Source organism: Felis catus, chromosome A2, assembly GCF_018350175.1.
Source record: "Felis catus isolate Fca126 chromosome A2, F.catus_Fca126_mat1.0, whole genome shotgun sequence".
NCBI lineage: Eukaryota > Metazoa > Chordata > Mammalia > Carnivora > Felidae > Felis > Felis catus.
In genome coordinates this window covers 115,719,953-115,786,662 of record NC_058369.1, presented here as the reverse complement: position 1 = coordinate 115,786,662, position 66,710 = coordinate 115,719,953, and the positions used below count along the sequence as shown (strand labels likewise).

The 66,710-nt window shown below is 38.9% G+C and overlaps 1 protein-coding gene across 1 annotated transcript; it reads left to right on the top strand.

Moving 5' to 3' along the window:
* The first annotated feature begins 44,543 nt into the window (after positions 1–44,543).
* On the top strand, positions 44,544–66,451 carry TRA2A (transformer 2 alpha homolog). The gene is made up of 8 exons (XM_003982850.6): positions 44,544–44,752; positions 55,074–55,207; positions 58,836–59,001; positions 60,544–60,732; positions 63,188–63,303; positions 64,376–64,501; positions 65,228–65,295; positions 65,452–66,451. Exons 1-8 carry the CDS (start codon positions 44,717–44,719, stop codon positions 65,460–65,462), a joined length of 846 nt encoding a protein of 281 aa, XP_003982899.1. The 5' UTR covers positions 44,544–44,716; the 3' UTR covers positions 65,463–66,451.
* The last annotated feature ends 259 nt before the right edge of the window (positions 66,452–66,710 follow it).

The following is a 66,710-nucleotide window of genomic DNA, read 5'->3' as shown; positions in this document are numbered from 1 at the left end:
AATGAAACTAGACCACTTTCTTAGACCATTCACAAAAATAAACTCAAAATGGATAAAGGACCTGAATGTGAGACAGGAAACCATCAAAACCCTAGAGGAGAAAGCAGGAAAAGACCTCTCTGACCTCAGCCATAGCAATCCCTTACTCGACACATCCCCAAAGGCAAGGGAATTAAAAGCAAAAATGAACTATTGGGACCTCTTGATGATAAAAAGCTTCTGTACAGCAAAGGAAACAATCAACAAAACTAAAAGGCAACCAACAGAATGGGAAAAGATATTTGCAAATGACATATCGGACAAAGGGCTAGTATCCAAAATCTATAAAGAACTCACCAAACTCCACACTCGAAAAACAAATAATCCAGTGAAGAAATGGGAAGAAGACATGAATAGACACTTCTCTAAAGAAGACGTCCAGGTGACCAACAGGCACATGAAAAGATGTTCAATGTTACTCTTCATCAGGGAAATACAAATCAAAACCACAATGAGATTATCACCTCATGCCAGTCAGAGTGGCCAAAATGAACAAATCAGGAGACTATAGATGCTGGAGAGGATGTGGAGAAACGGGAACCCTCTTGCACTGTTGGTGGGAATGCAAACTGGTGCAGCCACTCTGGAAAACAGGGTGAGGTTCCTCAAAAAATTCAAAATAGATCTACCCTATGACCCAGCAATAGCACTGCTAGGAATTTACCCAAGGGATACAGGAGTGCTGATGCATAGGGGCACTTGTACCCCAATGTTTATAGCAGCACTGTCAACAATAGCCAAATTATGGAAAGAGCCTAAATGTCCATCAACTGATGAATAGATAAAGAAGTTGTGGTTTAAATATACAATGGAATACTACTTGGCAATGAGAAAGAATGAAATATGGCCTCTTGTAGCAACATGGATAGAACTGGAGAGTGTTACGCTAAGTAAAATAAGTCATACAGAGAAAGACAGATACCATGTGTTTTCACTCTTATGTGGATCCTGAGGAACTTAACAGAAAACCATGGGGAAGGGGACGGGGGGAAAAAAAAGACACAGAGAGGGAAGAAGGCAAACCACAAGAGACTCTTAAAAACTGAGAATAAACTGAGGGTTGATGGGGGGTGAAAGGGAGGGGAAAGTGGGTGATGGGCATTGAGGAGGGCACCTGTTGGGATGAGCACTGGGTGTTGTATGGAAACCACCTTGACCATAAATTTCATATTTTAAAAAAAGGCAGAGATGAACATCCAAATTATCAAGATCATAATGACCACTGTACTTCCTAGCAGACTCAAGGTCATACTCACACACACTCAGTAGATTAGATTTTAACCAAAGACAAGGTGCAAATATTTATCTTTTTTTGCTAATGTACCTAACCACAAAATTACCTACATTTTGCTCATTATTTTAAAATACAGAATGAGTACCCACTGTAAAGTAAATGAAATGATGAATTCTATAGCATTCAAAACTCATTACTATACATTTTTTTTCCACACAAGGAACTAGATTTAGAAGTTAAATCCTCCAGAGACTCCTAGGTGGTTCAGTCGGTTAAGTATATGACTCTTGTTTTCGTCTCAGGTCATTTGGAATTCTCCCTTTCAAGATAAATAAATAAATAATTTTTTAAAAAAGAAATTACATCCTCCAAATAGTCTAATTTAGATAAAAAGGATTCAACTTTTAATAATTGTGTTTGATTAATCCCAAGGATTAAGCTACTTTCCTTGGCTATGTCTTAGTTTACCCATTCATTAAAAAAGGTTAGTTATGGGGGTGATGGGTGAAATAGGTGATGGGGATTAAGGAGTTCATTTGTCATGATGAGCACAGGGTGTTGTGTGGAGGTGTTGAATCACTATATAATACACCTAAAACAAATATTATATGTTAACTAACTGGAATTAAAATTAAAACTTAAAATTAAAAATAAAATAAAATAAATGTTTAATATATAGGTATCTCTGATTTTTGTCAGGTTGATTATAAGATCTAGTCAATCAAGATGTATGACACTGTGAATTTCAGAAAAGATGTTACATAGTGCAGAGTTTATCAATATTTTGGTCTAAGCATTACCTAACCTCATTGTGTTTAATTCATATAATCCCGAGAGCTTTGTCTGTCATACATTCCATTCTAACGTGTTCTATAAAATTCACACATTCCAATACATTCCCCATTGCACACTACTCAGATCAATCCTTTGGCAGAACAGATAGATGCAACCTTGAAACTCAGTCCCTGTCGGATCCATCTATTCCCACCCACATCCTGTCAGCCATCTCTCTCAGATTCCACCAAAAAATGAGAGGGAGGGAATAAAGAGAAAAACTAGCAGGCACTAACGACACTCTCTCCTCACTTCTTGCCTCCCTGCTCTTATGGCTGATGATAACAAGCAGGGCACATACTCTCAGTTATCATACAAATAACTGTCAATTCAGTCACTCCACACACAAGTATTTATGGAGCACCAACTGCCCAGCTTTATGGCTAGTGCCTTGGAGAACAAGCCAAGCACAAAACAGGCCCATGCTTAATGATTTTACAAGGTGTTTGGGGAAACAAGCCCAACAAGGAGAGTAATTAAAGAGCAATATAGATATTACTAAATGGTATGATACCAGTGATATTACAGAAATACAAGATAATATAATGTTTATAATGTGCTTAACTCAGACCATCTGGTGGATGAGAAAGTTCAATCATGAAAGGACATTGTTAACTTTGGATCCCTATTCTTCTGTTACCAACACTATTGGGAACTCATAACCAAAATGTTCTATACAAGTACAGAGGCAATAACATGTGTGGGTAAAACATAGCAGCTAACATTTGTAGAATTTTCAAAGCATTTTTGCATTATCTCATCTAATTTTTATAACACTCTGAGAGGTACACAAAGAAGATATTATCTCAGTTTCTTTGTTGAGGAAACAAAGGCTCAGAGTAGGGACATGACTTGCCCAAGGAGACACAGACTGTTGGTGGCAGAGTCAAGATTAGAAATTAGATCTTCTGAGGGACACCTGGGTAGCTCAGTCAGTTAAGCATCCGACTTGATTTCAGCTCAGGTCATGATCTCATGCTTCATGAGAGCAAGCCCCATGTGGGGCTCTATGCTTAAAGTGTGGAGCCTGCTTGGGATTCTCTCTCTCTTTCCCTTTCTCTCTGCCCCTCTCCTGCTCACATATGCACCATGTGCATGCACGCACATGCTTGCTGACATCTCGAGGACTCTACTCTTTCAATAATAGTAGCAGTCTGTTTTCTGAATAGCTGTGTAATGGAATGAAAAACTAAAAGCATTTCCCTCCCTTTTCCTGTGTATGGGAGCAACCAATAAGAATGTTGGGGACTTTAGTTTTCTTTCCTACAATTTCCTATTATCTACACCAGTGCCTCACTTATATTAGGTGTTCCAAATAAACATTTGTCAAGGAAGTCAACCTTAGGGGCACCTAGGTGGCTTAACCAGTTAAGCATCAACTCTTGATTTTGGCTCAGGTCATGATCTCACAATACCTGAGGTCAAGCCCTGCATCAGGCTCCATGCTGACAGTGCATAGCCTGCTTGGGATTCTCTCTCTCCTCCCTCTCTGCCCCTCCCTGGCTCACTCACTCTCTTTCTCTCTCTCTCTTTCTCCCTCCCTCTCTCTCTCTCAAAATAAATAAATAAACATAAAAAAAAGGGAGTCAATCCTATACAATATTTTGGGAAAAGATTGATTTGCTCAGGGCAGAGGTTCTCGACCAAACTATAATTCACTACCTGACTCACTAAATATGGATTTTAAAATTATTCAAGTTTCCAGAACCCAATTCATGGAAATTTTTATTCAGGGGGTCTTGAGTGAGGCCCAAGAATCAATGTTTTTAAAATGATTCTGCAACAATTCTCATGAGCCACCAGATTTGGAAACTTCTGGTTTAAAGCATCTTGTTTCTCTTTATTCCTCCCTCCCCTCAGATTAGTCTGTAGAGAAAAGCAAAAAAGTAGATGGAAAGAGGGGTGTCTGGCTGGCTCAGTCAGTAGAGCATTCCAGACGTAACTCTTGATTTGGGGGTCTTGAGTTCAAGCCCCATGTTGGGCATAGAGTTTACCTAAAACAAGAAAAGTAATTGGGAAGAGAAAGACAAACACATGGGCCTAAAGATTAACCCTTGGGAGAGACCTGCCCCAGTCCTGATGGTTTTCAGTTCCAGTCCCTTATGAACTTCAATTTGGTTTCAGCCTTTGGATTCATTTATTTAAGTATTTATTCAGCAATAAACCAGATTCTGGGAAAATAGCAGTCCCTGCTCTACTGGAGTGACAGTCCAGTGAAGGCAATAAACAAATGGATGCTATAGCAGAGGATGATAAATACTATGAGGAACAGTAAATCAAGATAAGATGGAGAGTGGCAAGGGGCATGGGAACTATTTTATACAGGGAAGGTCTATATGAAATGAGTTCCATAAGACACTTCTGTATCCCTATAACAAATGTACCTTGTCTGAAGGCATCTTGATTAAAGGCATCAGTAGGATTTCCTGATCACAGGCAACAGAAACTGATTCTAATTATCTTAAGAAAAAAAAGGAAATATATCAGGGATTCAGTGAGTCAATAAGACACTATAAAACAAAAGTGAGAAGATAGATAAGAATTGAGGCTTCACTGGAGTGGCCAGGGGGCCAACGACTGTCTTTTAACAAGGATGACCTGGTCAGAACACCTCCACCACTGCTCTGTGACATTGCTAGCTTCACAGGTACATTTAGTGAATCTTAACAGTCTCTCAGGGCACCTGGGTGGCTCAGTCAGTTGAGCATCTGACTTCTGCTCAGGTCATGATCTCGCAGTCTGTGAGTTCGAGCCCCGCGTCAGGCTCTGTGCTGACAGCTCAGAGCCTGGAGCCTGCTTCAGATTCTGTGTCTCCCTCTCTCTCTGCCCCTCCCCCGCTCATGCTCTGTCTCTCTCTCTCTGTCAAAAATAAATAAACATTTAAAAAAAAATTTTTTTAACAAAAACAGTCTCTTCACCTAGGCATCATTTGCTCCAGACTTAAAGCTCCAGGTTTAAGAGACTGAAAGGTCAGTCCTAAGGTGGTCACCTGCCAGTGTTCCAGCTACAAAGAGTAGAAGAGAAGGGAACTCCCTTCTGGGGCAACCAAGGAGGGGAGCACAGCACAGTATCCCCAAAAGTTGCCATCTAATAAGAGATTCACCATGCAGGTAAGGCGTTGGATAATGGCCTACCAAAAAAGGCAAAAATTACACTATATGTTTCTGTTTCTTGCAATGTAATTAGCTGTGACATAGCCCCCAGAGGGAGGCTATACCCTAAAACCAAGTCTGAACGTAGAATGTAAAATTCTGTTCTATCCCAGGACATTCAACAAGCATTAAGTGGGCACAACGCCAAGGTGTTGAAGACCCAAATGTGAGACCAATAAAAATATTTATTTTTCTAGGCTTAGTGATCCACATGGTCTAGGTGAGGAGACAAAACACATAAAAAAGAAATTTCAAAATAAGATAGCATATGCCATGGGCCAAAAAGTGTTACTGCTAATAGGAAGCAGTTCAGTGTAGTGCTTAAAACCCTTGCTCTAGAACTACACTGCCCCAATCTTGCCACCATCCCTTATGAGGAACAAAACCCTAGGAATGTTAGTTTCTCTGGGCTCAATTTCCTCATTTGTAAGAACATGGATAATAAATATACCTACCTTGTAGAGTTCTAGTGAAGATTAAACTAAAATAATCCACGTAAAACCCTTCCAACTATGCCTGGCCAAAACATAACAAGCACTAACATTAACACATAATAAGCTAAGTTAATAGCTACTGTATTTCATCAGTATCAATTAATGCTACAGGTAATAAAAATACATCATTATTTTTATGAATTATAATGAAAGAAAATCACTTCTGATCAAACTCGGATACAATACTTTCTATAACTTAGACTTTTTCTACATAATCTCATCCTCTGTGCCATCAGGGATGTTGGTGATGCAGCATTGCTTAAGAGTGCTCCCTGGGGCATCTGACCAGCTTGGTCAGCAGAGCACGTGACTCTTGATCTGGGGGTCATGAGTTTGAGCCCCATGTTGGCTATGGGGATTACTTGAAAAAAATAAAATCTTAAAAAAAAAAAAAGAGTGTTCTCAATGATCTCTGGGATTATCTACCAAACTACTGGCATCCATTCTGTAGGTCATTCTGAAGATCAACTACATTCAACATATGTGGTACCAATAATGTGTTTAACTCAGTTGAAGTGATGACAGTTTGAACAGCTATGACCACATTTACCTCTGACCAGACAATTACATCTATGTCGTAACTGCACCTGGCTGATAGTGATTGCAGACATATCCTGATTTCATAGATGTTAACATGTGAATTTATAAAATTATTAGAATTTATACAATTTTAAGGGACTCAGAAGATGACAGCAGTTTGTTCAGGAGTTCAAACTCTAGTTTTATAAAGTGAAAGGACAAAAAGGAATAGCTTTGACAGATGTTTGCAATGAATCATCTTTGTTGCTGTAAACTTTTAGAAAACTGTTAAAATTGTTACTATAGTGAATTCTAAAAGGAAAGCATTTTCAGAACTGCCAGGCCAAACTGATCTGCAGAGATTTTTTCAAAGGAAATTTATCTAAGGGAAATCTGCTTAAAGTTCTTCCACATGTTTAAAAATAACAACAACAGGGAGCCTGGGTGGCTCAGTCGGTAAACCTCCAACTCCTGATTTCACCTCAGGTCATGATATCACAGATCGTGGGATCGAGCCCTATGTCAGGCTCTGCACTAGTAGCATGCAGACCCTACTTGGGATTCTCCTCTCTCCCTCTCTCTTTGCCTCTCCACCTCCCCCCACCTCTCAAAATAAATAAATAAACATTTTTAAAAATGCTCTAAAAATAACAAGAACATAAAACATAACTTCCTATGCCATCCACCTCTCTGCCTGAGTCCTATCCTTTAGGACTATACTCACAAACATAATCACTCTTTGTTCTACCTGTGGCCTACCCCAACCCACACCCTGCCAACATTGTGTCTTCTCTTTTCCAAGGTCCATCAGTTCTGAAGGTCAACAATTGGAGCTGAGCTCAGTTGTGTGGCTCTTCTACTGGTCTTAGTTGGAATCACTATGCATCATCTAGCAACTTGACTGTTGCTGGGTTGTCTAAGACAGACTCACTCACATGTCTAGTGGTTGGCCTGCCTGTCAGCTTCATGTCTCTCCAAATGGTCTCCTGTCCCCAACAGGTCTAGACTACTTTAACACTAGTGTCAAGAACACAAGAAAGTGAGAGCAGAGGCTGCAAGGCCTATTAAGACCCAGCCTAAGTACTCCCACATTCTATTGGCCAAAAACAAAACAGGCCATTTCGGATTAAAGGAGGTAGATAATGGAACCAGAAAAGACCCTGAATAGCCAAAGCAATCATGAAAAAGAAAACCAAAGCAGGAGGCATCACAATCCTGGACTTCAAGCTAGACTACAAAGCTGTAATCATCAAGACAGTATGGTACTGGCACAAGAACAAACACTCAGATCAATGGAACAGAATAGAGAACCCAGAAATGGACCCACAAACGTATGGCCAACTAATCTTTGACAAAGCAGGAAAGAATTTCCAAAGGAATAAAGACAGTCTCTTCAGCAAGTGGTGCTGGGAAAACTGGACAGCGACATGCAGAAGAATGAACCTGGACCACTTTTTACACCATACACGAAAATAAACTCAAACTCAATGAAAGACCTAAATGTAAGACAGGAAGCCATCAAAATCTTCGAAGAGAAAGCAGGCAAAAACCTGTTTGATCTTGGCCACAACAACTTCTTACTCAACACGTCTCTGGAGGCAAGGAAAACAAAAGCAAAAATGAACTATTGGGACCTCATCAAAATAAAAAGCTTCTGCACAGTGAAGGAAACAATCAGCAAAACTAAAAGGCAACCGACAGAATGGAAGAAGATATTTGCAAATGACATATCAGATAAAGGGTTAGTATCCAAAATCTATAAAGAACTTGTCAAACTCAACACCCAAAAAACAAATAATCCAGTGAAGAAGTGGGCAAAAGACATGAATAGACACTTCTCCAAGGAAGACATCCAGATGGCCAACTGACACATGAAAAAATGCTCAATATCACTCATCATCAGGGAAATACAAATCAAAACCACAATGACATGCCACCCTACACCTGTCAGAATGGCTAACATTAACAACTCAGGCAACAACGGATGTTGGCAAGTATGTGGAGAAAGAGGATCTCTTTTGCATTGTTGGTGGGAATGCAAGCTGGTGCAGCCACTCTGGAAAACAGTATGGAGGTTCCTCAAAAAACTAAAAATAGAACTACCCTAAACCCAGTAACTGCACTACTAGGTATTTATCCAAGCGACACAGGGATGCTGTTTAGAAGGGCCACATACACCCCAATGTTTATAGCAACACTATTGACAATAGCCAAAGTATGGAAAGAGCCCAAATGTCCATCGACGGATGAATGGATAAAGAAGATGTGGTATACATATACAATGGAGTATTACTTGGCAAACAAAAAGAATGAAATCTTGCCATCTGCAACTACGTGGATGGAACTGGAGGGTATTATGCTAAGTGAAATGAGTCAGTCAGAGAAAGACAAATAATCATAGGACTTCACTCATATGAGGACTTTAAGAGACAAAACAGATGAATATAAGGGAAGGGAAACAAATAATATAAAAACAGGGAGGGGTACAAAACAGAAGAGACTCATAAATATGGAGAACAAACTGAGGGTTACTGGAGGGGTTTGGGGAGGGATGGGCTAAATGGGTAAGGGACTAAGGAATCTATTCCTGAAATCATTGTTGCACTATATGCTAATTTGGATGTAAATTTAAAAAAATAAAAAATACAATAAAAAAAATAAAATAAAGGAGGTAGATAAATAGACTCCACTTCTTTGGGGGAGGAACAGCAAAATCACAAAGGGATGTGCATACCAAGAGGCACTTAGCATTTGATTTGCATCATCTCACTTACTTTCCTCAACAACCTATTGAGTAGTCACTATTGTTATTATGTCATATTACATATGAGTAAGGCTGATACACTGAACAGGTGGGATTCATTAGTTATAATTCGAAAAAACAACTGTCTTTCTTTTCTCCCCTTCCCCTTCACACCAGTTCTTTAAGGATGAAATCTAACATAAATCCTATGACTTTTCTGGTCACTCAGGTAATAAAGTATGTTTATAGGCTTCTAAAACAGTCTTAGTTCAGCATTTAAACATTTTAATTATTCAGTCCCATGTAATAGGATGGCTTCCAACTTCTCATTCTACAATGGTCATAGCACTAATTGATTCAAGCAAGAATCATCAATGAATGTTAAGCATAGTTGGTGGAAGTTTGATTAGAGAAAGGAAATTTATGTTGTCTCAATATATTTTCCTTCAAAATAATTATTCATTACAAATGGGAAAATCATAATTTTATGGTAGAGAAATCTGGCAGATGCCATACGATCCAAACAAAGTCAACATGAGGCGTGCCTGGTTGGCTCAGTCAGTGGAACATTAGGCTCTTGATCTCAGGGTCATGAGTTCTACCCCACATTGGGCATGAAGCCTATTTAAAAAGAAGAAAAAAAGTTAACATGAATAATGAAACAAACTGACACCATATGCCTCTTCATATAAAGTGTTAAGAAGAACAGAGAGTCAGTTATGAAATACCCCTGCTACAAATGCAAAATTTCAATCTAGTCACTGGGAACATCTAATAAAGTCAAATTGAGAGATGTCCCACAAAATAAATGGCCTATAATCTTAAAAATGTCAAGGTCGTAAAAGACAAAAATGGCTGAAGAACTGCCCAGATTAAAGGAGATTGAAGACACATGACACTAAATGTAATGCATGAGTGGGATCCCACTTCAGGGTCAAGAATACCTAGCACGATAGTTCTCTCCAAATATCCTATTCTAATTTCCAGCCTTCCCCTCAGGATAGGGGTGTTGTCAGCTAAGTATTGGGAAACCAATGTTCAACTACCCCTTCTTCAACTTCTGATTTGGTGATCTTACCCATCACTTTAGAATTTGGGATAGTTTATAATCATTTTGGGGGGCTCATTCCAAATGGGGACAAGAAGAGTCCTATTTTAACCTTCCATTACATGCGGAAACTAAGGCCTTAAAAGTTTAAATAACTTGTCCTAGGTCATAGATAATAAAAAGGAGAGTTGGAATTCCAAATTTAGTGTTTCAAATTTATTCTCACAAATTTCACATTAGTAGATTTAGCCTGTTGTTCTGGGCAGATCTTTTTAGATCCTAATTAGGTTACTTAAGGAATTTGCTCTACTTTTTGTCTATCAAGCACTTACTGTGATGTGATTTACATATAGTCTCAGTTTACTTTTTTTTTAAATTTTTTTACTGTTTTTATTTATTTTTGAGACAGCGAGAGACAGAGCATGAATAGGGGAGGGGCACAGAGAGAGGGAGACACAGAATCAGAAGCAGGCTCCAGGCTCTAAGCTGTCAGCACAGAGCCTGATGCGGGGCTCAAACTCAGACTGTGAGATCATGACCTGAGCTGAAGCTGGACGCTTAACTGACTGAGCCACCCAGGCTCCCCAATCAGTTTACTTTTTATAACTGCATCAGGTAGTTATTTTTCCCATTTAACTGACAAGAAAATTGAGGTTCAGAGGAGTTAAATGGCATGCCCAAGATCTCACAGCTAGTAAGGTATAAAGCCCAGATTCAAAGCCACCTGTATCTTAACTCCAAACTCATGCTCATAGTCACAATGCTATTCACCTCCCCACTGTATAAACTTATCTCCAGCTTTTACCTCACCTCTTTGATAAAGGATTTGAAACTATTTTTATTTAAATGCAAGGATGCATATCAGTCACAAAGTGCAAAGGAGAGAAACATTTAACCCAGAAGTGGGAGGGTAACAGCCAACTGACATGATGGAGATGGAGAGGATGATCTCACCAAAACAAACAAAAAAACAAAACTTAACAAAAGGAAGAAACTCAAAATGAGTACAAAATGAGTGCTTTCTGGAAGCAAAGGCAGACAGGAAAATCACATAGTTCTCAAGGTAAGGAAGAAATGTCAACATTCTTACCAGATCATTAGGAGGTGTGTCTATTACTGCATAACAAACCACCCTAAAACTTAGTGGTTTTATTTTTTTTTTTAATTTTTTTTTCAACGTTTATTTATTTTTCAGACAGAGAGAGACAGAGCATGAACGGGGGAGGGGCAGAGAGAGGGAGACACAGAATCGGAAACAGGCTCCAGGCTCTGAACCATCAGCCCAGAGCCCGACGCGGGGATCGAACTCACGGACCGCGAGATCGTGACCTGGCTGAAGTCGGACGCTTAACCGACTGCGCCACCCAGGCGCCCCAAAACTTAGTGGTTTTAAATAACAACCAGTTAATTATGGCCCACTTTTGATCCCATGGTGACATTGGTCAACTGGGCTCCATAGCTGGGTGATTTTGGTGTTCCACATCTGGGGGCTCAAATGGTCTGGAGAGGTTCTAGATGACACACAATTCGGGCACCCTGTGGACACCTGAGAGAACTGCCCAGCTGGAATAATAGGAGGGCTAGGCCTCTCTATCCATATGTCTCTGGGCCTCTGTCTCTGCCTCTTCCTCTCCATGTAGCCTTCTCCACATGAGCTCTTCATGTTGCCTCTTCAATATGGCAACTGGACTTCTGACCTGAGCTCAGAGCTACCCAAAGTGAGCATTCCAAGAAAGTAGAAATGGAAGCTGCCAGTCTTTTTAAAGGGTAGGCCTAGAAGTGACACACTCTCTCTTTTGCCACATTTTATTTGTTAACACAAGTCACAGGCCAGCCAGATTCCTTGTAGGAGAGACTACTACCCAAGGGTGTAAATATCAGGAAACATAATTCATTGGAGCCTTCTTTGGAGAATAGCTACCACAGACAGAGATCAACTTTTTTCCCTAGAATTTTACTATGAAATTATTACATTTATTATTTTTACTAAAATTGTATAGAAAATACAAAGGTGGGGTGCCTGGGTGGTTCAGTCAGTTAAGCGTCCAACTCTTGGTTTCGGCTCAGGTCATGATCTCGCAGTTTGTGGGGTCAAGCCCTGCATCAGGCTCTGTGTTGACAGTGCAGAACATGCTTGGGATTATCTCTCTGTCCTCCTCTCTCTGTGCCTCCACCCCGTATCTCTCTCACTCTCAAAATAAATAAATAGAACTTAAAAAAAATACCAAGGCATGCTACCTTTTTACCATGACTTTTTATGTGACTCTTTTTTTTAAAGTGACTCTTAAGAAAGTCAAAATATAATGTCAACTGAGAGAAAGGGTATTTCTGAAGAAACCCAGGGTAATGCATTGCAAACATACTGCTTAATGATAATTTGAATTGATATAGGGGTAAAAGAGAATTTATAGAAATAGATGGTTAACATTTCCCTTGGGTTATCCCACTTGAATATCTATTGCTTTAGGAGGGAATATTTTTTGCAGGTACAATAGGTAATAATTCTAAAACTAGTGGATGACTGTACCAATGTTCTCCACCCAAAAGATCATTAGAAATATAGCCAGCACTGAACAATATTAGATATCAGGAAAAAAGGACAATTATGTGATGTATTACTTTTTTAATGTTTTACTTTATTTTTGAGAGAGAGAATGCGAGCAGGGGAGGGGCAGAGAGAGAGAGAGAGACACAGAATCTGAAGCAAGCTCCAAGCTCTGAGCTGTCAGCACAGAGCCCGATGCAGGGCTCAAACCCACGACTGTGAGATCATGACCTGAGCTGAAGTTGGATGCTTAACGGACTGAGCCACCCAGGCACCCCATGACTTACTATCTTAATAAGCCTTACCTAGATACAGGAAAGAGGCTAAAGTGAGCATGAGGCTAAAGTTGAAATTGCTAAAGAAGCAAAAATCACTCATATTTTTCCAGGATAGGGAGACATTTGGTCATTTTCATGATTTTGGACAATGTACTGTACATATTTTGTCTCTGTTTGGACAGATGTCCATCACAATCACAGAGAAGCCTTGTCTGATATTGGTGTTCTGTGAAATTATTTATGTTCAATAGGAGAACATCAAGGCATAGCTGTGAGTGCCAGGCCAGCTCACAGCAACATCAGGTGCTGATAGTACTTACATCACCAGCTGTTAGTACCAAACCAGCACCCAGACATCAGGGGCTCTTTTCCTCTGTCTCAAGTGTAATAGCAGGGAAAAAGAAAAGGAAATAATCTTAATGTCTAATTGCAGGGGACTGGTATAATAATTTCAGGTATTGTGTACCCATGTAATGGAATACTATGCAGCCATTAAAGTGGTGTAATGGAAGAATATTTAATCACATATGAAAATGTTCCCTATATTGTTAGTGTAAAGACTGATTACAAAGCAGTATTTATAATGTAATTATAGTTTGGTAAGCTATACATACACATGCATAGAAAAAAGACTGAAAGAACATAGACAACAATATTAAAACTGACATATCTGGGGGCATCTGGGTGGCTCAGTCCAACTTCAGCTCAGGTAATGATCTGGAGGTTTGTGAGTTCCAGCCCCACATCTGGCTCTCTGCTGTAAGTGCAGAGCCCACTTGGGGTCCTCTGTCCCCTTCTCTCTGCATCTTCCCCACTTGTGCACATATACCCGTACATGTGCATTCTCTCTCCAACTCAAAAATAAACATTAAAAAATAGTAAAATAGGAAAAAATAATAATAATAAAATAGGGCACCTCAATGGCTTATTGAATTAAGCATCTATCTGACTTGGGCTCAGGTCATGATCTCACGGTTCATGAGTTCGAGCCCCATATTGGGTTCTCTGCTGTCAGCTCAGAACCTGCTTCAAATCCTCTGTCTTCCTCTCTCTCTCTGCCCCTCTCCCACTTGTGCTGGCTCTCTGTCTCTCTCTATCAAAAAATAAACTTTAAAATATAAATTAACAAAAATAAAATAAAATAAAATAAAATAAAATAAAATAATAAAATTGGCATATCTGGTTGCTCACATTATGGCAATTTTTTTTTCTGCTAGTCTATATTTTCCAGAGTTTCTCAATGCAGATGTATTACTTTTACAATAAGAAAGAATGGTGTTGTTGCTGTTGCCCTTGTTGTTTAACAAGGCTCACAACACGAGTGAAAACCCAGAAGCAGAGATTCACAGAAGAAAGGACATCCAAGGGCTTCAGCTACTAGTATGCATGGAGCAAGATTTATATTCCAATATGCAAATTAAGGATACTGACTTGTATTTCTCCACAGATAAGGGTAAAAAAAACGTAGTTTTGAGGACACCTCAATCGGTTGAGCCTCCGACTTCAGCTCAGGTCATGATTTCACGGTTCGTGAGTTCCAGCCCTGCATTGGGCTCGCTGCTGTGCTCACGGAGCCCACTTCAGATTGTCTATCCCCATCTCAGTGCCCCTCCCCCACTTGCACCCTCTCTCTCAAAAATAAACATTTTTTTTAAAATAGCTTTGAATTAGCTCAAAAGAATTAGCTCAAAATAATTAAATCGACCAATTTTCACAATAACCCTAAAACATAAATATTATTATGATTTCCATTCTACAGATGAGAAAACTCAAAGTGATTAGTCAAGTAATTTTCCCAAAGCCCTATAGCTAACAAGTGGTAGAGAGGAATTGAATCCAGACCTTCTGTTTCTAGAGTCTGTGCTCTTAACTTTTGCTTGAAAAATTAAGGCAGATTTTAAATATACTTGTCAGAAAATCACATAAATATTCCTGTACTCTCCTTAGACGTTTAAATTTTTTTAACGTTTATTTATTTTTGAGAGAGAAAGAGACAGACAGAGCATGAGCATAGGAGGGGCAGAGCGAGAAGGAGACTCAGAATCTGAAGCGGTCTCCAGGCTCTGAGCTGTCGGCACAGAGGCCTTTGCGGGGCCTGAACTCACGAACTGTGAGATCATGACCTGAGCCCAAGTCAGAAGTTTAACCAACTGAGCCACCCAGGCACCCCCCTTTTTTTTAATATATTTTTTTGAGATAGAGTCCTCAGACTTTTAAAAATCTGTATGTCATCTCAATGGGCCAGCCCTAAATTTCTTAAGCCAAGTAACTGACAAAAATGTTAGACAGTCTCAAGGATTGAGCCTGGGAGATTTAGAGTCAGAAAACTCTCTTCAGGGGTGCCTGGGTGCCTCAGTTGGTTAAACATGCAGCTTCAGGTCGGGTCATGATCTCACATTTCCTGAGTTGGAGCCCTGCATCGGGCGGGCTCCCTGCTGCCACCTCAGAGCCCCCTTCAGATCCTCTGTCCCCTTCTCTCTCTGCTCCTCCCCTGCTTACTCAGTCTCTCTCAAAAATAAATAAACATTAAAAACAAAAATAAATAAAAAGAAACCTCCCTTCAGTTCAGTAATTTCCAAAATACTATATATCCATATATGTGTAAGTAAGCATATGTAAGCAGTTTTTTTTATTATTACAAAGGTAATAACCATTGATTGCAAAAAATATATATCAAACATGGAAATATAGACTATGGAAACTGAAAATCAATACCATAGATTTGAATGTTTGTGTGTCCCTCCTCTCCCTCTATCTCAAAATTTATGTTGAAACCAAATCCCCAATGTGATGGAATTTGGAAGTGAGGCCTTTAGGAGGTGATTAGGTCATGAATGGTATTTGCAGCCTTATGAAAAGACCCCAGAGAACTCCTTTGCCCCTTCTGCCATCTGAGAACACAAGGAGAAAACGGCCACCCGTGAACCAAGAGGCAGGCTCTCACCTGCTGCTACCTTGCTCTCAGACCTCCCTGCTTCCAGAACTGTAAGAAATGGATTTCTGCTGTTTGCAAGGCACCTGGTCTAAAGTATTTTGTTATAGTAATGTGACCATAATCACATTGGTCAGTGCAAGATTTCTCTTTTGGTGTTGTTGTATTTATTCCTTCACTTCCAATCCTACTTCCTTCTCCCAACAGGAATACGCTCCAATGTAATTAACTGGAGGTTCTTCCCACATACTTCCCTACATTTACTCAGGTAAATAGCGTAGAGTACGGGTTAAGATTCTGGAGCCAGATTTCCTGAGTTCTATCCCAGCTCTGCCACTACCAGCTATGTGACTGTGGGCAAGTTAACTAGCTTCTATGTATCTCAGTTTTGTCACCTAAAAAAATAAAGAAAAAAATCAAAAAGGAAAGAAAGAAAGAAAGAAAAGAAAAGAAAAGAAAAGAAAAGAAAAGAAAAGAAAAGAAAAGAAAAGAAAAAAGAAATCATACCTACCTCATAGGATTGTTATATTAAATGAGCTAATAGTTATCAAATGCCAAGAACAGTGTCCAGCACGTATTAGGTGATGTAGGTGCTAAATGAATGTCAAATAAATGTGTCTCACTGAAAAACATAACTGGCATTCAGTTTATTTCTCTCGATGCTATATTTTTTAAATCAACCATATCATGATATATAAATCTAACTGCATGCTGCGTTTTACCTGTCCACTCCCTTCATGAGGCTCATCCTTAGTGTTTGTGAGGACCGAGGCAAAAGACCCAGGAGGCCTATACACCATATGTCTAAACATTTTAAAAAACATTAAGTGAAGGTAAGACACTGTAAAATTATTCCTTATCTTTGACAAATATTCCTTCCTAAGCACAAAATAGAAACATATCTGTACAACTCTGATTTTTACATGACTTAGATTTGGCAAAAACAACAAGAGGACTAAATTTAATTCTTTTTGCCCATGTCTGGTTATCCTGTTGGTGGACTGGTGACATCTGGAGGAGTAATAATGACATGTGTAATTTTTAAATTGGATATTTAGGTGGCTCAGTCAGTTGAGCGTCCAGCTTCAGCTCGGGTCATGATCTCACGGTTTGTGAGTTCAAGCCCCGCGACAGGCTCTGTACTGACAGCTTGGAGCCTGGAGCCTGTTTCGGATTCTGTGTCTCCCTCTTTCTCTGCTCCTTCCCCGCTCATCCTCTGTCTCTCACTCTCTCTCAAAAATAAACATTAAAAAAATAAAAAATAAAATAAAATAAAATAAATACATAAATAAAATAAAATTGGAAATTTATTCCAAAATTTTTCTTGCCTTCACTTCAACAAAATCGCTATATAATAATAATCAAAATTTTCCCCTCATCATGATCTCACGGTTCTTGAGTTTGAACCCCACATAGGGCTCTGCACTAATGGCTCAGAGCCTGCTTGAGATTTTCTCTCCCTCTCTCTCTGCCCCTCCTTCTCTCTTTCTCTCTCAAAGTAAATGAATAAACTTTCTCTGATGATGAGTGATGTTGGGCATCTTTTCATGTGTCTGTTAGCTATCTGGATGTATTTTTTGGAAAAGCGTCTATTCAGGTCTTCTCCCCATTTCTTCACTGGATTGTTTTTTGGGTGTTGAATTTGATAAGCTCTTTATAGATTTTGGATATTAACCCTTTATCTGATACATCATTTGCAAATATCTTCTCCTATCCATCAGTTCCCTTTTAGTTTTGTTTCCCTTGCCTCCTGAGACATGTCTAGTAAGAAGTTGGTGTGGCCGAGTTCAAGGAGGTTGTTGCCTGTGTTCTCCTCTAGGATTTTTATGGCTTCCTGTCTCACATTTAGGTCTTTCGTCCATTTGGAATTTATTTTTGTGTATGGTGTAAGAAAGTGGTCCAATTTGATTCTTTAAAAAAATAAAGTATTAAAATTCCCCCCTATTTTGTTTTCTACTGGCAGTAACGTCAACTTAAACTTTCTTGAGTGGTTATAGTTATTTTATAGATTTTTACTAACTTGGAGAAATCTCACTCAGCTGAAGCCATACTTAGATTTTTAAAAAATGAACCATGAGGGGCACCTGAGTGGCTCAGTGGATTAAGCATCCAACTCTTGATTTCAGCTTAGGTCATGATTTCATTGTTCGTGAGTTTGAGCCCTGCATTGGGCTCTGCTTGAGATTCTCTCTCTACTCTTCCCCTGCTCGCTCGCTCTGTCTCTCTTTCTCTCTCTCTGTCACAAAACAAAACAAATGAGGGGCGCCTGGGTGGCGCAGTCGGTTAAGCGTCCGACTTCAGCCAGGTCACGATCTCGCGGTCCGGGAGTTCGAGCCCCGCGTCAGGCTCTGGGCTGATGGCTCAGAGCCTGGACCCTGTTTCCGATTCTGTGTCTCCCTCTCTCTCTGCCCCTCCCCCGTTCATGCTCTGTCTCTCTCTGTCCCAAAAAAAATAAATAAACGTTGAAAAAAAAAATTAAAAAAACAAAACAAATGAACCATGAAATTTTTCAACTTTTATGTTGAGCTATAACTTGCATGCAATATAAATGTACAAATCTTAAGTGTATAACACAATACCTTTTTATGTGCTTATACACATGTACACACCACTCAGATCAAGAAATAGATCAGCTCCTCAGAAGGCTCGCTGGTTCCCTCTCCAATCTGTACCCCCGCAAAGTGACCACTATTCTTACCTCCATCCTTATATAACATGATAATGAAATGATATCATCACAGTGCAATATTGCAATGCATATGATAAATTATTGTTATAACAGAAAACATTACAAGTACTTTCATTTTACCACACAATGGCTTTCAGTTATATTGCTACTTCATCTCTTAAAGCCATGTAGATCCTTAGAATATTAAAGTTCTTTTTTAAAAATTTCATCATTGTAGGGCACCTGGTTTGCTTAGTGGAGCACGTGACTCTCAGTCTCAGGGTCATAAGTTCAAGCCCTACACTGGGCATGAAGCCTACTTTAAAAAAATAATAATAAAAAAATAAAATTTCAATGTTGTGATATTACAAAGTAAACCAAAACAAGTATACTAATCAATTTGTTCAACATCTCTTCATTTGAGACTGTATCTTAATCTATCATGGCCAGAAAACATGCTCTATGGAAATTAGTTTGATGGTTATTTATACATGAATCTTCTTATTTATGAAATCTTCTTATTTATGAAAGGTTTATATAAAACCTTTTTGTTTCTTTGGTCTAATTTCCTTATATTTCATTTGAATGGTATTGTTGTTGAAGATCTTTTGATTTAGAAAAACTTTTTTCTAAAATTAAAGAAATTATTATTTTCAAAAGTGAAATGTAGCTATGTAAGGTTTTTTGGGGTTTTTTTTTTTGGTAAACTTTTGCTAAAATTAGTAATAACAATGAATAGTTTATAGCAAATAATTGTGACCAGCTCAACTTCAAAATTAAGTTCATTTTCCTACAAAGGCCACAAATTGCTCTTTGTTTGAAATCTTCTATTTTTTAACTTTTCTAATGCATCTTGTATCTTGTCTAAATTAAATCCAATTTGACAAAATTTAGAAACATTTTCCTCACATGTTCAAGAGTAATTTTATAGGGGTGCCTGAGCATCTCAGTAGGTTAAGCGACCACCTTTGGCTCAGGTCATGTTCTCACAGTTCGTGAATTCGAGCCCCTCGTCAGGCTCCATGCTGCCAATGCAGAGCCTGCTTGGAATTCTTGCTCTTTCCCTCGCTTTCTCCTCAATCTCTGCTCCTCCCCCACTTGTTCTTTCTCTCTCTCTCAAAATAAAGAAATAAACTTAAAAAAAAAAAAGTCCCTGAATAACAATTCATTAAAAAAAAAGAGAGAGAAAAAGTGATTTTTGTATATGCTTCCTCAAGATGTTCAATGTTTGGGCAGATTCAGAATGTTGTATGTGATCTTTGATTTGCTCCAAAGAATATCACTACAATTGACATGATTAAGACCAACAGATTTGGGGGCGCCTGAGTGGCTCAGTCGGTTAAGCGGCCAACTTCAGCTCAGGTCATGATCTCACGGTCCGTGAGTTCGAGCCCCACGTCCGGCTCTGTGCTGACAGCTCAGAGCCTGGAGCCTGTTTCAGATTCTGTGTCTTCCTCTCTCTCTGATTCAAACAAAGTTCATAAATGGTTTCAGGAATATCTCTAGATTTGGTGCTAAATTATGGTATGTACATTTTTAGCGAAGCCTTTATGGTAGGCTTCATCATGCATGGACCAGATCACCATCACAGACATGTACCAATAGTGGTACATATACCACTAATACATCTATTACATAGGATTTACTGGGAAAGCAAACACAGTCTCCTAAATTCTCACTACCCTATGACATAGGCCTGATGTAGATGTTCTCAGTGCATCTTGGTCAAAGTCCCAGGGCCTGCCTAAAGCAATGGACTAGCTCTTCCACAAACACTCAATGAGAAGGACTCTGCCTGCCCCTGTTTTGCATATTTATTAACTGGACTAAAAGAGTGTACAGAAGATCTAGTTTCTCCAAGAAACAAGAATATATCAAGGCATCTCAGGCCCAAGAAGAACACTAGAAGTATGTAAATCCAAGGCTGAGTTCTTCCACCCAGGACCTTGGGAACAGTTTTGAAGAGTCTCTACCTGCTAGGAACGCTGGCATTAGCCAACGGCTTAGCTATTCCACTGCAGACAGGTTTAGTTCCACTGAGCCAGCTCTCTGGTAAGCTACCGAATGAGAAAATGTTCTTCCAGGGCCATCCAAATTTGTTTCTGAGCAGACTTAACCGTCAGCAATCTTTTGAATCAATGCTTAAAATTGACAAATATTTTCTCAGTCCGTCTTTTAAGCCAAAAGTCTATACTTTTTTTTTTACAACAGGGGTAATACCAATCAAATATTTATCAAATTTTCACTTTGTTTTCTTACATAGTTCAAAAGTAATTGTGTGTGTGTGTGTGTGTGTGTGTGTAATTATTCAACATGACTTTACACAATCTAGTTGAAGTTGATAATGTACATACTTAAGTTTTTATTTTATATATGATTTCTTCTCTCCCTTTACTAGCCATTATATTAATAATCTCATACCGAATTTTCCATCCTAGATAGTGATCATTAGTTACCTGTCTTAAATGTTTACCCATTCTGGCTTCAACTTTCAAAATAATTTATTCTAAATTTAGTTCCACTGTTTTCTGTAAATGTTGTGCTGTTAAAATAATATTACTTTAAGAGTATTACAATAATGTCCTATGTCAGTGTTTACTTGTGTTGATAAATGCTATCATTGTTTGCTGATTACTCAGCCTTTTCTTTTCCCAGCTCCAGAATAGCATGTGTGTTTTTGTGTGTGCCAGTGACATTTTTGTTCTTTTCATCAGAAACCTAAATATTTCTAGTCACAAAAACTTTTGCTGGCCAAAGCTGATCTTGAAAACTGGTTGTGAAGTATGTAACAGTATAACAAAATATATAGCCTTTAAACTTAAAGTATAAAATATAAATTTTACAGTTCTATATTCCATTTAGAAGCATTTTGGTATGAAGGAAATTACTAAATTTTTTTCTGAGTAAAAATAAAAATTCAAAGTTATAATTATTCAGTTGGAACAGAAGAATGTGATAGTCATTGTCTAGGATCATTGTTCAACAAACATTGAAAACCTCAGGGTTTCTCTTATTCATTCAACCTACTGATTTCATATATAATTCTCAATGAATTCTATTTGCTTCAGTCAGTTGCTAAACCTTAATTAGTAAAGAATGTGAAATTACAGAGATTTAATTTGACCTGTTCAAGTAGTGATATGAAAAGAATAGGGGCGCCTGGGTGGCGCAGTCGGTTAAGCGGCCGACTTCAGCCAGGTCACGATCTCGCGGTTCGTGAGTTCGAGCCCCGCGTCAGGCTCTGGGCTGATGGCTTGGGGCCTGTTTCCGAATCTGTGTCTCCCTCTCTCTCTGCCCCTCCCCCGTTCATGCTCTGTTTCTCTCTGTCCCAAAAATAAATAAAAAAACGTTGAAAAAAAAGAAAAGAATAATTTTCTGCCTGCTTTCACTGCATTGATCAGTTACTAAATCTCATTAAATAAACAATTTGTAATCTCCTCTTCAGGAATCTTAAGTGAGTTATTCTCAACAGAAGTCTGTTTGTTTTCATTGTTTCCAATTTTTATAAATTTAAGCAGACTTCTTCTTTTAAAGACTTTCTATTTTGAGGCCCATGGCTGGGTCAGTCAGCAGAGCATGCTACTCTTGATCTCAGAGGGTCATGAGTTCCAGTCCCATGTTGAATGTAGAGCTTACTTTATTTTTTTTTCAATATATGAAATTTGTTGTCAAATTGGTTTCCATACAACACCCAGTGCTCATCCCAAAAGGTGCCCTCCTCAATACCCATCACCCACCCTCTCCTCCCTCCTACCCCCCATCAACCCTCAGTTTGTTCTCAGTTTTTAACAGTCTGTAGAGCTTACTTTAAAAGGCAGGGGGAGTGGGGGAGGTACCTGGGTGGCTCAGTTGGTTAAGCCTCCAGGTCTTGATTTGGGCTCATATCATGATCCCAGGGTCATCAGTTCGGGCTGGGTATGGAGCCTGCTTGCAATTCTCTCTCTCTCTCTCTCTCTCTCTCTCTCTCTCTCTCTCTCTCTCTCTCTCCTTCTGCCCCTCTCCCTTCCTTGTACTCTTTCTCTCTCTAAAACAAAGTTTAAAAAAAAAGAAAAGATTATTAAATACATAAAGTTAAACTACATGTAAAAGTAAAAATTTAACTGAAATTCCATATACTATTTTCAAAAGTCTTTTTTCTTCTAAAGTATCCACAATTATTTCTTACATTAAAATGCAATATATAAATTATAATAGATATTAGAGTATTCAGCCAAAATAGTTTAAGTAGAGCTGAATTTTAAATTTATTTTCCTAAAAATTTAACTAAACCTTTTAACACATTTTTATGAAAGTAAAACTATTCATATTCTATCACTCAGTGTCCATTTAGTTGTCAACTTAAAGCATCAGCTTTCCATTTCAAGCATGTTATGTCTAAACCACATACACACATTTAGTAATATGAGTTCGTTATTGCAAAAGTTCCTCAGCTGCTATATATATCTGCTGCAATACAGTGCTAATATATGAGTACCACAAATTGGAATACCAAGAGAGAAGCGAACAGATGAATACTCAAGGCTGTTAGGAAAGGACACTTCATTGTGCAAGAACCTATTGCATTTGTAGCATCTGAGAGGAAGGAGTTGCCAAGTAATTCATTTTCTCTCTTACATAAGCATTTTTGTCACGCCAGTGTTCCCCGTCCTCCAAAGCCATGCCCATCTCCAAGGCAGGCAGCAGTGTAACCTACAGACCTTCACAACCATGAAGGTGTTCATAGCCATTTTTAAGGACATAGGACAAGATATGTGAATGCATTTCCCTAAAGCCTAAATAGCATGAGTAACAACAGAGGATACATTCAGTTACAGGTCAGCCCATGCTGGCCCTAAGTACCAAGTCACTGACCAAGCTGCCCATGTGTACTTTAGGAAATGTACTTTTGGGGAGATCCCGGGTGGCTCAGTCAGTTAAGCATCCAACTTCAGCCCAGGTCATGATCTCATGGTTCATGAATTTAAGCTGCACTGTCAGTGCAGAGCCTGCTTAAGATTCTCTCTCTCCCTCTCGCTCTCTGCCCCTCTCCCACATGCGTGTGTGTGCGTTCTCTGTCTCTCTCTCTCAAAATAAATAAACAAAAAATAAAAGAAATATACTTTTTGTATCTTTGTGATATGTGAAGACTTCTAAAGTACAGGGTGCAGAGCAGAGGCCCCTCTTGGCCATGTCTAAGGTACTGCCCCTATGTTGCTACCTGTCTTTTGCTACAAACAAAATTATGATAAACATTCTCATTTCTGTCTCCTTAAGGATCTGTGAAGGGTATCTCTGAGATACATACTCAGGAGTCAAATTGTTGGGATATAAAATAGAACACATTTTAATTTCACTTAATATTGTTGCTCTCTAGAACAGCTATACTAGCTGACACTCCTTCTGAAATACATATATTCCCTATTATTCCATACAAATTCATCATTTTCAAAACCAAAATGGTATGGTCCTTTACCTATTGTTTCACAGTTTGAACTTCTCATTTGTCTAGTTTGATACTGATCCATTGGCTGGATCTTTTAGGCAAAATTGTCTAACCAGTAACCACTCAATTGTACCAGCATCTGAGCCATGTTTCTGCATCCTTCATTCAATTAATATATTTGTTTATCCAGACACAGACTTTAGCAAACTATGAAGAACTGTTCCAGGCACTGGGGGAACCCAAAGACAAATGAGGCATAATCCCTTACACTCAAGGACCTTGGAGTCTAGAAGATGTAATAAGAAAACTATTCCAAAACCTTGTAGAAGTCAAGATTTACTGTCATTTTCATGGAGCCTGGGTGGCTTGGTTGGTTAAGCATCTGACTCTTGATTTCAGCTCAGGTCATGATCTCATGGTTTGTGAGTTCAAGCCTTCATTGTACTCCATGCTGATAGTGTAGGGCCTGCTTGAAATTCTCTCTTTCCCTCTCTCTCTGCTCCTCCCCGGTTCCCTCACATGTGGTCTCTCTCTCAAAATAAATAAACTTAAAGAAAAAAAAATTTACTGTCATTTTCACTTCTTCTTTTACAAATTCATTAATCCTATCAAAAGAAAGAAAGTTAGATAACCCGAAAATACATGTCCCTAGCAAACTCTCACTTCTACCAATGTGTTTACTTGGTAAGAGCACATAAATGATAATCCTCTGAATCCTTGAATAATCCTTTTCTGAATCTTTCTCAGGAGCAAAATCAGATTTGAGTCCTCTAACTTCTTCTTTTGTATTTGCTTATATCTGATCTTGATTTCATTCTCCTTGACTTTCAAAATAGCCCTGTTCAACTATTCATTCTAGACCATCGGAGTATGCTGGACACAATTCATGCAGTCTAGTTGATTGAAATTATTGAGACCTCTGCACAACTTAGATGCTTCATTTCTCATCCACCTTAGGCTCCAGTTTCTTCCAGCCCACTTTTGTTTTACCTTTTTAAGTATGAAGACCACTCTCCTTGACATAGAAACAGACTCAAAGAATTCTGCTTACTCTGCTACTTGTTCACATTACAGTCAGTGCCAAGCATCAGACCTAATCTTCCTTCATCATTTTGCTCTAAATATGATTTACTTTTTTCATATTTATTTTGAGAGAGAGGGAGAGAATGAGAGGGGGAGGGGCAGAGAGAGAGGAAGACAGAGGATCTAAAGCAGGCCCCGCACTGACAGCAGAGAGCCTGAAGTGGGGTTCGACCTCACGAGCCATGAGATATGACCTGAGCTGAAGTCAGACACTCAACCAACTGAGCCACCCAGGCACTCCTCTAAAGAGGATTTATGAAGCTTTTTTATTTGTCCTCAGCAGATTTTCAATTCTCAACTCATTTGGGGCTTTAGTGTTTTTACAGATTTATGACATTCTCTCCATTCATCCTTAGTCATATTTCCTTATTTCCATCATTTATAAATTTTCTATTAAAATCTGAACTAATCAGAAAATACCTTAGGGGAGCCTGGGTGGCTCAGTTGGTTGAGTGTCCAACTCTTTATTTCAGCTCAGGTCATGATCCCAGGGTTTTGGGATTGAGCCCCACGTTGAGCTCTGCACGGAGCATGGAGCCTGCTTCAGATTCTTTCTCTCCCTCTGCCTTTCTTCCCCACTCAGGCTCTCTCACTTTCTAAAATAAAAATTGGGCTACCTGGGTGGTTCAGTCAGTTAAGCATCCCACTTCAGCTCAGGTCATAATCTCACAGTTTGTGAGTTCAAGCCCCACATCGGGCTCTGTGCTGACAGCTGAGAACCTGGAGCCTGCTTCAGATTCTGTGTCTCCTTCTCTCTCTGCCCCTCTCTCGCTCACGCTCTGTCTCTGTCTCTCAAAAATAAATACACATTTTTTAAAAATTAAAATTAAATACAATAAAAATAAATTTAAAAAATAAAGAAAATATCTCATGCTATCACACTAGCTTCAACACACCCCCTCTTTTCTTCTTCATCAAGACCATTTAAAATTATGTAATCAGAATTGAGAATTTAAGGGCAACCCAATCCTCTTGATCATGGTACATCTAGCATAGTACAGGGCAAATACATATTTAATGAATAATAATAAATGAATGAAAATCTCTTCCATGGATTTATGCTTGTCTTTTCTTTGAACTTTATATAATCTGAATTTTTTTGTAATTTTTAAAATATGGTTGGATATTGTTATAAAAATTTACGACTTAGGTAGAGTCACTTTCTCCCTACATTACCGTCATGTTTATTTCAGTTAATTCCAATTTTTAAAAAATTTTGTTTAATGTTTATATATTTTTGAGAGAGAGAGTGCAAATGGGGGAAGGACAGAGAGAGAGGGAGACACAGAATCCAAAGCAGGCTCCAGGCTCCGAGCTCCCAGCATAGAGCCCAAGGCAGGGCTCAAACTCACTAACGTGGGATCCTGGCCTGAGCTGAAGTTGAATGCTTAACCAACTGAGCCACCCAAGTGCCCCAGTTAATTACAATTTTTAAAACGTACACATCTTTCTGTGTTTATAATTACTAAAGATGTTAACTTAGGACTATGGAAGCTGCTCAGAAAAAGCCTTCTTGGGCCTGACACCCCTCACACCTACGTGTAATGATTTTGTTTTTCATGGTCAGCAGAAGGACTAACAACCAGTGACAACTGCTTTGAGGAAAGATCTGTGCCCTCTGCAAACTAAGGTGATATTCCATATCAGGATGGAATTTAAAGCACCTTTAAGTCCCCTGCTTATGTCCCCTGGGGTTAAAATTTTTATTTGCTTTTTTGATATAGTTGCCTATAGAAACATTTTGAGAGAATCTATTCTCTGTGTATCCCAAATAAGATGAAGAAAGATGTTGTAATTAAATGTTGCCATTAACTCACAATTTCTACCTTTGGGAAAGTTATAAAAAGAACAAACCTCTCTCCCTGCTTCCTTCAACTGTTGCTGGTAATAGCTCAGCTGTCCCTTTAGGTGTCCCCTTAGGTGCTGTGGGCTGTGGGCACAACCCATCAAGGACCATTTGTACCCAGTCTGGACCTAAGGCCATGAAGACTACTGAAAGAATCCTGCCTTCAGCAGGAGCCTGATGACATGACAGGTAATGTCTGGACATTGCTTTGCTTTATATTTGCTAAAGAATTAAGGGGACTTAAACTGTATTAATCAGTCTTCCTTGCTTCCATCCTTTAGTCTCTATCTCATTGTAATGAAAAGAATTAAGGTGTGTTCCTGCCTAAGCAGGCAGGCAAACCCAATTTGGGGAGCCCCTAAAACTGTTATAAAATATTAAGGCAAGTTAGAGTTACTAATTGTTCCAAAACTGTATGTTTTTCCCATCTTGTATAAACTCTGATATTTTAGATGGAACATAACCTTGGGGCACCTGGGTGGCTCTGTCGGTTAAGCATCCGACTTTGGGTCAGATCATGATCTCACCATTTATGAGTTCAAGCCCTACATGGGGCTCCGCTTAGGATCCTCTGTCTCCCCCTCTCTCTGCCCTTCCCATGCTTGTGCGCGCATGTGCACACTCATTTCCTCTATCTCTCTCAGAAATAAATATTTTTTAAAAAATGAGATGGAAGATAGCCTCATTTTGACATGATAGATGACTCTTGCCATTAAAAATATGTGCTTCATGGGGCATCTGGGTGGCTCAGTCAGCTAAGGATCTGACTTCAGCTCAGGTCATGATCTCATCACTCATGAGTTTGAGCCCCACATCTGGCTCTCTGCTGTCAGCATGGAGCCCGCTTCAATTCCTGTCTCCCTCTCTCTCTGCCCCTCCACAGCTCATGCTTTCTCTCTGTCTCAAAAATAAATAAAAACATCAAAAAAAATTTTTTTAATGTGCTGTGTATTGTAAATTCCATTTATATGAAATACCCAGCATAGGCAAGCCCAGAGAGACAGAAAGTAAATTAATGGCTGTTAGAGGATGGAGAGAAGGGAGAATAGGGAGTGACTACACAATTGGTATAGGGTTTCTTTCTGGGGTGATACAAACATTCTGGAATTAACAGCAATGATGGTTGTACAACATTATAAATAAACTAAAACTCAATTATGCAGTTTAAAATAGTTTAAATGGTGATATTTACGTCATGTGAATTTTATCTCAATAAAAAAAATTGGGAGTAGGAACCTGACTGGCTCAGTCGGAAGAACATGCAACTCTTGACCTTGGGGTCCTGATTTTGAGCCCCATGTTGCATGTAGAGATTAGTTAAAAAATGAATTGGGACGCCTTGGTGGCTCAATCAGTAAAGCGTCTGACTCTTGGTTTCCGCTCAGGTTATGGCCTTGCAGTTTTCATGGGTTCGAGCCCTGCATCGTGCTCTGTGCTAACAGTGCAGAGCCTGCTTGGGATTCTTTTTTTTTTTTTTTTAATTTTTTTTTTTTTAATTTACATCCAAATTAGTTAGCATATGAAACAATGATTTCAGGAGTAGATTCCTTAATGCCCCTTATCCATATAGCCCACCCCCTTTCCCACATGCCTTCCAGTAACCCTCAGTTTGTTCGCCATATTTATGAGGAGCCTGCTTGGGATTCTATCTCCCACTCTCTGCCCCTCCCCCACTCGCACTGTCACTATCTCTCTCAAAATAAATAAATAAGCTGTAAAGGAAAATTATTTTTAAAATGAATAAAAAATAAAAACGTAAAAAAATTATTTTTAAATCTTGTTTGTTCTGCTCTAATATTTTAAATTTAGTATTGTCAAATGTAAGGGGAAATATAAAGCAACAACTTACATAAAGCTGCAGGAGACTAATGTTAATAAAAGGTGAGTTGGCCAAAGGGGGGGGGGGGAAAGAAGGAAACATGAATCTTTGAGGCACCTACCTGCATTCAGGGACCCAATGTGGCCTCAATCCCTGACGTTGGCTTTCTAGCATTCTCACACTGCCACCTGGTGGCTTTGGATCCCCAAATCTGTCTACTGCCATACCCCCCTGAAGGAGCCTGATCTCTGAATCCCCATACCAAGTAAGGTCCCACATTTATGACTGGCCATGTCTTAACCATTCTTCCCTCCAAGCTTGCCCTCTTCTTGTTGTAAAGGACATGCAAAATGAATTCCTTGACAAGGTTTGAAAACCCAAGTGGGTCAGCATATTAAGATCTACTGAACTGTGGGGCACCTGGCTGGTTTGGTCCTTCCAGCGTGCAACTCTTAATCTCAGGGTCGTGAGTTCAAGCCCCACATGAGGTGTAGAGTTTACTTAAAAAAATAATAAAAAGATCTACTAAACTTCCAAATAATTGATCAACGTATTAACTCAGAGAGGTAACAGAGGTAGAATTTCAGGTGCACCCCATTGTTCCATCAAATAAATATGTATTGAGACTGCTTTGTGCCAGGCACTGTTTAAAGCCCTAAAAATGTAACAGAGAATATAACTGATGAAAATGGAGCTCATATTCTTGTGAAGTGAGGCAGGACAGTAAAAAATTAATGAACTAGAGTTACAAATATCAACATGAGTGCATTTCATAAACATGTAAATGTGTATGTGTATATATGTATATATAACTTAAGGTACATTGTATGAATAGGCAAGGAGTACATGTTAACCACCTCTGGGAAGAGGAAGAGGAAAACACCAGTTTGTAGCATTTGCTTATTTCTGTAATATATATATTACTGTTGTGGCTAATTCTGAGTTATTTGGTGGTTTAAGAACCAGCCCACAATATTCCTACAATGTTAACAATCAACCCTTGTGAGCCTGTATGAGCATGCTCCAGCACCTACTGCTGGATTAGTTGACCCCGTCTAAGAGCATGGATGATTCATGCCTAGTAACAGAAGGGACGAAAGAGTAATTGGTAGAACTACTGTTGGGTGACTAGATAGGGTAGTAGGAGCTTATGAAAATTCTTGTTTTCCTAATGATATAGGAAGAAAGTGAGTTGAAGAGGGAAAAGTTTTGAAATTAAAGAAAGAAGAAAGAGGAGTGAGGGACCAAGATGGTGACATAAAAGGCTCCTGAACTTCGCTTCTCCCATGGATGCATCAGATATACGGCTACACACAGAGCAATTCCCTCTGAAAGAAATCCAGAAATTGGGTGAGTGCATTAGCTGATTGCACATCAGGCAAATGAGATAATACCCATATAAAAATGGGTAGGAAAGGCTTAGATACACTCTCATCATAAACTCCACCCTGGCACAGTGCTGCACAATCAGGAGGAAACCCCAATTCCATTTCTTTCAGGTCAGTCCTCATTGAGGAGAACCAGCATATCCCTGAGGATCCAACTTAAAAGTTGGATCACACATCTAGTGTCCCAATTTTTAAGGCTTCCACCTAAGGAATGGGCCCCAAATTACCTCGCTCTGAGAGTCAATGGGGCTTATATTCACAGCAAAGAACTAGTTTTCAAATATGCAATGATGAACTTCCCCTGCCCCCAGTCCTTGAGCCCCACACCTGGACTCAGCACAGAGGGAACAGATAAAAATGCCCATCTCTCAGTTTCTCCCTGAAAGGGGTTTAACTCCAAACTTCCACAGCTACCGCCTAAGAGTCTAGCTTCTAATAAGCCTGCATCTAGGTGCTAACTGTGATCCTTCCTTTTGAGTCTCTTGACACACCTTTTACTGGGAGCCAGTAAGAATAAAAATGGTAGTTTGGACAATCACGTTTTGAGAGGCAACCAGGAGCTCAAGCCAAGCTGATTGGAAAAGTTCATCTCCTGCATAAGACCAGTCTGTCAAATGGGAGAGGTGGCTGTCTTATGTACTGCACAGAAACCAACACAGAGAGTCATGGAAAATGAAGAAATGGGAATGTATTCCAAACAAAAGAACAAGATAAATCTCCAGAAATAAATTGTAATGAAATGAAGATAAGTGATTTAACCAATAGAGTTCAAAATAACAGTCATAGAGAAGTCAGAACGATTCATAAACAGAATTTCAACAGAGATAGAAAATATAAAAAAGTACCAAACAGCAATTACAGAGCTGAAGAATACAACTAGCTGAAAATTTTAATAGAAAATCATCAAATCACAAAGGAAGAGAATGAGAGAGGAAGAAAGGGACAAAGTAACTACAAAGCAGCTGGAAAACAACAAAATAGCAATAGTACATTTTGCAAGTTTATACTAACAATAATTAAATGTAAATGGAATAAATTCTCCAATCAAAAGACATAGAGAGGCTGAATGGATTAAAAAAAAACTGAACAATATGCTACCTACAAAAGACTCACTTCAGCTTTAAGGACACACATAGACTGAAAGTGAAGCAATGGAAAAATATATTCCAGGTAAATTGAAACTAAAAGAAAGTAGTGGTAGCTATACTTATTTTAGACAAAATAGACTTTAAGCCAAAATCTGTAATAAGAGACAAAGAAGGTCATTCTATAATATAGAGGTCAATCCTCCCAAAAGGATATAACAATGGAAATATTTCTGCATCTAACATCAGAAAACCTAAATATATAAAGCAAACATTAACAGACCTGAAGAGAGAAATAGACATCAATACAATAATAGCAGGAATATTCAGTATTACACTTTCAACACAGGATAGATCATTCAAACAAAAACAGTAAGGAAACACTTGACTTAAACTGCATGGCTGTTTCCACAAAGTAGCAGAAAGGGACACCAGCAAAGAGTGGACATTTCCCAGATAGAATTATCCACCTGGAAGAGCCAGTCTTGCAGCTAAAAGACATTCCCTATGGTCAATCGCAAGCATAGCTCTACCATCTTGCTTGTGATATCAATTATTATGATTTTGTTAAATCAGCATTTGCTAAGTAAAAGCCCTGGTAAGCCATGGCTCAGCAAAGGACCATAAGAAATTGAGACAGGGGCGCCTGGGTGGCTCAGATCATGGTCTTGCAGTTTGTGAGTTCGAGCCCCACGTCAGGCTCTGTGCTGACAGCTCAGAGCCTGGAGCCTGCTTTGGATTCTGTGTCTCCCTCTCTCTGTGCCCCTCCCCTACTCACACTCTCTCTCTCTCAAAAATAAACATTAACAAACTTTTAATAAAAAAATTTAAAAATTAAAAAAGAAAAATTGAGATAAAGAAGTTTATACTCACAGGTCCTGCAAAATGTACACAGCACACCTTGGATCACATGTTTTCTGCTACTTTCCACTGCACTGCAGCATACTGCCTATGCAGAATGCTACTGCAGCTTCCCAACCCAAATTGCAAGCTCCAAAAGAAACAATCAGATTCTTCCCAAATCTCAGAGCATCGCTCATTAAAACTACTTTGAGGGGCGCCTGGGTGGCGCAGTTGGTTAAGCGTCCGACTTCAGCCAGGTCACGATCTCGCCGTCCGTGAGTTCGAGCCCCGCGTCAGGCTCTGGGCTGATGGCTCAGAGCCTGGAGCCTGTTTCCGATTCTGTGTCTCCCTCTCTCTCTGCCCCTCCCCCCGTTCATGCTCTGTCTCTCTCTGTCCCAAAAATAAATAAACGTTGAAGAAAAAAAAATTAAAAAAAAAAAAAAACTACTTTGAGGTGCCTCAAATGTGTTTTTCAGTCTATTAATTACCCCACAGAAGGTAAATTTCCTCATTGGGTATTAAACCATCATGTTTCCTGACCCCAAGCACAGACCCAGCTACTGACTATTAGGACAATTGGCTAAGATTTTCACAAGTCCCTTGCATTAATGACAACTCCCACCTAGTGTGGTTTTCCAAGGTACCAGGCATTGTCTTTAGAAGAAGGAGACTCTGCTTCTCTGACCACTGTGTTTGTGGATGGCACCAGGACTCAGAGTCCTAACCAGTATGATAGGGGCATCTTTGCTCAGGAAGTCATGGCTTCTTGCAAAGGTAAGTATGACTGGGGCAAGGTCCTTCTGTCACTGCATATCTTGCTGCTGGCACACCTCATTCCCTGATCTTATGGGATATCATGGATCTCATCACTGGCACATACTAGCACAAGATCCAATGGCCTAATATAAATATTCCTGGCTCAGGGCTCTTGGGTGGCTCAATCAGTTAAGTGTCTGACTCTTGATTTCAGCTCAGATCATGATCTTGTGGTTCATGAGTTCGATCCTCACATCGAGCTCTGTGGAGCCTGCTTGGGATTCTCTCTCTCTCTCTCTCTCTCTCTCTCTCTCTCTCTCTCTCTTTCTCTCTCTCTTTCTTTCCCTCCCCCACTCATGCTTTCTCTCTTCCAAAATAAATAAATAAACTTTTTTAAAAAAGATTTAAAAAATACTCCTGGCTCTATTAGACACAGGAGTCCAAGTTACAGTAATTCTTGGTAACCTTTCTAAATTCCCCAGAGGAACCTCATATAGCCTATAAGGCACAGCAGGCAAAACTGTAAAAAGAGTACAGACTAAGCGAGATGTATCTGTATTTCTGAAACAGTTACCAATGGTGATGGCCCCCTAGTTCTCTTTTCCTGTTGTAGAAATGGATGCCCTAACCCAACTATACACCTGGAGGAATAAACCTAAATTTCTGCCCTTTTTTATGATAGCTGCCAAATGGAAACCTATCCAAATGCTTCCTCCAGTGAAAATAATAAATACACTACAATTTTGGCCAAAGCAAGATACAGGGGGCTGTGGGCTCATCATTAGAGATATGCTCGACATCAGGGTCATTAGGCCCGCCATCTCTCCATTTTATAGTTCTATCCAGCCAGTTATTTTATTTTCCTTTATTTTAGAGAGAGAATATGAGCAGGGGAGACAAACAGAGGGAGAGAAGGGGAGAATCTTAAGCAGTCTCCATGCTCAGCATGGAACCCAAGGCAGGGCTCAATCCCACCACCCTGGGATCATGACCTGAGCTGAAATCAAGAGTCAGACGCTTAACTAACTGATCTACCCAGGGACACTTCATTCATTCATTCATCCATTCATCACTCATTTATTCTATCTGGCCAGTCTTAAAGCCAGCCACCAATGAATGAGGATTAACAGTTGACTATTAAAAATTAACTATTGGCAAATAACCTCTCCTTTAGTGTCCTGCCCACCACTCCCTTGCAGTATATTCAATAAACTTCTATCTCCTTAAAAAAAATTGACTATTAACAATTGACTACTAAAAGCACAGGTTTCCACCACTATAGCTCCCATTCCCAATATTATAAAGATAATAGATGACACCCAAAGGGCTCAGGGACCCTACTTTGCTGTCCAAGATTTAGCCAACATGTTTTATCTGGTCCCCAAAACTGAAGCCCCATACCTCAATTTGCTTTCAGTTTTGAGGGCACCCAGTACACCTTTACTCAGCTGCCCAGGGATTATCTAAATAGCCCTGCCATTGTACATACCCTATGCAGACAAGATCTAAAGTCACTTAAACTAGGGCACCTGGGTGACTCAGTTGGCTGAGCATCCGACTCTAATTTCAGCTCAGGTCATGATCCCAGGGTCATGGGATCAAGCGCTGTGTTAGGCTCCACAGTAAGCATGGAGCCTGCTTAAGATTCTCTCTCTCTCTCTCTCTCTCTCTCTCTCTCTCTCTCTCTCTCTCTGCCCCTCTTCCCCAATCTCCCTAATAAAAAAATAAAAATAAATAATAAATAAATAAATTTCACTCAAACTAACCCACTGCTGCCTTTAACATCATATAAATGACATTCTCTGAGTCTGGGAAGACTTACACCTAGTAACACAGCATTTACAGCAAAGAGAATGGACCATTGTCCCACATAAGATCGAAGGACTGACCACTTCTTTTACATTTGTCAACATGGTTGGTCAGCTGAAGGCTGCAAAATTCCCCTTGCCTCCACTCCTCACAATCAAGCCTCCCACTACACTATAGCAGGCACAGCACACATAAGGTCTCTTCATCTTTGGACAACACATTTCACACTTATCCACACTACAGAGGCCTATTTATGCTGTTACATGCAAATTGGATTTTTTCTACTGGGGAGAAACTCAACAACCTGCATCATGGCTGGCCCAACAAGACATGCAGAAGGCCCTGCCCTTAGTCTCTCAAGGCTTAGACTTCTGAATTGAATCACTGATGATGCTTCATTATACCTCATGTAGTCTTTGGAGTAAGCATGGGCTCTGCCCATGGGGTTCTGGACCAAATATCTGCCCCAAATAGCAGCCAGGTACAAAACAAACACCAAATTTTGGCAGGCTACCAGGCCCTTGTAAAGACAAAAATATTTTAATTTTTTTAATGTTTATTTATTTTTGAGAGAGAGAGAGAGAGACAGAGCATGAGCAGGGGAGGGGCAGAGAGAGAGGGAGACACAGAATCAGAAGCAGGCTCCAGGTTTTGAGCTGTCAGCACAGAGCCCCATGTGAGGCTCAAACCCATGAACCGTGAGATCATGACCTGAGCCGAAGTCAGGCTCTCCACTGACTGAGCCACCCAGGTACCCCTAAAGACAAAAATATTAACAGGCTCCCAGCTTCACACATCAAGTCCCCATCTTGTCTTGAGTCCAGGTTTCAATGCAAAAGAGACTCAGCATGGCCACTGGAAATCATACCTTTAGGAAAGGGCTAGACACAATATCAAGGGCCTTTCCAAGGTTTCCCCCATGCTTAGCCCCTTGTCCACTTACATTTAGGTGCAGCTAGAGGCACCTTCACTGCTAGTCACTCTAATAGTCTGGGGAGCCCCTTGGGAGTAACTGTCTAACATGGAAAGAGAGTGGGTAGCAGCACCATGGTACACAATGCAGCCTGCTGAAAGGCTGCAGCATATCATCCTGCTGGCCGCATATCCCTAGCCCAGAAAAGCTCTCCTGGCCCAGCCCAACCAGCAGAGTTGGTGACAGGTGCCTGACTTTATAATAGGCCATAAAAATGAGACTCCCAAGGGCTCACATTTTTACTGACTCCTGGATGGTAGCCAAAAGGCTCACAGTCTGGTCTGGACAATAACAAAGGGATAATTTCATTATTCAGGGAAAGCCTATCCACTTGGAGAGAGATAACCAACTCACATATGCCAATTATGGTCAGTCATGTCTCTACACACACACACACCCCAACAACCACCAGGAGCACATTATAATAATATTGCAGACTCTTTATCCAAATTACATGTCTGTTCCAAGGCCCTGCATGAGCGACCTCCCAAAATATCAGACACAGCTCTGGACACAGCTATTCCTCCAAAGATGTCATACCCACCAGCAGAGTGGGTCCATATTACATCAGACCACAGGGAGTGACAGCACTCACTGATTGGGCATATTGTTCTTACATCTCCCTCATCCTGGCTCTAACCAAACTGGTGGTAAACAACTATCTCCCTTTGCTCCCAAAGAAAACTCTGGAAGGCTCTGGAAGACATGTATCTCCTGGGGAAACAGACCCCACTCACAATGGTAAATTGACTTGGGGGGGGCTGATGCCAGCCTCTGCTGAAGCTATTAAGTACACAACCACAATCATTGATACCTTCACTAGGCTCCTGACCACCTCCCAGCATGTCATCTCCTTCTTAACCAGGTATATGCTCATCCCCTTTGGCTTACCATACATCATAGATTCAGATCAAGGTACCCATTTCACCTCCAAAGTTGTTTGGTCACAGGCTCTGGAATATGGAATCTTGTGGAATTTCAACCTAGTTTACTGGCCCCAAGGGGTTATAGAGATAGCCATAATTACCTACTCAAAGACTTGTTTCTTAAGCTTTTAAAATTTATCTCTGTAATCATTTTTTCAATGTTTATTTATTTTTGAGAGAGAGAGAGAGCAAGCGGGAGAAGGAAAGAGAGAGAGGGAAACACAATTCAAAGCAGGCTCCAGGCTCTGAGCTATCAGCAGAGTCCAACATGGAGCTTGAACTCACAGACTGCGAGATCATGACCTGAGCTGAAATCAGACACTTAACCAACTGAGCCACCCAGGCGCCCCACTTCTTAAGTTTTTAAACAATAAGTGGTCCCCAAATAGATAGAAATTTTACCCCAGGCTTTAATACCGCTTAATTCCCAGACTTTTTATACTGGGAATTTTATAATTTTAACAGTGCTAAATCTCCCACATCAACTATCAGTCTCCTCCAAAGATTCCCCTGATAGTATTTCCAGGGAACATCCACTCCTTTCCTATCAGAGAGGATATCACTCATCTGCTCACCAGATAAATGTTCTCTTCACCATGTTGATTTTTCTAACACCTTGCCGTCTTACACATGCTGACAGCCTGATCAAGGGCAGATTGTGCAATATGACCCTATTATAAGATAGTCCAAGGAGACAAACCTCTACCAAACTGCTTAGCAATCACGATTATACAAAATATCATTGGCCCAGACAATGGTTTAGTACCAGCAGCAAAGCTAAGGTCACCAGCTTTGCCTCACTATTTGGGTTATAAAGGCTGGCTAATTAAACCAAATTCATCAAAAATTTTGCAAAAGATTAAACCTATACCTCCAGGACTCACTAGCAGAACTGTTTAGATCTCAGAGAAAAGAAAAAAGGCCTTCGCTTAGTGGGTGCCAGTCACATTAGGAAATGAAATCCAAACAGAAATCCTGGGATCTACAGATGCTATCAGTAGACCAAGACAAGGCCCCTACCCCACCTTAAGGGAAGAGGGAAATGACCTCTTGTTCCAAAGCAAGTACACTCATCCTTTGATCAGTATCTAGATCGTTCGATGGAAGGAGGCCCCACCAGCTAGTTAAATGCAAATGTTTTCCACTGTGGCTATTGCTCTTCTTGTGCAAAACCCGGATAATGGTGTTGTTAGTAGACCTCTGAGGTCTAACACTATTTTAGGTGTGCTGGAATAGAATCAGCCAGGTGTACAACTGCGCCACAGGACTGATGCTGGTGGGCCCTGTAGGAAGGGCTTTCACCAGTGTTTCATGGGACATAGATTCTGACCCAAGGCTTACCTCCATCTACATTAAAAGGTGCCAATGCAAGTGATACTTAAATGAATCACTCCATCCTGACACTATGTCTCATTATTTCCCAGATAGAATGGCCTTCCCGATGTAGCTAAATTAGACTTCTCTCGTTGTGCCCTAATGAATTTCCTGTAGTCGTAAAGGGATAATCTCTGGATTGTAAAGCTGGTATCCACAAAATGCCCCTACAATTAATGTACAATGTGCCCATAATCTATATAAACTGTGAATGAAGTCTCCAAAAATCTTGGTCATGGACATTGCATGACCCCTGCAAGGTGCACTCCTAATTCCATGGAGTTCACAGAGATCTGTTCACTTAGTGGCAGAGCCCATACTGGTAGTTCCATTCTAAGTCAGGCCTCTAGCATATTCACTAGGATTTTTTTTAATATAATTTTTTAAGTGTATTAATATAATCAATCTCTATGCCCAACGTGGAGCTCAAACTCAGGACCCAGAGATCCAGAGCCACATGCTCTACTGACTAAGCCAGCCAGGCACCCCTAAGATTTTTATTTTTAAGTAATCTCTACACCCAACATCCCTGCTTGGGATTCTCTCTCCCTCTGTCTCTCTCTCTACCCTTCCCCCACTCACTCGCTCGCTCGCTCTCTCTCTCTCAAAATAAATAAATAAACTTAAAAAAAAAAAAAGGAGTTGCATGCTATAATGACTGAGCCAGCCAGGCATCCCAAAATGAGGGTCTTTTTTAAAATATATACTTGGAATTTAACACCTGCCAGCCACTCCCTTTTATAGATTCCCACCTGGGAAGGCCATCCTTCCCCGGGCAGGCCTCTACCACCCCCAGCACATCAACATCTCAGACTACGTGGCCCCAGCCTGACAGCTCACTGTTGGAGTTGACTGTATCTCAGATGGCAATGCCAGAACCCAAGAGACAGACGAGGAAGATAAAGCATTCCAGCCTCAATGGACATTGGGACTTTCCTCTCCCAGAATGTCTCCACACCAGGGGAGAAGGGACTATGATGACTGTTAACCTCAAAACTGAGTTGCAAAAATACCTACAGCTGATCAACCCTGAGAACCCCACAGAGTACTATTTTTCTGAAATAGCTAACTGCTTGCCCTGCGAATTTTGCATCTGTCAAAATGTTTGCAAAACTGTAAATGGCCCTGGCAGCACTACACATCACTTCATCCTTATGGCAGGCCAAACATTCTAAACAACACTAGCCACAGTAAGGCACTTTGTTGCAACATCTCTAACTTGACTTGCTCAGATCCCATGGTTAGGGACATCTTGCCGCTGTGTTCACTGCTCAGTGTACTAGATTACAGCTTTTGCTTTCCACCCTAGCCGTCCATGACAGACCCTACTCTCAATTTTCCCACCACAATCACCGGCACCTTCTCAACTCCTGAAATTGCTACCTACGATCCTCTTCACATCTTATCCATAAGCCCTTCCCTATTATATGCCACGACCCTGCCCCACACCACAACCTAGTGATCCAGACCTGACATGGCTACTCATACAAACCTCCAACATAGCAACCTAGGCCTTTCAAGTAAAACGGTATTAGATTTGTTACCATTCAGGGTCAGACCTACAGCCCCATGTCACTATCTATCCCACTATCTATCCCACTTCCTAGTAATCAGCCCCTCATCCTAACCCTCACCCCCCAAACATCACAAACCTCATTTAGGCTAAACCAAACCCTAATATAGATCCCAAACAGGGCACCCTGTGGGTAAGCATCAAAATAATGAACTCTCCACAGCAGTACTTTCTAAAGGCTACCAAGTATACTGAAACGCAAAAGGCTGGACTTCACCCTTGTATACTCACAACCCCTTAATAATAAATAATGTCCCAGGGCACCTGGCTGGATCAGTCAGAGGAGCATGCAACTCTTGATCTCAGGGTTGTGAGTTCAAGTCCCATGTGGGGTGTAGAGATTACTTAAATAAAGTTAAAACTTAAAAATAATAATAATAAGCAATGTCCCATTCAAATTCTACTGTGTACCTAATTCAAGGGACCAGGAGCAAGTTCACTTGACCCTGTCCAGTCTGCAAGCAGTCCAGAGATGACCCTTATTACTGCAACATTGTTACCTCTAATATTCTAGCTACACTTTGCTACACTTTATGCTACTGGCACCTCTCCACTAGATATGTCCTGCTGTTGTGCCAAGAAAGCCATTCTTATCCCTGTCCCTATTACCACTGGATGACAGGCATAGCAACACTGCTTCCATCCTAGCCAACAAGATCAAATATTAAAAAACACTCAGCATGGCACAAAAACAGACACATAGACCAATGGAATAGAATAGAAACCCCAGAACTAGACCCACAAACGTATGGCCAACTAATCTTTGACAAAGCAGGAAAGAACATCCAATGGAAAAAAGTCTCTTTAACAAATGGTGCTGGGAGAACTGGACAGCAACATGCAGAAGGTTGAAACTAGACCACTTTCTCATACCATTCACAAAAATAAACTCAAAATAGATAAAGGACCTGAATGTGAGACAGGAAACCATCAAAATCCTAGAGGAGAAAGCAGGAAAAGACCTCTCTGACCTCAGCCGTAGCAATCTCTTACTCGACACATCCCCAAAGGCAAGGGAATTAAAAGCAAAAATGAATTACTGGGACCTTATGAAGATAAAAAGCTTCTGCACAGCAAAGGAAACAACCAACAAAACTAAAAGGCAACCAACGGAATGGGAAAAGATATTTGCAAATGACATATCAGACAAAGGGCTAGTATCCAAAATCTATAAAGAGCTCACCAAACTCCACACCTGAAAAACAAATAACCCAGTGAAGAAATGGGCAGAAAACATGAATAGACACTTCTCTAAAGAAGACATCCGGATGGCCAACAGGCACATGAAAAGATGCTCAACGTCGCTCCTTATCAGGGAAATACAAATCAAACCACACTCAGATATCACCTCACGCCAGTCAGAGTCACCAAAATGAACAAATCAGGAGACTATAGATGCTGGAGAGGATGTGGAGATACGGGAACCCTTTTGCACTGTTGGTGGGAATGCAAATTGGTGCAGCCACTCTGGGAAACAGTGTGGAGGTTCCTCAGAAAATTAAAAATAGACCTACCTTATGACCCAGCAATAGCACTGCTAGGAGTTTATCCAAGGGATACAGGAGTACTGATGCATAGGGGCACTTGTACCCCAATGTTTATAGCAGCACTCTCAACAATAGCCAAATTACGGAAAGAGCCTAAATGTCCATCAATTGATGAATGGATAAAGAAATGGTGGTTTGTATACACAATGGAGTACTACAAGGCAATGAGAAAGAACGAAATATGGCCCTTTGTAGCAACGTGGATGGAACTGGAGAGTGTGATGCTAAGTGAAATAAGCCATACAGAGAAAGACAGATACCTTATGGTTTCACTCTTATGTGGATCCTGAGAAACTTAACAGAAACCCATGGGGGAGGGGAAGGAAAAAAAAAAGAGGTTAGAGTGGAAGAGAGGCAAAGCATAAGAGACTCTTAAAAACTGAGAACAGAAGGTTGATGGGGGGTGGGAGGGAGGGGAGGGTGGGTGATGGGTATTGAGGAGGGCACCTTTTGGGATGAGCACTGGGTGTTGTATGGAAACCATTTTGACAATAAATTTCATATATTGAAAAAAAAAAACCACACTCAGCAATTATCAACTACCCTAACCAACCACATGCAGACACTACATCATATTCTGAGTCTGATGCAGCAGTAGTAATGCTCACTAGTACAAAGTAGTGATGTATAACCAATTGGCATTAGATTTCTTATTGGCTGAAGGGGGTGGAATCTGTTCTTTACAGGGCACTTCTTGCTGCATGGACATTAACAACTCAGGACAGGTACAGGCCAACCTCCAGAAGATGTGTCAAGATTTATATATCACTCATCATGTAACCAAAATATTTCAACAAATTTTGTGATTCTTCCAATAGCTGTTGTGATAAACAGTTTCCCCCACCTCCCAGGGCCTCCTCTTATGCACACCTTAGATGAAACACCCCCCCCCCCACACACACACACACGTAGAGTTTACTAAGACCTCACCCTTTTTTATTTGAACTGACAAACAAAATGTGAGCCAAGAGCCTCAAACCTCTCCACCCTCAGACCCTAATAAAGGCATGTGCCCCAGGTCCTATTACTCTCTCTGCCTGTATCTGCCTTGACCTCCCATGTGGCCCTGTGAGGTGTCATATTATGCATTCTGTCTAGGGTTGTAAGTAATAAACTTCTCTATCTCAATTTCTCTTGCGGTCGTTTATTGACCCATATCCACCCCAGGGCTCTCCTTAACAAATGTTGATTTAACAAATTCATACCAAAGCTTTTGCACAGCAAAGGAAGCCATCAACCAGAGGGAAAAGCACCCTATGGAATAGGAGAAAAATTGCAAACCATGTTGTATCTGATAAGCGGTTAATCCCTAAAGTATACAAGGAACTCATACAAAAAACAAAGAACCCAATTTAAAAATGGGCAAAGGACCTGAATAGACATTTTTCCAAAGAAGAAATACAAATGGCTAAGAGGTATATGGAAAGATGCTTTGGGGTACCTGGGTGCATCAGTTGGTTAAGTGTCTGACTCTTGATTTGGGCTCAGATCATGAGCTGATCCGATTGACTGTGAGATGGGAGCCCCAGATCGGGCTCTGTGCTGACAGCATGGAGCCTGCTTGGGATTCTCTCACTTTCTCTCTGACCCTTCCCCACTTACGTGCTTTCTCTCTCTTTCTCTCTCTCTCTCTCTCTCTCTCAAAGAAACTTTTTAAAAAAAGATGCTCAAAATCACTAATCATCAAGATTTGCATAACTTATGCAAATCAAAATCACAATGAGATATTACCTCATATGTGTTAGAATGTCTATTATCAAAAATATAAAAAATAACAAATGCTGGCAAGGATGTGGAGAAAAGGGAATACTTGTACACTGTTGGTGGGAATATAAACTGGTGCAGCCACTATGGAAAACACTAAGTAGGTTCCTCAAAAAATTAAAATTAGAACTCCTATAGGATCCAGCAATCCCACTTCTGGGTATTATCCCATGTTCACTGAAGCACTATCCACAATAGTCAAGGTATGGAAACAACTTAAGTCTCCACTGACACCTGAATGGATAAAGAAAATGTGATATATATAGATATATATAATATATCTATATATATTATATATAGCTGTTATATATAGATATATATATATCTACATATATATCTATATAGCTGTATATATATATCTATACATTATATAGCTGTATATGTAGATATATATATCTATATATATATAGCTATATATATCTATATATATTATATAGCTATATATATATCTATATATATTATATAGCTATATATATAGATATATATACCTATATATCTATGTATCTATATAGATATAATATATCTATATAGATATAATATTCAGCCTTGAAAAGAAGGAAATCTTGCCATTTGTGACAACATGGATGAAGTTTGAGGGTATTACACTAAGTGAAATAAGCCAAGCAAAGAAAGACAAATACTGCACAGTATCACATATACAGAATTAAAAAAAAAAAAAAAAGTTGAACCCAGAGAAAGAACATTGGTTATGAGGGCTAAGAGATCAGGAAAAATAGGGAGAAGCTGGTAAATGGGTATAAACTTTAAGTTATGAATAAGATCTGAGGATCTAACATGATAACTATATTGATAATACTGCATCATATAATTAAAATTTGCTAAGAGAGAACTTAAGTGTTCTCACCAAAAATAAATAAATCAAACGGACTGCTTGAATTGGGATGATGGAAGGGTTGCAGTTAAAGTCAATGACAAACTTCATAAGTAAGCAAGTGACTGAAGGAGAGTGGAGAGCAAGAGTCTTGCAGCAAAGGAACACAAGGAACTGAGAGTCTAGGATGTTGGAGCACGCATCTACATAGGTAGTGAAACCACCGAGTTTAAGACTGCTGCAGTGTTGAAGAGGGCAGAAAAAGAGGAGCAAAGTAAGTGACTGCATCAAGGAGAGACAGTGTTTGATAAAGTCTGATATGGAATTCAAAACTGAACTTATTACAGAGAGTGGTCTGACTCTTGATTTCAGTTCAGGTCATGATCTCATGGTTGGTGGAATTGAACCCTCATCAGACCCTGCGCTGACAGCACGGAGTCAGCTTGGGATTCTCTCCTTCCTTAGCTCTCTGCCCCTCTCCCATTCGTGCAGAGTGCTCTCTCTCAAAAAAAATTAAAATTTTTAAAAGAAATTGACACAGTTGTCTTTGCGTGGAGACTGGAGCCAGCCAGGAGCGAGGCAAGGAACTGTGATTTTTCATTATAAACTACCTGCGCATGTATTATGTCAATAACATTACAAAGGGCAAAAGGTTGAAGAAAAATAATAGAAGCGCTGAAAATACCCCAAAATAAAACCGTATTAATTAAATACTGTATACGCTCCCAGTTTTTTTCTGTACCATCAGAATGCATTTTGAAAATATTTAAAGGGCCCAAGATCAATAAAAGCTCATCTGGCGACTGAAAATCTTCAAAACACCTGACGTTAAAAAGGGGTCCTAAGTTTTGAGACCACTCAGCCAAGGATTCGATTCCAACGCGCCAAGGCTCAGAATACACGCCATTCCCCCACCCGCTAGGCCGGGACCGCCACAAAGCCTCGCGGGAGGCGGGGCCATGCCGTCACAGAGACGTCCCGCCCCCTTACGTCGCGCACTAGGAGGCCAGAAGGTTTCTGGCGGGGCCGGCGCCATTTTGCCGGAGCCTGCGACCGAGTGGGAGTGGAGTGGAGCGGCCGTTGTTGCCGACTCTTTCCTCCTCCCCACGGTCCAGTCAGCGGTTGATTAGGCCATCGGCCCTCAAGCCGAGACTTGTCTCTCATTTAGTTTTGGGGAGCGTCTGGCCGACATGAGTGATGTAGAGGAGAACAACTTCGAGGGCAGAGTGAGTACAAAGCCGCGGGAGCCGTCTTCGGCGGCGGCCCGATGCTCGGGGTTTCACGGGGACGAGCGCGGTCGGGCGGGGTTGCGGGGAGTCCTGCGGGGTCCCGCGGGGAGCAGCCTCTGGAGCCATCACGGTTGTTTCCTCACATACCAAGATGGCTTCTGGGTTCCACTCTTTCCCCCAAACACCACGGATAACCCCCTCTCCCCCTTTTTTTGGAGACTGACTGATACCTGGACTCCTAGGTCCGATTTCCCCCCGCAGTGGCGCGCTCCCTTCTCCCCACCCCTGAGGCTTCCTTATCTCTGTTCCGAGGAGTGGGTCCCCGTCGCGGTGGGGCGGGAGGAGACGGCAGGGAGTTCCCCTCCGGCCGGATAGTGGTAGGTGCTTCCTGCGGTGGCATTTCTGGCGACCCCGAGCATCGTAGAGGGTCTCGGGGTCGAAACTGCGCGGGGCTGTTGTCCGGGCGGGGAGAAGCTGGCGTGGGACTAGCTGGGGCCTGTGTCTCCTTGGCTCTCTATTGCAGTGAGCGGCCGCGTCTCTGTTGGAACCGGCGGCGTTGCGTCTATAAAGGCGAAAGCCTTGAGGTTGAAGGTGGGACGAGCCTAATGAAGTGGTTAGTCAACGACCGCACCGACCCTTAAGCGTTCTTAAGACGAGAGCTGTGAGGGGAAAACTACGCAAGGAGCCCTTTTCCCTTAATGTCCCTTCTACTTTCTTTTCACTTCAAAATGAATGTGGAAATGCTATAACGCCTGATTTTTTAATTCCTTGATGTTGGGTTTTTTTTTTCTCTCTTCTTTATATCTCAACTTCTAATGCTTTCCTTCCTATGATCTTTCATCTAAAAACCACTTCTTTACAGGTCTTTACGGTAAAAAAAAAAAAAAAAAATCTTACATAACTGAACAAATTTTGTGGCTCAGTATTTTGAAAATAGCTAGTCAGTTTATACTGTTCTCTACTCAAAACGTTACCTGAAAATTACAGGCCCTCTCCCATTTCTCTCCTCACCGCATCCCCCAGCAAAGAGGGCCTCAGGGATTTTCACTATTTGGGGTCGATGAATATAAACATCACAAAGATACGTTATCCTCAGCCTAAATACACTAGAACGTTAATCAGTGTTTGAGTTCTACTTCCGAAGTTACCTTACAGTGGTAATTGGTGGAAGTGGTTTAGTGTTAAACCCTGAAAAGAAAATCCCCAGGCAGCATGTTCTTGCTGTTGTGTTGGTATTCTAGTTACTAGGGGAAACGCATAAAAGCCTTTAAGGTGTGTGCTGGTTGGAATGAATTTTGGCTTTTTTAGAAGTTCGTAATAAAAGTACTTAGAAGCAGGCAGTTAAATCGGAAGGTTGATTTAGGCTTTTATTCTTTGTGAGGAAAGAGATTTAAATAGGTTAGAAACAAAACTTTTTTAATGCCTGTAAGATTGGAGTTTTAAAATGAAATCTGGGTCACAGATACAAGTGAGTAGTCGAACCTGCTTATTTTTTAGTGTGGCGTAATGATTGTCCCAACAAAACTTTTTAAAAATCTTCTAATAAAAATATGTGGTGATAATTATAAGCTGATTGTTTTGATAACATTAGGTAGTTGTGGGAAGAAATTTGGCTGCCCATTAATCTTTCCTTCCGTTGACTTTAGTACAGAAATTTATTTTTTGTTAATGTTTGTTTTGATTTGGTTTGTGGGGAAGTGAAGAGGACTACTATCTGGGACCTTGTTGTCCTTTAAGTTCTTACTTTTTAATTAGTCATCAAATTGAGGAATGGAACAAGTTTGAGGTAATTGACACCTTACCCACCTAAGAAGGCAGTATATGTAAGATCCCCATCCAATTTTAAGCTAAAATGTATGTAGGCATTAACATTTTATGTTAATAGAAAACGGGTTCTTCCTCCTCCCTGCCCCTTACAGTGTTTACTGTCATAGAAAATATTTTTTGACATGTGATGCCCAAGTGTATGTTAGTGTAAATGAACTCAGTAGATTGAATAATGTGTTTGCCCACCGTTACCTGTTACATCTTTTTTTTTTTTCTTTTGTAGGTTGGGGTAATTGTCTTTATTTGTTATTGGTTAAAGAATTAGAAGAATGCCAGAAGCTTTTCTGAGGGTGTGCTTTTTTCTTTTTTAAAATTGTTTCTTACAACAGTTTAACATTCACTAGTGCTTTTGGTTTCTAAACTGTTGTGATTTCTTAACTGCTAGCCACAAACCAGCAGTTTAAAAAAGTTTTTAAAGAATATAGTTGTCATGTTATCTTTGTATCTAAATGTAATGACCATTTAGAAACACTCAAAAAAGGATTTTCAAATGATGTTTTTGAGGTTTTTAAGTAGTTATACTTCAAATTTTGTAACTAAAATGAAGTAGAGAAAACATTGACGGGTCAGTTGAGATTTCATTTGCTTTACCTTTAGAATAAATAGCACATATTAACCCCATGTTACTGAAAAGATATTTAGAATTAGAGGGCAACTTTTTTATAGCATTTCAGAATCTTAACCACGCCACACCTCCTCCCCCGATTTTTGATATGTTTTCTTATTCCTCACGATACTTTTGTGAGGGCTAGAGTATTCTTAGCCATTTTAGAAAGTAAAGCAGGCCTAGAAGACCATGCCAGGAATCTGAGATTTACAGTTCCCAGTCCATTGCTCATTGCATACATGATGCTGCATATATTTTGATTTACTTTCTAAAAAGGAGCACGTGTACTTGAGCATCTCAGACATTAATAGAGTTTGTGAGAAACAGTTTACGGGAGCTTAATTTTCCACTGTAGATTAATGTTTCTTCCATTGTAGAGGACTGGAATAAAAGAACTTGGGGAAGGAAAATATAACTGACTGAATTTTGTTATAAGTAACCCTAATAGTTAACCCAATCAAAATTCCCTTCTGCCTAAGGTAAAACTGTCGAGCATCTGCTGCCTTTTAAGTAAAGGTCAGGTGTTCTTGAGGGAAATAGAACTTGGATTCTAATTTGAGATGACTGTCAGCTCAAATCTGGGTAAAAGTATATAATCACGTTCCCTGTGATAGAAGTAATAAGGAATTCAGAAAATGAAGCTGGGTGGTTTTGTGAGGTAGGGGAAAGGGAAAGCTTTACCCTAACACTGGATCTTTCAGTTAAGGAATAGATGACAATGAGGAGGTTGCTGGTGCAGTAATAGATGATAGATCTGACTAGATATGCAGTTAGATAATGGAGGGTTTTGAATTCTAGATTTAGGGATTTGGACTTAATCCAATATGCTGTAAGAAGGCATGTATGGATTCTTAATTCTGGGAGTGGCATAATGAAAGGAATTTTAGCAGAGAACAGAGGGACTGGTACAAGAAGAGCAGCAAGGCACACGAGGTATTTAAGGAAGGAAATTGTGAAGACTCTGGTCCAAACAGGACAGCAGTGGGATGTAAAGAATGAGACATTTTTACTTTAAAATAAGTAGTAGGTTCCTTAAAACAATTTGCTTGGGACATGTATATTAAGTTTACAGAAATATTTTAAATGGAAATGTCTTTCTGAGCTGAGAGTGAGGCTGGCACTTGAGCTGTGCCTTTCCATGTCATCTTCATAAAAAGTTGTTTGCTTCACACAGCTTCGATTAAAGTTAGGATTTAGGTCTCCAAAAAATGTTTAGACTTCTTCTTAGAAATAATGGGGAATGGAAATTTTCATTTTACTTACTCACCCTCTACCCCTAATTTTTTTTTTTTAACGTAACTTAGAATAACGTTAAGTCCATTTTTTTCTCATTCATTGGCCCATGGTTTTTAATAGAGGTTAAAGATTTTCATGTAGGGTCTATCTTATAATTCCACAGTTAAAGAGGAAAAATGCTACTTGTCTCCTTTTCAGAGTTTGTTAGAGCTTCTTGAGTAGCTAGAATATTTTTAAGTGACTCCTAGTGTTCCTCTTAACACATGATATGGTTTGGATGACAGAAGCAAAGAGCAAAATAAAAATTCGTCTGTACCAGTTTGGAATTAAAATGTGTGTGCGTTAAGATATTTTGTTAAAGAATAGGAGAAATAGCGGAAGCTTTTTTCTTCTCTGAATCCTGATTTGTAATAATTGGGGTGATGATTGAGCTATTCAAAACCCATCTTGGTGACTGGCTTCTTTTTAAAAATAAAATAAAACTGGGCTTAAAATTTTCTATTGATGAAACTTTAATAAATGTGGGAGTACAAGGGAGGTTTGCGCTCTCCCTTCCTTTTAAAAAAATATGAATAAAAAAGAATCTCTGTTTTACAGATAAGAATGTCAGCGTTTAGCTTTTAAAAATACTTAGTTCAGTTTCTTAAGCAATTTAATTTCATATATATCATCACATCAACTTGTTACAAAAGGGTAAGACTTTCTTTCCCATAGTAGTGACAGTATTAAACTTGACAGTCTTGTTTTAGGTTTAATTTATTTATTAAAGTTAAGTGCTTTCATCCAATTTTAATGCTTTTTTTATTCCCTCTGTGGATTTTTAAGCAAGGAATTGCTAAACTTAAGGAAACATTTTTAATGCTCAAATTTTAATATTTGAGATTCTTTCGCTGCTCAATAGAGGTAGAAGGTAGGATTTCTAAAGGGAGCAATGTAACTAATTGTACCCCCAGTGCACAGATTTGTCACAGATGCTTAATGATTTGTGCCATTCCAAAAATGAGAATAAAAAATCTTGAGATCTGAAAGAATGTGAAGGGATTTAAATATTTAGGAATGAGCTTTGTTTATGGATTTACAGAATTTATTTACCTATGGTCTGTGTAGTGTAACAAGTGTGAAATGGCCAAGGATAATCAATAGTTTCTTAGAACCTTCCTGACAGTGTGAAAACCTACTCTTTGATACTATCACTGGGTGCTCAGGCATCAAATAACTAACCCTGGGACCTTTGTAAAAGGTATATATTCACATGCTAAATTAGTTAATACTGATTGTTATTTGTTCACCTGTCCTACCAGATTTAGCAGCACAGAAGTGCAGGTGAGGAAGTGTTAATGATCAGATGGGGAAAAGAATCTGGAAACACTGTTTAAAAAAAAAAAAAGTTAAGAGGGGAATAATGAAGGAAATGTGGTTTCCCCTCCCTCCTCTAGATTATTGCCAATATGTAGTTGTATATAATCCTTATTGTCTCATGATTTTCACCAAAATGAAATTTTGAATTATGAGTGACTAGGCCTGACCAATCTGAGGTAGAAGAAAAGTTGTTTTTTTTTTTAAACTAAGGCCCTGTGGTTTACTCAAGATTCATAAATATTCCCATGATGTTAGAAGATGAGAACCTAAGAAATTCTATAGCAGGTTCTTAGTAAAATTTTTTAGCTATTATTTATTGGCTTTTAATACAACTAAATTTTTTGCATGTTAAAATTGGTCATGACATATCAGCTAGCCAGTTTATTGACCACACTTAAAATTTGTAGAAAAGGCTATAAATATTTCAGGTGATTTCATGGTTGTGACTAGTTTATATTTCATTATTTATGCATAAGTAACAATTCTAAATTTCTTTAAGCATCTCCAAAATTATTCCAAACTGTAGAGAATGTAAAGACAAAGTGTTAGTATATCTGTGAGCCTTTGCAGATGGAAAGAGCACTTTAACCTCACTTAGAATGCAGCACACAAGTGTTTTCTTTTTAAGGAATTACTCTGATAGCAGTTATGGGTTAAGACAGTGAAAGTATTTCTTTTATAAGCTTAAGAGTCTAAGAGAAGCAGCCTATCATACTCAAGAGGAAGGAGGCAGAACAGCTGTTTATGTAGACTGAAATTAAAGAATTGGATAAACACAGGTTTCCAATAAGCCCTAAAGAATAAAGTTCTTGGGGCGCCTGGGTGGCTTGGTCGGTTAAGCGTCCGACTTCAGCTCAGGCCATGATCTCACGGTCCGTGAGTTCGAGCCCCGCGTCGGGTTCTGTGCTGACAGCTCAGAGCCTGGAGCTTGTTTCAGATTCTGTGTCTCCCTCTCTGACCCTACCCCATTCATGCTCTGTCTCTGTCTCAAAAAAATAAACGTTAAAAAAATATTAAAAAAAAAAAAATAAAGTTCTTAGTACAATAAATATTATAAGCTATTTGAGTATTTTAAGTACACCCCCCCCCCCCACTTTGGGACATAAAATTTGCCTAAATGCACTAGTGTACTTTTATGGACATAGATTTCCAGTTTCATAAAGTAGTAGGAAAATATATTTTGAGAGAGCTTGCTTTTTAAAGTTTATACTATTATCATAGAAACTTGAATTTGTATAAACTTGGCACTATTGGTATGGAATTTGCATTGCCATAATATTAGAATGGGTTACAGCTTAGCATTTATATTGTGATGTGTTCATTTTAATGGGCTTTCAAGTACTAAACATATATGTTGAAATTTTTTTCTTCCATCTATTATGATACTAGCTGTATTAAAAGACTGCAATTATTGCTTACCTTAGGAATTGTTCATGTTCTGCAACAATGTGTGCATATGTTTAATAACCTTTTTTTCTTGATTAAAAGAATAGTACATGGTTGTTGTAGTTATGTACGGTGTGTAAAATGCTGCTGTATTTTAACACAGATTGCTTGAATTGGATATACCGTGGTACATTCCTAGTATTGTGGTTAGCTCTCTCGTTTTTATTTTTGGCTGTGTCCTTCAGCTGCCACCAGAGGTACCTTGATAATAAAGAATAGTTGAAAGAACCGACACCGTTTAAGCAGGTTGTACTATGAGAACTTTCTGCCTGGCTTCTGGTTTATAGTAGGTAAGGTAGACTGGAAGCCTGTTTAAGATTGCTTATAAAATTTTGGATATGACTTGGTTGAGTCATTCTGTCCATTTTTTTTATTTTAATGGTTGTTGGATCCAAATGCAGGTTACTGAAGAATTTGCAGAATTTCTTGACTGGGCAAAGCTGCCCAGTCGATTCAGTGTAATCAAGTGAAACAGGACAGATAACAGCCCTTCTCAGTATTTTATTTAAGTTTTATGTATTTCTCCGGGGGAAAAGTTAAAGTTATGATTTTATAATAAAGATAAGTCTCAAAGGTAGAAAAGGATAATCTAGCATTTGTCCACAAAGGTTGTAGGTTGGTTTCTAATGCACAATTTAGTGAAAATGGTACTTCGTACCAGCTTTTGACAAATAAGTTACTTAAAAATGGCAAATATTAATTGATATGACCATTTTTCTTTGTGAAGACTATTAACTATATCAGTTCTTAGAATGAGGGGCCTTTTTTTTTGTATTACAGTAAAAATTCTGAAGAATTAGTAGTTTATTCTTCAAGTTAAGTTCACTGACAGTTATTAATTTTACCTTTTTAGATTGTATCTAAATTGTTTTCAGAGGTTAAAATGATAGTGACAGCTTTGTAACCAGTTGTTAACAAGGGAGGTAAGAGGACTGTTTCTTAACCTTGAATGATTCCATGAAGAAATTTATGCAGATTTAAGTTTTCATGATAGAAAAACTGAAGGATAGGCAACAAAAGAGGTATTAGGTGTTTGTGAAACCTTAGATAATTAAAAAGCAAGACTTCTTTTATTTTTTTTTTAATATTTATTTTTGAGAGAGACAGATGGACAGAGTGCAAATAGGGGAGGGGTAGAGAGAGAGGGAGACACAGAATCGGAACCAGGCTCCAGGCTCTGAGCTGTCAACACAGAGCCCGAAGAGGGGCTGGAACTCATGAGCTGGGAGATCATGACCTGGGCCACAGTTGGCCACCCAACCAACTGAGCCACCCAGGTGCCCCAGCGAGACTTCTTTTAAAATAGCCTAATGTCTTTTGAAAAAATACTCTGTCGTGTCTTAATGTTTTAACAAACCAAAAGGAAAGTTTCGTTTTTTCCAGTAAGTTCTGTGCCAGACCTGAGATTGAAACTTTAAATTTGAAGATGTTGCTAAGTTAGCTTGTTTACATTAATTTCTAAGAAATGGCGATTTTCAGCACTATTGAATAATTTTCAGTTATATTTATTTATGAGGGAAGACTTGAAAATCAAACATACACATATTTGGACCATAATATTTTTACCATGTACTAGAAAGCTTCACATAAGCATTTAAGAAAAAACTTAGATTTTAATATAAGACTGATTTATACAGTTGTAAAATTAAACATTTTACGGTGTCATAGAGCATTCTGATATGTATGTAAACATGAACTGTGGTCATATTCATAGTGTTTCATCTACTGCTGTTCAACAGCATAAATGAATAACATAGGATCTGTGTTATAGAAGGGAAAGCAGAGAGGGGAAGATACTCTTTTCACCTTAATGAACCAGCCTGTGTAATGCTTCAATTACAAGCAAATTGGCCATACTTTTTTTTTTTTTTTTTTTGAAGTACAGAATATGCTGCTTTTACAGTTTCAGTGAATGAAAAAGCCTAAATTGCTGTGCCTGCTCCAGGCCATCTGTCCAGGAATTTAGAGACTATAGAGAATTTAGAGAGATGTGGTGAAAGACTTACAGGTAGCTAAATGGGAAAGGTTGATATTGAAGGAAAAGGTAGCTATATGTTTCAGTTTTGTTTGCATCTGAAAAAATAAATAGGCCTGGCAGCATTTGTACAGTTCTTGATAAGTAAATCTTTGGACATTAAACTCAAAGAGAAAGTTTTAAGGAAGTTGCATGATAGTCTTATGGCATAAATGAAAATGGGTGTGAGGTTGGGGTAATTATTTACAATGATAATCAAGGCGTAAATGGACAGAGAAACCGGACTGTCCCATCCTACTTTGGTCATAATCATATATCTGTCAGATTAAGAAACAGTCTCTTATTCACTTTTAAATCATTTGACTTGGAAAGTTTTGATTTATATCCAACTTTTTCAGAAGCCAGTTAGTTTTCTGATATAGGATATAGTTACTGAAGGGAATATATGTATGTGTAACTGCATAAAATATGGAAAACTATTAATTGGTGGGATCAAAAAATAAAGACCATGATACTAATTGTATAATTTTTTGTACATTATGATACTTCATGATAATACAGAATATTAAAATGGCACAGTTGAAAAATTACATGTATTAGTAATTTATAAGCCAAAGGGGGCATTTTAAGAATTTCATGTCCTCTTTTCCCCGTAAGTTTATCTTTGTGCTTTATTTCAGAACATATGTTTCTGATTAAGTTGGAGTGTGCAAAGATAGTGGTCAAACATAATTGGGAAAAGATGTTAGTAATTTCACTAATTTTTTTTTTTTTACTTTGAACATCAGCATGTGTTCTCTAATAATTGAGTTTAGATAGATGTGTGCAAATTTCAGCCCAGAATGCTTTGCTTTAACTGTATCTTGGTATCTTAGCATGGCTTAGTGAAAGCTCATTTTAAGATAACTAAGACTTCAAGTTATAAATTAGTAAATACTTAAGACATACGTGGGGGGGATTACAGTTAATGTTAGATTTATGCTTGGATTAATTATATTAAAATTGTTCACATTTTAGGAAATAGGATGAAACATGAAAGGGGAGGAGGGTGAAGAATATGGTAAAAAACATTTAGAGAAATTCAGTAAATTTTCTTTAATTGTTAGAAACTAGACTTTTGAAAAATTTTAAAGATTATAAAATTGTTTTTTAATAAACTAGTTATTTGCACTTTACCTGCTGGCTTTTCCATTTGGTAGATAACATTCTGAACTCCAGCAGAGTTTTATAATCCCCACGTGCTTAAATATACTAAATGTTCTTTTTCCATTAAGGTTAATGTTCGTGAAGAAATTGAAGAGTTTTTTCCAAGAATGTGGAAGATAAATCAAGATAAAAGAAGGCTAATGAAAAGTATTAAAGATCAGAAAATTAAAATTGAATGGGGGAAAAAATTGAACAGAAGATTGGTCAGATAGAAGCACTTGAATATTTTTTTTAAGGCTATTTTGAATTGTTTGAATTGGGGAAGAATACACGAAGTATGAAAAATGAAAAACTCAATGAAGAATGAAGAGAAGTAGAAAGCAAGAGTGAAGTAGAATTAAAAGAATCTGGAAGAATGAATGGGTCCTAGGTTAAGTAAATGTATGGTTTATGTTCCAGTGTCTGTATGATCAAGTTGTAGATGAATTTGCATGATTACTTAGTTAATAGAGAATTGGTGATCTGGTTCAAGTAGGGAATTATTGAGGACAGTTAGCAGTATTAACAATGGGTTATTAATGAGCTGAAATTTTTTTCTGGAGGGTGTTGCCTAACCATTTGTTTTTCAGGAGCAATCAATATAAATAATTACGGTACTTTAAATGTTAGGTGTTAGGCATCTACGTGACCAGTGCCATTTGTAATACTGTCTTCTTTGTTAGGAGTCTCGCTCTCAGTCAAAATCTCCAACGGGAACTCCTGCTCGTGTAAAATCGGAGAGCAGGTCAGGATCTCGTAGTCCATCAAGGGTTTCCAAACACTCTGAATCCCATTCTCGATCAAGATCAAAATCCAGGTAAGTGTGCTTAAAATAGTACTTGAGATGCTTTCCTTGGATTTTTCAGAGCAAAGTGGTTTTTTACTAAATTCCTTGTTTTTGCTGCATTTTGTATAGAGATTAGACCAAAGACCAAAGAAATTTCACCCAAAACATGAAGTAGTTTTTCTCAAACTGTGGAGTTTAGAAATGAATGTTCTAGGGGTGCCTGGGTGGCTCAGTCAGTTAAGTGTCAGTCTCTTGATCTCATTTCAGCTCATGTCATGGAATCTAGCTCCTGTTGGGCTCTGCACTGAGTGTGGAGCCTGCTTGGGATTCTCTCTCTCCCTACCCCTTCCCTACTCTCATGCATGTACACTCTCCCAAAATAAATAAAAGATTTTTTTTTTAATGAGTGTTCTAGATAAAGATTTAGATAAGGCAGAGTCATCTCTTAGCCCAGTTAACCTATCAGATGCTGGCTGTTAATATAGATTCAATATGTGTTGATTGATTTAAATGCATTTGGCATCTGAGGATTGGTTTTTTATTTTATTTCAGTATTTGTACAACCAAAAGGTAAATTTCTCCATTGGATACTTGGCATGTAATTTAGAGCAGAGAAGGTTGATGTGTCTATGTTGTACTGGCTATCACAATGATTTGAGAAGCTGTGTCAAGATTCATATTCCAGCTACATCCTTTACCTGAAGATTGTGACTCAGTAGGTCCAGGTTGGAACTCTTGTCGATGTAATTTCTTTTTTCTTTTCTTTTTTTTTTTTTTTTTTTTTTTTTTTGAGTTTATTTATTTTAATAGAGATGGAGATAACATGAGTCAGGGAATGGCAGAGAGAGAATCCCAAGTAGGCTCTGCACTGTCAGTGCAGGCTGCATGTGGGGCTCAAACTTCACGAAACCATGAGGTCATGACCTGAGCCAAAACTGAGAGTCAGATAGTGATGCTTAATTAACTGAGCCACCCAGGCGCCCCTATAATTTCTTAATTGGAGACATAATTTCTTTGTGTAGAGTTTGTTTGCAAGGGAGCATGAGACAAAAAAAAATCCATTAAAAGGCTATACTTTTTTGAGTCCACAGCTATCTTTTCTGTCATATCCACGATCCAACTTGATTCACTAACCGCTCTAATTAAATCATGTGCAGAATAGCACTGTGTAGAATTTGGGTGTGCAAATGGAAATGAGCATGTTTTCATTTTAGGACCTTCACACTTGTTGTTCTCGGCCTAGAATTCTCCTCCCTCAGATATTCAATCACTTAATTCATTCTCTGTGTGCCACCTGAGAACGTTAAAGAGCATACACACCTTATTGCCTTACTCTTACTTTTAATTTTTCGTAATACTTACCACTATCTGATTCAGAGAAAAGCTTAGGCACTCCTGAAGGGTTTTTAATTTATGTCATTTATCATTACTGTTTAAAAATAACAGTTGAAGGGCACCTGGGTGGTTCAGTTGTCTTAAGTGTCTGACTTAGGCTCAGGTCATATCTCAAGGTTCGTTGGTTCTACCCATACATCAGGCTCTCTGCTGTCAGCACAGAGTCTGCTTTGAATTCTCTGTCACCCTCGCTGTCTCTGCCCCTTCCCGCCCTGCAAAAAATAAACATTTTTCATTTTTTTTAACATTTATTTTTGAGAGAGTATGAATAGGGGAGGAGCAGAGAGAGAGAGGGAGACACAGAATCCAAAGCATGGTCCAGGCTCTAAGCTGTCAACACAGAGCCTGATGCGGGGCTCGAACCCATGAACCGTGAGATCATGACCTGAGCCAAAGTCAGACACTAAGCCAACTGAGCCACCCAGGCGCCCCAACAATTGATACTTTAAGTGACAGGATTTCTTATTAATGTTTGTTTATCTTTTACAGTGAGGCTGTAAATTAGTGTTAAGGAAAATGGGAAATCTCTATATCTTAAATGTGCTAGGAACTACATCTCCAGGTCTTGCCAAGGAACTTTTGCTTTTGCTGTTCCTAGAATACTTTTCCCCTGTCTACCTAGTAAAATATGTCTCCCAGCTTCATTGTTAGCCTTCTTTGTTTTGAATAATCTTCCCTTGTTAGTTTAATTCTCTTCACGCATGTGCTCTCTTTTTAGACACTCTGACCCTTAGCATGTATAACATTTATTGAATGCCTTAAACAAATTATTTTGTAAGACTGTGATCGCTCCATGGGGCGCCTGGGTGGCTCAGTTGGTTAAGCATCCAACTCCAGCTCAGGTCACAATCTCGCAGTCCGTGAGTTCGAGCCCCGTGTCGGGCTCTGGGCTGATGGCTCAGAGCCTGGAGCCTGTTTCTGATTCTGTGTCTCCCTCTCTCTCTTCCCCTCCCCTGTTCATGCTCTGTCTGTCTCTGTCTCAAAAAATAAATAAACGTTAAAAAAAAAAAAAAAAGACTGTGATCGCTCGCTCCTGGTCTGTGTGTTTATCAAAGATGGGTCATGTGAATAGTCAATAAATAGTTAACATTAAGAGGCAAAGAAATAATCAGAGTGGCTGGAAATAGAGAAAGAAGAACTAGGGAATCAGCAGGGGAAAGACAAGTGAGATGCTGTAGTAAACTTGAAGAAATGAAGACTATTAGACATGAAGACTATTACATGGGCATTTAGGTTGTTGGATTAATTTAGGAGATGCTGGATTGCAGTGGGCTAAAGAAAGATTGGAAAGGAAATGACACTTAACAGTGAAGGGAATGTAGAACTATATTGAGAAGATGATACAAATCAAAGGATTTTACTGTGGTGATAATGGCAGTTGGTGATTGGTCTTTGTTATGGTAAGATACATATAACAAAATTTACAGTCTTGGGGCACCTGGGTGGCTCAAGTCAGTTGAGCTTCCAGCTTTGGCTCAGGTCATGATCTTACAGTTCGTGGGTTCGAGCCCCACATCGGGCTCTGTGCTAACAACTCGGAGCCTGGAGCCTGCTTCAGATTCTATGTCTGTCTGTCTGTTTCTCCCTCTCCCTCTCCCTCTGTCCCTTCCTCCCTCCCCCTCCCTCTCCCCCCCCCCGCCTGCCCCTCCCTCACTCACATTCTGTCTCTCAAACATAAGTAGACATTTAAAAAAATTTTTTTTTTTAAATTGACAGTCTTAACCATGTTTAAGAGTGCTATTGAGTAGTGGTATTAAATACGTACACATTGTGCAACCATCACTACCATCTGTCCCAGAACTCTTCATCCTGTAAAACAAACTCTATACCCATTGAACAGTGGCCCCTTGTTTTCCCCCCTCTCCCAGCCCTTGGCAGCCACCATTTTACTTGCTGGCTATATGGTTTTGACTACTCTAAGAACCTTATATAAGTGGAATCACAGTATTTGTCTTTTGGTGGCTGGCTTGTTTGCCTTAGCATAATGTCCTCAGGGTTCATCCGTGTCTCAGAATATTGCAGGATTTCCTTAGTGCTTGTTTTGTGTTTTTCTTTTAAAAGAAGATAGAGGTGTAACATGCTTATAAGGTATAGTGTGAAAGAGTGAATGTAGAAGGGATAGACTGAGAACAAGATGATTGTATGATTAAGAGAACAAGAATATACTTGCCTCAGAAAGTAAAAAGGAGCTGGGGTACATGTATAAATCCTTGGCATTACCCATTTGCTTCAGTATTTTCACTTAAATTTATTTCTCTCACAGGTCGAGGTCAAGGAGGCATTCTCATAGACGTTACACTCGATCCAGATCCCATTCTCACTCTCATAGGAGACGATCTCGAAGTAGGTCATATACACCTGAATACCGGCGTCGTAGAAGCCGAAGTCACTCTCCAATGTCTAACCGGAGAAGACATACAGGCAGCAGGGTATGTAGTTTTAAAAAATTAATGAAAACTTATTTTGTCTTAGGTGTTTAGTTATAGCATAATATCTTGATTTCATGAGACTAGACCATCTTTTTGGATTTTGGGGGTTTTGTTGTTTTTTTTTTTTTTTTTAACATTCATTCATTTTTTTGAGAGAGATAGTATGAGCGCAGGAAAGACAGAAAGAGAGGGAGACACAGAATCCAAAGCAGGCTCAGGCTCTGAGCTGTCAGCACAGAGCCTGATGCAGGACTTGAACTCATGAACGGTGAGATCATGACCTGAGCCAAAGTTGGACACTTAACTGACTGAGCCACCCAGGCACCCCTAGACCGTTATTTTAAAGTGGTACTCCAGGGGGCACCTGGCTGGTTTAGTCAGTGGAGCATGCGACTCTTGATCTTCAGGTTATGAGTTAGAGCCCCTCATTGTGTGTAGAGATTACTTAAGGAAATAAAAAATAAAGTGATATTCCAGAAACATCCTTAAGCATATGAATATTATTTATATTCATTTAAATATATTTTCTTTTCTTAGGGTACCTGGGTGGTTCAGTCAGTTAAATGTCCAGCTCTTGTTTTCAGCTCAAAATGTGATCTTATGGTTCATGGGTTTCAGCCCCAACTGCAGGGCCTGCTTGGGATTCTCTATCTCTCAAGATAAATTAAATATTTAAAAAATATATTTTTTTATATATTTTATTTTCTTGACTTTTGAGTGAAAAGTTGAAATTTGTGAAGAAAATATATGTTCTACGAATTAAAATGAAAAACTGAGCTGAAAATATTGAGATTAAAAACTTTTGGTGGAGGCTGAGGGAAGCTGGCAGGGAAATACATGTAGTAACAATAATAGCTAACACACATTCAGCACTGTGCAGAGGTTTTCAATGCATGTAATAGATAAGCAAGTTGAGCCTTGGATATGTGACATTGATGTTTGGATTTTGGCTAACTGGCAGAGTCCAGGTTTCAACCAGGCTGCTTGCCTCAAACTTCCTGTGCTTAACTTTGGTGCTGTGTTTTCCCTCTATGTGATACTGAATCATTTAACTGTAATGGAATCTGCTGTTATTTAATGATGCTTTGAAATGTGTAAATACATTTTTCAAATTAGAATTGTGGGAAAATTGAAAGAATATCCTTAATGAAAATGGAGAAAGCACTTACAGATGTAGTCATATTAAGTACAAATCTGTAAGGTATAAAACATTTGAATAAGCCACGAATAAGGCTTTAAATTTAAACTAGGATGGATTCTTTGGATACATTCTGAAAATTGCAGGACTAGAAATAGAAAGTAGGGATGTTTTTATTTAGGATACAACTGGATGTATACTCCAAAGAAGGGGTGAGTGTACTGTATGTAAACTGTAAAATATTACTCATCTGGGTTTTTTCCTCTTAAATTCTTCTTTCCAAGTAACTTGAAGTAGTGTATAGTCTTTGTGTATTAGATGAGGTGTTCAAAGTATTTCTGTGTGGCTTAATTTTTACTTCAGTTTGGAGCTTGAAATTAAATCACATCTTAAATATTCAACAGGCAAATCCAGATCCCAACACTTGCCTTGGAGTGTTTGGCCTCAGTTTGTACACAACAGAGAGAGATCTTCGTGAAGTATTTTCTCGATACGGACCATTGAGTGGTGTCAATGTGGTTTATGATCAGCGAACTGGACGATCACGAGGATTTGCTTTTGTTTATTTTGAAAGAATAGATGACTCAAAGGAGGTAATTTTATAATTCTCTGTCAATTTGACATTTTTGAGGTACATAATTATAATGTCAGGTTATTGTTAAAAGTTGACTGATAGTCTCCCAGTTCCATAACATGTTCTCTTTCATTCCCTGACCTGAGTCTATTCAAACTCTTCCTCTCAGTGTTACAGTTTGGAAAGTGAGATGTATGTGTTTGAGTTAATAGAAAAAATAAAGCATATGAATATTCTTCTTTGACTAAGTCTTATTCATACTGCCAAGAAGGTGATTAAACTAACTTTCTAGAAATTCTATGGTATTTTCAGTTGTCTGGCAAGCTCAGTTGGTGGAGCGTGCAACTCTTGATCTTGGGGTTGTGAATTCAAGCCCCATGCTGGGTGTAGAGATTACTTAAAAATAAAATCTTTTTTTTAAAAGTTAAGGAGAAACTATATAATATTTAGGTTAATCTGTTTAACTTTGTGTCACATGAGCTCCCCATGTATAGAGTGTGTTTCCATTCAGACTCCTCTATTTTTGTTCTATAATTAAAATATACCTAGAAAAAAACTGGTCTTTTTTCATTTCTTGTTTTTATTGCCATTCTTCATTTTCCTAACAGTGATCATAATCAATATCAATGATTTGAAATTGTGCTATTTTTTTTTTTAAGAAATTGCTTTTTAAATTATTTTTTAAATTTATTTTGAGAGAGACAGACACAGTGTAAGTTGGGGATGGGGAGAGAGAGAATCCCAAGCAGGCTTTGCGCTGCCAGTACAGAGCCTGATGTTGGGCTTGAATTCACAAAACCACGAGATCATGACCTGAGCCGAAACCAATGGTCGGATGCTTACCCAGCTTAGTCACCCAGGCACCCCTGAAGTTGTGCTATTCTAATGTATTTGATAGTGGAATATAAAGGGAGCAGTAGGCTTACTTTCTCTATACTAGAGTTCATAGTGATCGGGTTAGAAAATTCCATTTTAAGGAATTTGAAGCCCGTTGTTGAGTTTTTATCAAAACTTTTTTTGTTCTTATCGAACCTTAATAAATGTCAGGTACCTGGCTAGTTCAGTTGGTAGAGCATGTGACTCTTGATCTCAGGGTCGTGAGTTTGAGCCTCACGTTGGTACTATTTTACCTATAGTAGTTATCCAATTACTATTTTACATGTGATAGTAGTTGGATATGGGTTGTTGCTCTATGTATCAACAGTATTTGATTGCGACATAAACAGTCATAATAAAAGTTCGCATATTTTTCAAAAATAATAGATGCTAGTGGCATCTAGTGGATAGAGGCAAAAAATGATACTAAACATCTTACAATTATAGTGCACAAGCTAGCCACCCACAACATAGAATTAGCAGTCCCAAAGTGCAAAGGTTGAAAAACCCCAGATAATTCTAACAAAGTAATCCTCCAGGTTGTAAATCATTTATGTAATAGACATTCTAATTAGCATTCTCTAAATGTTTTAATCTGTCAAATATTACCTTTTTTGGTTACATATTTGTGATTTATTTCTGGTCTCAAGGGATAAAGTTATAAACTTAAAAAGTAGTTGGAGGAGGTGCCTGAGTGGCTCACTTGGTTAAGCAGCCTGCTCTTTGATAATCTGCTCAGTTGGTGATCTTCTGGTTCATCCCAGTGTCGGGCTCCGTACTGAGCATGGAGCTTGCTTGGGATTCTCTCTCCTCTCTGCCTCTTGTGTGTGCTCTGTCTCTCTCCAAAAAAAAAAAAAATTAGTAAACATTTTTTTTTTTTAATAAAAATACTAGGATATCTGACCTGTAGTGAAGGTTGTGAAGTATAAAACAATACCACAATTAAGATTTTTTTTAAATATGAAACTTATTTGTCCTAGCTCTTGATTCTTCCCACAACCACTCCGCCTGGTTTATTTCCTTTATAAGATAAAATGAAATTGGCAACTTTACTGTAGTTCCAAAGAACTTTGTAATGTACTTGAATTATTGTCACATTTATTGGTATTCTTGCCAAAGGGCAGAATGTTAGGGAATGTGAGCACAGGTATAAAGACAGGAGCATTTGTTGGCGGGTTTAAAAGTTCTTTTATATTTGGAGTTCACTAGGTGGCGGTGTGTTACCTAAGAAATAGTTTTAGGTGAGCTGAATGGCAGTTTCTGCTTTGAGTTGCCTAGACTGAAACTAGTAACTGCAGCCTCAAGAGTTATGCAGGCTTCCCAACTTGTGTGTTTTTTTTCTCTGTAGCTGCCCCCAGTGTTTCAGCAGAGGGATGCTTCAGTGTCTGTGTGTACATTAGAAAACTCAATACTATTGACATGCATAGAGCAAGAATTAATAATATAAAATCCTGGTCCCTATTGTTTAGGAAAGAAGTGTTTAGAGAATTTTAATTTTTTTTAACTTCAAATGGAAAATGTGTTAAATTTGTTGGCAGTTTTAGTAGTTTCTTCTTAGTAAAATATGCATGACTTTCTGTGCCTGTTCTCTGTTAAAGGCAATGGAAAGAGCAAATGGAATGGAGCTGGATGGTCGAAGAATTCGTGTGGATTATTCTATTACCAAGAGAGCGCACACACCTACACCTGGCATCTACATGGGCAGACCAACTCAGTAAGATAACACGTTTTCTAAGCTAAACTGTAAGAGCCAGAAATTCACCAGAAATGCATGCAGATTTTTTTATTAATTAGCAGATAAAATGATTTTTTCCTATAATTAGAATGGAAAGCTTAATTTGTACATATTCTAATATCTATTTGAGGAGGGGGACAAATTAAAGCCATCAAAGTCGTTCCTGACTCTTCGCTTGATGCTAATACAAATAGAAAATTTATTAAAGATGAGAAAAATAGTGTATGCTTTTAAGCATTTATTCTCTTTCTATTCTTACATGACTTTGGAAGCCTTGTGAATAGGGAAGGGTTATTGGATAGTGATACATATTTTTTTTTAAGTCAGTTTTCACATTGCAGAAAATAAACAGAAGCTTTTATATATGTTTTTTTTTAATATAATACAGCCAAAGACAGTATTGCTAAGAATGAAAGAAGGAATTACTTTCAGTTATTTTGAAGCCTTGCTGAGGAAAATGTAGGGTTTTGGCAAGGAGAGCCTACAGAAAACTAAAGTGAAAATAATGAACCTATGGTTAGGAGTTGGGAAAAGTACAGGAGAAAGTGCTTAGAGTTTAAATTCACTGCCAAAGTCTTATAAACCAGATCTCAAAATTGTTGTAGTGATGCACCTCAATGTAAGGTAGTTAATTCTTTTTGCTGTTCCGGGTTGGTTAACCTTTTTTAATTCATGATGTTTATTAATTGCATCTGAATTAGTCTTAAGGACTCAACATCTTAAGCATTTTGGTACTGTTTCCTAGCACAGTGCTTCATTTCACCTTGTTGAAAAGAAAAGGTCCTGCTGGTTTGAGTAGTATAAAAGAGCAGTTTATAATTTGGAGAGTTTTGGGAAATCATTCCTGGTTATTTATGTAATGAATAGGAAGCCAAAGCAGAATAATACCATGGGAGTCAGCAAAGTGAGATGTGGAGGTAACCGACGCAAAAAGCGATAATCTTTCTTTCTACATTGTCTTCCCTCCTTCCTCCGTTTTATTTAAGCACCAGTTGGTTTTAAATGATACTGGAAAATCACATTGATGTAAAATTTTTATATTTTTCTGTAGTAGTGGCGGTGGCGGTGGCGGAGGTGGTGGTGGAGGTGGAGGAGGTGGCAGGCGTCGGGATTCTTACTATGATAGAGGATATGATCGTGGGTATGACAGATATGAAGACTATGATTACCGGTACAGGTAATGTTTTAATTTGTAATTTTCATTCTAAATTAGATTATAATAGTATTTAGTACTTTTAATTTTTGTTTTGTATACATTAATAAAATATTTAAAATAGATTTTACAGGGACATGCCTAGGTGGCCCAGTTGGTTAAGCAACTGACTTCAGCTCAGGTCACGATCTCAGTTTATAAATTCAGGCTCTGCACTTTTGCAGAGCCTGCTTGGGATTCTCTCCCCCTCTGTCACTGCCCCTCCCCGACTTGTGCTTTTTTTCTCTCAAAATTAAGTAACTTTAAAAAAATAGATTTTGGGGCGCCTGGGTGGCGCAGTCAGTTAAGCGTCCGACTTCAGCCAGGTCACAATCTCGCGGTCCGTGAGTTCGAGCCCCGCGTCGGGCTCTGGGCTGATGGCTCAGAGCCTGGAGCCTGTTTCCGATTCTGTGTCTCCCTCTCTCTCTGCCCCTCCCCCGTTCATGCTCTGTCTCTCTCTGTCCCAAAGATAAATAAACGTTGGGAAAAAAAAAATTTTAAAAAATAGATTTTATATGATGATTTCTTGAGGAAGGGGGAAATTATTTTCTCAAGATTGAGAACAGAGGTCAGTAATCTGTAATTTGCCAATATTTTGTTGTGTCATATGCTTGCTGTTCTAGTATTAATTGGCACACAGAGAATGTAATGGTTATTTTCATCTGCCTCAGTGATTATGTGGTATGCAAAGTAATCTTTTATTTCCTGCAGAAGAAGATCACCTTCTCCTTACTATAGTCGATACAGATCACGATCAAGATCTCGTTCCTACAGTCCACGTATGTACACTTTTACTTTGTGGCATTAAGAACCATTCGTAATCAATGGTTTATTTTAGAAAATCAGCATATATGGAAATTGTTCATAGTTTGACGAATACTAGGCAAGTCAAACTGTAATTGTCATTTTGACTTTTATTTTTTGCTCTCTTTCAGGACGCTATTGATAAACAGAATGGTTGCAGATGAGGACATCTTTCTCTCTCTCTTTTTTTTTTTTTTTTTTTTTTTTTTCTTTTTTTTGGTTTAGTTTGGTGTGTTTCGTTTTTTGTTTTTGTTTTTGGTTTTGGTTTGGTTTTTGTTTTGTTTAATTCTGGATTTCCCCAAGCTTCTAATCCTTCTTACTCCTTTAAAAAGAACCTTTGGAAAAAAAAAATCTTCGGTTTATTTACCATCTACACTTTGTCAGTTGTATTGCTGTTTCCACCCCTTTTAGTATACTCTTAAAGATGTAATTGTTGTCATTTTGAGTAGTTAAACATCTTAAGTAAAAAAGGAATCCCCAGTGTTACACTTTGTAAATGTTTTTTTTTTTTTCCTTTGCTTTGCTTTTACAGAAAATTAACTCCTGGCTAATCAAATGAGGAAAGAAATGATCTTTTTAAAGCTTCTTTTGTGTTAGATATTGTATCAGACATTGTACTAGAGACCTGCATTTAAAACAAACTCCTTTTTTAACTTGTTTTGGGAAAGGTAGTAACACATAAAGTAGTTCAGTCATGTCAAGTTTGTCTGGGGTGGCATGGAGCAGTCAAATAGTGTAGAAAGTTTGAAGCTATAAAAGAAAACACTTGGTCATTTCTTTTGAAGAACGAAATTTTTGAACCCTAAAAATTATGTCTTTTTTTTTTCTTTTTTTTTTTTTTAAGAGATAAAAAGCTTGTGGACTCCTACAAAACATGTTGTATTTAAAATACATCTGTTAAAATTTAAAGTGTGATTTTTGTGTTGAATTTATTGAAGTTTAAGTATTCCCTTAATCAGTGAAGGACAACTCTTATTTATTACTTAGAGCAATTGTATACTTTGCTGTTAGAAATTTTGGTATTGGGACAATGGTTAAGCAGGCTATTATTGTATAGTATAGAGTCCTTAGAAGATAAGTGTGAGGAAAAGTAGTCTCCTTTCAAATAAAAGTTAATTTCTTTGAAAATGAGACTGTCTCTTTTATTGTGGTAGAATGGGAAACTAACTGGATTGATTTGGGAACCAGTCCCTTTCCTAACATATTTGCTATACCTGATTGTATAATTCTGTCTCTTCCTCAGTCTTTAAAATTTTTTTTAATGTTTATTTCTTGAGAGAGAGAGACAGAGTACAAGCTAGGGAGGGGCAGAGAGAGAGAGGGAGACACAGAATCTGAAGCAGGCTCCAGGCTCTGAGCTGTCAGCACAGAGTCTGACTGGGGGCTCAAA

Coding starts and splice junctions, on each gene's coding strand:
- TRA2A (XM_003982850.6), top strand. CDS start 44,717: ATGAGTGATGTAGAGGAGAACAACTTCGAGGGCAGA. Junction 60,733..63,187: donor GAATAGATGACTCAAAGGAG/GTAATTTTATAA, acceptor TCTCTGTTAAAG/GCAATGGAAAGAGCAAATGG. Junction 64,502..65,227: donor GACTATGATTACCGGTACAG/GTAATGTTTTAA, acceptor TATTTCCTGCAG/AAGAAGATCACCTTCTCCTT.